General features: G+C 39.5%; 3 protein-coding genes across 4 annotated transcripts; 1 reads left to right on the top strand and 2 right to left on the bottom strand.

Annotated features, from left to right (window-relative positions):
• Positions 1 to 43,420: 43,420 nt before the first annotated feature.
• Positions 43,421 to 46,310, top strand: LOC112715832 (shikimate kinase 1, chloroplastic). 2 transcript variants are annotated; one of them, XM_025767655.3, is made up of 11 exons: positions 43,421 to 43,736; positions 44,078 to 44,302; positions 44,392 to 44,450; positions 44,540 to 44,594; positions 44,711 to 44,783; positions 44,885 to 44,972; positions 45,140 to 45,222; positions 45,312 to 45,441; positions 45,522 to 45,600; positions 45,738 to 45,802; positions 45,941 to 46,310. In XM_025767655.3, exons 2-11 carry the CDS (start codon positions 44,095 to 44,097, stop codon positions 45,989 to 45,991), a joined length of 891 nt encoding a protein of 296 aa, XP_025623440.1. In that variant the 5' UTR covers positions 43,421 to 43,736; positions 44,078 to 44,094; the 3' UTR covers positions 45,992 to 46,310. The 2 variants fall into 2 exon arrangements, with proteins under 2 accessions (XP_025623440.1, XP_072061148.1); XM_072205047.1 differs by lacking the exon at positions 43,421 to 43,736 and having other exon boundaries at positions 43,915 to 44,302.
• Positions 46,311 to 46,606: 296 nt separating this feature from the next.
• LOC112715831 (F-box/kelch-repeat protein SKIP6) lies at positions 46,607 to 48,175 on the bottom strand. Its single transcript, XM_025767654.3, has one exon. It carries the CDS (start codon positions 47,937 to 47,939, stop codon positions 46,842 to 46,844), a length of 1,098 nt encoding a protein of 365 aa, XP_025623439.1. The 5' UTR covers positions 47,940 to 48,175; the 3' UTR covers positions 46,607 to 46,841.
• A 1,213-nt stretch (positions 48,176 to 49,388) lies between these two features.
• On the bottom strand, positions 49,389 to 54,888 carry LOC112715829 (4-alpha-glucanotransferase, chloroplastic/amyloplastic). The gene is made up of 16 exons (XM_025767652.3): positions 53,734 to 54,888; positions 53,596 to 53,658; positions 53,333 to 53,421; positions 53,180 to 53,240; positions 52,967 to 53,045; positions 52,300 to 52,436; positions 52,028 to 52,186; positions 51,850 to 51,926; positions 51,353 to 51,492; positions 51,241 to 51,272; positions 51,089 to 51,163; positions 50,858 to 50,930; positions 50,654 to 50,742; positions 50,317 to 50,361; positions 50,078 to 50,230; positions 49,389 to 49,954 (listed from the first exon to the last, which is right to left on the bottom strand). Exons 1-16 carry the CDS (start codon positions 54,082 to 54,084, stop codon positions 49,850 to 49,852), a joined length of 1,728 nt encoding a protein of 575 aa, XP_025623437.1. The 5' UTR covers positions 54,085 to 54,888; the 3' UTR covers positions 49,389 to 49,849.
• Positions 54,889 to 72,089: the final 17,201 nt, after the last annotated feature.

Below are 72,089 nucleotides of genomic sequence, written 5' to 3'. Positions count from 1 at the left end.
ATCCTATGAAATTGGTGAAAACAAACAATCAAATTTTCAAGCAAGATATAAAAATATAGGGCCAAGCAAAGAATTAGCTCAATGCAATCAAAACCAAAAGAATTGATTCAACTAGGTGGAGACATAGAATTGAGTAATAATTGAACCCTCACTAGGTGTGTATACACTCAAATCACTCGGTGTCTAAGGGTTTAATCACTCAAGTCTCTTCCTAATCATGTTTTCAAGGATTTGCTCTTCATCTAACAATCAACAACCATGTGATGCATGAATGCAATTATCTTGAGGACTTAATGGGGTTGTAACAGGGCTAGGGTTAATGTGGGATAGATATGGCCAAGTGGACTAATTCAATCGCATCCTTGATTAGTTTAAGTATCCAACTCAACCTTTATCAATCCAATAACAAAAAATATGCAGTCCTAACTTCCCATCATTTCTTTTTCACAAACATTCATGTATATTTTTTCATTCACATTACATATGCATTCCTTATTCATTTCTTTTCTCTTTGGGGTAACTTTCATCCCCTTTTGAAATTTTTATTTATTTATTATTATTTTTTTCAATCAAGATAAATGCATATGGTTTAATAGTTCATACATGAGTGCTCCCATTTTCCAAAATTTTCAATGAAGTACCCAAATTAAACATTTTCATCTACTACCAATGTTTTCCAAAATTCTCCCACACTTAAATGAAACACACTCCTCAACCTAAGCTAATCAAGGAAATAATCATGGTGGATCATGGTTTTCTGCTTAAGGTTGTAATGTACTAATATCAAAGACAATGGGGTAAATCAAGCTCAAAGGGTTAACAATGGTAGATGCAAAGGGTAGGCCATATGAGTTAAGTAAGCTTCAATAAAAAATGGCCTCATTCATGCTTAATACAATCGAAACATCAATCATTGGAAATAAAGAATCAAGCAAAACTAAGATCACAATCATAGAATAGATATAACACATAATGAACAAAATTAGTGGTTAAAATATGTAACCACTCATCAAAGCTCAAAAAACTCGCAAGGTATTTGTTCTTTCCTCTTCTATGTTCCATAAAAATCATTTAAGCAAGTGTAAAAACCAATTTTCCAAATCAATTCAATAGAATGCCCCTTAAACAAAATTCTTGAAAATTTTGTTGTTTTTCACCAAAATTATTTCCTATATGTATGTATAAATGTTGTGATGGATGCAAAGTTTCCAAAATTTCCTAGTTCTTTTCCTAATTTTCAACAACCAAAAATTAACATGAACAATTAGGATCAAAATTGAGCTAGGCATATGCTATTCACATCATCCATTCACAACCAATATCTATACTATATATCATGCAAAATAAGGTACAATATGTATATATACCAAAATGGAAGTGCAACACTAAAGATAAGTAGAAGCAACTAATATATACATAAATAACCAAAATAGAAGTACATAGTGCATAAGTCAAAGTACTAAGAATATCCACAAAATCATAATAAAAACTCAAAATAAGCTAAATAACAAGTGTTGAGGAGAGAATTTTACATCCAAAATATCGTAGATCCTCCCCCACACTTAAATAGTGCACGATCCTCCGTGCCAAAAAAATCGAACCAGGGGTGATCAACTCTGAGAAGCTCCACCGTCTGGTGGTGGTGGGTGTGGATGTCGCTGATACACTATGATGGCACGGGAAGGCTCTGGGATGGTCTTAGCTGCCAGCTCCTGGACAGCCTGGTCAGCTGGCTATACTGCCATCTCTACTATCTGCTCGGCTCCAGCTGCCGGCTCCTCAACTCTTTGAACTGGTGGCTCCTCAGCCCTCTCCTTAGCTCTCTGGTCTGTGGGCTCGACTGCCTGGCTAGCTTTAGCTGCTGGCTCGACTTTCGGCTCCTCAGCTGCCGCTTCCTCGGTCTCAGGCTCAGGCTCTGGTGTATCCGGAGGAGGTAGCCCAAGGTCTCTACCCTCAAACTTTGCCACAATCTACTGAAAGCAGCGAGCATTGCAGCGCTCAAAGCGGTGGAGGGTCTGAAGAATCTCCCAACCCAACTCATATGGTGTCTGAGGTCTAGGTGCAGGTGCCGAAGGTGCAGGAGGTGCTGAAGGCTCTGCTGATGATGGTGGCTCAGTGATCTTCCTCTTCTTTTGTGGCGGTGGTCCATCATACTCACCGTATGGCAGGAATGGCTGGTGGCTGATGAGCGGATATTTTATACGCTTTTTGGGGGTAATTTCATGTAGATTTTAGTATGTTTTAGTTAATTTTTAGTATAATTTTATTAGTTTTTAGGAAAAATTCATATTTCTGGACTTTACTATGCGTTTGTGTATTTTTCTGTAATTTCAGGCATTTTCTGGCTGAAATTGAGGGAGCTGAGCAAAAATCTGATTTAGGCTGAAAAAGGACTGCTGGTGCTGTTGGATTCTGACCTCCTTGCACTAGGAATAAATTTTTTGGAGCTACAGGAGTCCAATTGGCGCGCTCTCAATTGGGTTGGAAAGTAGACATCTAGGGCTTTCCAGAAATATATAATAGTCCATACTTTGCGTGAAGATAGATGACGTAAACTGGCGTTCAACGCCAGTTTCATGTTGCAGTTTGGCGTTCAGCGCCAGAAACAGGTTGCAAGTTGGAGTTCAATGCCAGAAACAGGTTACAACCTGGCGTTCAACTCCAGAAACAGCCCAGGAACGTGAGAAGCTTAAGTCTCAGCCCCAGCACACACCAAGTGGGCTCCAGAAGTGGATTTCTGCACTATCCATCCTAGTTTACTCATTTTCTGTAAACCTAGGTTACTAGTTTAGTATTTAAACAACTTTTAGAGATTTATTTTGTATCTCATGACATTTTTAGATCTGAATTTTATACTCTTTGATGACATGAGTCTCTAAACTCCATTGTTGGGGGTGAAGAGCTCTGCAGCGTCTCGATGAATTAATGCAATTATCTCTGTCTTCTATTCAAACACGCTTGTTCCTATCTAAGATGTTCATTCGCGCTTCACCATGAAGAAGGTGATGATCCGTGACACTCATCACCTTCCTCAATCCATGAACGTGTGCCTAACAACCACCTCCATTCTACATTAGATTGAATGAGTATCTCTTAGATTCCTTAATCAGAATCTCCGTGGTATAAGCTAGAATTGATGGTGGCATTCATGAGAAAAAGAGTGTCTGCAGGCATTTGAGACTCTAAAAGCTAAGTTGGTCACAACACCAGTCATCTCTGCACCAGACTGGACATTACCATTTGAACTGATGTGTGATGCCAGTGACCATGCCATTGGTGCAGTGTTGGGACAAAGGCGTGACAAGCTTCTGCACATCATTTACTATGCCAGTCGTGTTTTAAATGATGCACAGAAGAATTACACAACCACAGAAAAAGAGTTACTTGTAGTGGTTTACGCCATTGACAAGTTTAGATCTTATTTAATAGGATTAAAAGTGATTGTGTACACCGACCATGCTGCTCTTAAATATCTACTCACAAAGCAGGATTCAAAACCCAGACTCATCAGATGGGTGTTGCTTCTGCAAGAGTTTGATATAGAAATAAAAGACAGAAAAGGGACAGAGAACCAAGTAGCAGATCACCTGTCCCGAATAGAACCAGTAGAAGGGGCGTCCCTCCCTCTTACCGAGATCTCTGAAAACTTTTCGGATGAGCAACTCTTTGCCATCCAAGAAGTTCCATGGTTTGCAGACATTGCAAACTACAAGGCAGTGAGATTCATACCCAAAGAGTACAGTAGGCAGAAAACAAAGAAATTGATCACGGATGCAAAGTACTATCTTTGGGATAAACCATATCTCTTCAAGAGATGTGCAGACAGAGTAATCCGTAGGTGTGTGCCTAAAGAAGAAGCACAGAAGATCCTCTGGCACTGCCATGGATCACAGTATGGAGGACATTTTGGAAGTGAGCGAACAGCTACAAGAGTACTCCAATGTGGCTTCTACTAGCCTACTCTCTATAAAGACTCCCGAGTGTTTGTACTTAATTATGACAGTTGCCAAAGATCTGGCAATATGCCTCATAGTTATGCCATGCCTCAACAAGGGATCTTGGAGATTGAGTTGTTTGATGTATGGGGTATTGACTTCATGGGACCTTTCCCACCATCATACTCAAACACTTATATTCTAGTGGCAGTGGATTATGTATCCAAATGGGTGGAAGCTATTGCAACTCCCACTAATGATACTAAGACAGTGCTGAAATTCATCCAGAAATACATCTTCAGCAGATTTGGTATCCCTAGAGTACTAATCAGTGTTGGGGGCACTCATTTCTGCAATAAACAGCTTTACTCTGCTTTGGTTCGATATGGAGTTAGCCACAGGGTAGCTACTCCATATCATCCACAGACAAATGGGCAAGCTGAAGTCTCTAATAGAGAACTTAAAAGAATCCTGAAACGGACTGTGATTAACCGTAGAAGGGATTGGGCAAGAAGCTTGGATGATGTTCTATGGGCATACAGAACAGCATTCAAGACACCTATAGGAACTTCTCCATACTAGCTGGTGTATGGAAAAGCCTGTCACTTGCCAGTGGAACTGGAACATAAGGCCTATTAGACAACCAGATTCCTAAACCTTGATGCCAAGTTAGCTGGAAAAAACGATTGCTCCAGTTAAATGAGCTAGAGGAATTCAGACTCAATGCTTTCGAAAATGAAAAAATTTACAAAGAGAAGGCAAAAAGATGGCATGATAAGAAACTGTCATCCAGCGTTTTTGAGCCGGGATAGAAAGTTTTGCTATTTAATTCTAGGCTCAGATTATTCCCCGGGAAATTGAAATCCCGGTGGAGAGGTCCATATGTGATTACAAGTGTGTCACCATATGGATATGTGGAGCTTCAGGATAATGATTCTAACAAAAAGTTCATTGTTAATGGACAGAGAGTTAAACATTATCTTGAAAGCAATTTTGAGCAAGAATGCTTAAAACTGAGACTTGATTAAAAGCTCAGTAATAGTCCAGCTAAAGACAATAAAGAAGCGCTTGCTGGGAGGCAACCCAACCATTTACAAAGCTTATTTGTTAATTAATTGATTTTTACAGGTTTATGTCAATTATCTTCAAGGTAAAATAGCAATTGCTTGAATTCATAGAGTTACAGAAGGATTCAGAGGATAAAACAGTAAAAAGGAAGCTCACTGGTGCGAAAAAGCCAATAAGAGCTGTCTTGGGCGTTGAACGCCCAAAAGAAGCATCCACTGCGCGTTCAACGCCAGTAAGGATAGCCATCTGGGCATTAAACGCCAGAAAGAAGCATCTTCTGGGCGTTGAACGCCAGAAAGAAGCACCTTCTGGGCGTTCAACGCCAGATTTATAGCGTCCTGGGCATTCAGAAAAAACGCCCAGTGACAAAGGAGTTCCTGGCGTTCAACGCCAGCTAGAAGCAACAGGTGGGCGTTGAACCCCCAGGAGAAGCTGCAAATGGGCGTTAAACGCCCAAAACATGCAGCGTTTGGGCATTTAACGCCAGGATTGTGGGGAGGAGGTAATTTTGTTTTTAATTCACATTTTTCAAAATTTTTATATTCCAATTCATAATTTCTTGCATAAACATGTTACAAACTCTCATCCTTCAATTCCAAAAATTTTAATCCTAATTTCTAAAATCCCTTTTTCAAAAATATCAAATGTATCTTAATTCATATACACAAATCCTTTTCAAATCCCATCCAACTCCTTTTCAATTTTTAAAAAAAAAACTCAATTATCTTTTAAAATCTTTTTCAAAATAAAAATTCAGATTTATCTTTTTCAAATATCATTCACAACTTTTTAATTTTAAATTATATCTTTTTCTTATCATATTTATCTTTTATAAATCATATCTTCTATCTTATCTTCCTTCAAAATTTTCGAAAACCCACCCCTCCCTATAAATCCACATTCGGTCTCCCCTCTCCTCAACAATTCGAAAACAAGCTCTCCTTCTATCCCTCTTCTTTATTTTCTTTTGCTTGAGGACAAGCAAACCTCTAAGTTTGGTGTGTTTATCCGTGATCACTAAACCATACCCACTAAGATCATGGCTCCTAAAGGAAAATAACCCACTCCAAGAGGCAAGAAAGAAAGTATTCCAAAACAACTTTGGAATCAAGGGAAGTTCTTAACCAAAGAACATTCAGACCATTACTACAAAATAATGGGTCTAAGGTCAGTGATCCCGGAAGTCAAATTCAATCTGAAAGAAGATGAATATCCGGAGATCCAAGAGCAAATTCGAAACAGGAGCTGGAAAATCCAAGCTAATCCTGAGACAAAGGTGGGAAGAAATATGGTTCAGGAATTCTACGCTAATCTATGGCAAACAGACAGGCAGAGAATATCTGGAACTGCTCTCTATGACTATCGAACCTTGGTTAGAGGAAAGATTGTTCACATCCACCCTGATAAAATCAGGGAGATCTTTAAGCTACCCCAGCTGAAAGATGACCCAGACTCCTTTAATAGGAGAATGATGAGAACAAATAAAGGCTTGGATAAGATTCTAGAGGACATATGCCTCCCTGGAGCCAGGTGGACCACCAGCACCAAGGGTGTCCCAAATCAACTCAAAAGAGAAGATCTCAAACCAGTCGCCAGAGGCTGGATGGACTTCATTGGGCGTTCTATACCGCCCACTAGTAACCGCTCTGAGGTCACTGTTAAAAGAGTAGTGATGATCCACTGCATTATGTTAGGAAGAGAAGTGGAAGTTTATCAGTTGATTTCATGTGAACTTTATATAATTGCAAACAAGAACTCCAAAGATGCCAAATTGGCTTATCCTAGCTTAATATCTATGCTATGTAAAGATGCTGGAGTAAAGATGGGAATAACAGAGTATATCTCAGTTGAGCGACCAATCACCAAAACATCAATGGAAAAACAACAAGGGCAGGACGAACCCATCAAGAGGAGAGCACAGGAATTCCTCTTGGAATTTCCTCAATTTGAATACTAGGAGCATCTTGAAGCATCTGTTACCAAGTTGCAAGAAGCTATGGACCAAATAAAGGAAGAACAGAATAATCAAAATAGCATGCTTTGCAAATTGCTTGGGGAACAAGAAGAGCAAAGGGGTGACTTAAAGGAACTGAAGCATCAAAAACTATCTCTTGAAGGACCAAGCACTCCACAGACTAGAGGAACATCCAGTTCTCAAAATAAAGGTTGTTGAGTCCTAATCTTAGCTTTAATTCTGTGATAGTTGTTATTATAGGAATTTACCTTAGAAGTTATATAGGAGTAATAGTAATTAGTATATCTATTTTGATTTTATTTTCAATTAAGTTATAATTTATTTTTCTCATCATCATCAGGCATGAATAAAATAATATATTTTTATAATAAAGAGGTAATTTATATTTTTCGAGTTTTTAATAAGGAACATTCTAATTATTTAGATGTGGTGGCAATACTTTTTATCTTCTGAATGAATGCTTGAACAGTGCATATTTTTTATATTGAATTTCATGAATGTTAAAATTGTTGGCTCTTGAAAGAATGATGAACAAGAGAAATATTATTGATGATCTGAAAAATCATGAAATTGATTCTTGAAGCAAGAAAAAGCAGTGAAAAAAAAAACAAGGAATCATTGGATAAAGAAAAAGAAAAAGCCAATACCCCTAAAAACCAAAAGGCAAGGGTGAAAAGGATCCAAGGCTTTGAGCATCAATGGACAGGAGGGCCCAAGGAAATAAATACAGGCCTAAGCGGCTAAATCAAGCTGTCCCTAACCATGTGCTTGTGGCATGCAGGTTCAAGTGAAAAGCTTGAAATTGAGTGGTTAAAGTCGTGATCCAAAGCAAAAGAGTGTGCTTAAGAACTCTGGACACCTCTAATTGGGGACTTTAGCAAAGCTAAGTCATAATCTAAAAAGGTTCACCCAGTTATGTGTCTGTGGCATTTATGTATCCGGTGGTAATACTGGAAGACAAAGTGCTTAGGGCCACGGCCAAGACTCAGCAAGTAACTGTGTTCAAGAATCAACATACTAAACTAATAGAATGAATAATACTATCTGAATTCTAAGTTCCTATGGATGCCAATCATTCTGGATTTCAAAGCATAAAGTGAGATGCCGAAACTGTTCAGAAGCAAAAAGCTACTAGTCCCGATCATCTAATTAGAATCTGATCTTCACTTGAAACTCTGAAATATTATTGCTTCTTAATTTCTTTTTATCCTATTTTATTTATCTAATTTCTTGGGGACAAGCAACAGTTTAAGTTTGGTGTTGTGATGAGCGGATATTTTATACGCTTTTTGGGGATAATTTCATGTAGATTTTAGTATGTTTTAGTTAGTTTTTAGTATAATTTTATTAGTTTTTAGGCAAAATTCATATTTCTAGACTTTACTATGAGTTTGTGTGTTTTTCTATAATTTCAAGTATTTTCTGGCTGAAATTGACGGAGCTGAGCAAAAATCTGATTTAGGCTGAAAAAGGACTGCTGATGTTGTTGGATTCTGATCTCCCTTCACTCGAAATAGATTTTTTGGAGCTACAGGAGTCCAATTGGCACGCTCTCAATTGGGTTGGAAAGTAGACATCCAGGGCTTTCCATCAATATATAATAGTCCATACTTTGCACGAAGATAGACAACGTAAAGAAAAAGGTTGCAAGTTAGAGTTCAACGCCAGAAACAGGTTACAACCTGGCGTTCAACTCCAGAAACAGTCCAGGCACGTGAGAAGCTTAAGTCTCAGCCCCAGCACACACCAAGTGGGCCCCAGAAGTGGATTTCTGCACTATCCATCCTAGTTTACTCATTTTCTGTAAACCTAGTTTACTAGTTTAGTATTTAAACAACTTTTAGAGATTTATTTTGTATCTCATGACATTTTTAGATCTGAATTTTATACTCTTTGATGGCATGAGTCTCTAAACTCCATTGTTGAGGGTGAGGAGCTCTGCAGCGTCTCGATGAATTAATGCAATTATCTCTGTCTTCCATTCAAACACGCTTGTTCCTATCTAAGTTGTTCATTCGTGCTTCACCATGAAGACGGTGATGATCCGTGACACTCATCACCTTCCTCAATCTATGAACGTGTGCCTGACAACCACCTCCATTCTACATTAGATTGAATGAGTATCTCTTAGATTCCTTAATCAGAATCGTCGTGGTATAAGCTAGAATTGATGGCGGCATTCATGAGAATCCGGAAAGTCTAAACCTTGTCTGTGGTATTCCGAGTAGGATTCAAGGATTGAATGGCTGTGACGAGCTTCAAACTCGCGATTGTTGGGCGTAGTGACAGACGCAAAAGAATCAATGGATTCTATTTCGACATGATCGAGAACCAACAGGTGATTAGCTGTGCTATGATAGAGCATTTGGACCATTTTCACTGAGAGGATGGGAAGTAACCATTGACAACGGTGACACCTTACATACAGCTTGCCATGGAAGGAGCCTTGCGTGTGTGAAGAGGAGTACAAGAGAAAAGCTGAAATAAAGAGGACAAAGCATCTCCAAAACTCCAACATATTCTTCATTATTAAGTAACAATTAATTATTTTATGCCATTTCACCTTATTTTACAATTGAGACTAAAGAACCCTATTAGTATCCTGACTAAGAATAATAAGATAACCATAGCTTGCTTCAAGCCAATAATCTCCGTGGGATTCGACCCTTACTCACGTAAGGTATTACTTGGATGACCCAGTGCACTTGCTAATTAGTGGTACGAATTGTGAAAAGTGTGATTTACAATTTCATGCACCAGTGGCTCATGAAAACAAACGTCCGGTCTGTCGGGCGTCTCTCCACTCCAGATAAGGCAGCCAATCTGGTGATCATCGAAGGGAAGGGAATGTTGTACTTTTGCTGCTGGTTTACCTTCCACATCGAGTCTTTGGTAAGGGGAAGAACAGAAATCCTATTCCCCTCCAGAATAGCCTAAAGAAAAACTGCCACACAGACCCTAATGTGTGTGGCATGCGTGCTCGGCAGGATGTAATCGGTAATGATCTGCTGCTAGATCTTTGCCTCTGGATGTAAGTCGGAGCACGCGATGCTCTGTGGGACCGCATTCTCTCCTCTACTGTATTCCCATTTGGCCTCAGGTAGGCCAATCTTCTTCAGAACGACGTCCAATGAAATCTTGCCCGATGTCAAGTCCTTCACTATCTTAGGGTAAGCATCACGGGCCGAAGGAATATGCAGAATCTGTAAGAGGGCCTATAAAGCATGATCAGATGTGTCTAGAGTGACACCTCTCAGAAAACGGTGGTGGCCTCCTTCTTCAGTAGATTTCCATAGAATTCTTTGAATAGGTGTTCATTAATTTCCATTGGGGTGAATTCTACGAATTTCCAATGGTAAAAATTGAGTCTACTATGTATTAGGTCCGCATATTTCTCAGGTACGTTCAGCTTCCTCTCGTACTGGAAGGGTTTCTGGTGCGCGAAATTGTGAACAATACTTTTCACAACTCTCATAATCCCCGGTCATGAGCCCCAAGAACTTGGTAGCTCAATACCATGGCATTACACAACTTCGCACAACTAACCAGCAAGTGCACTGGGTCGTCCAAGTAATAAACCTTACGCGAGTAAGGGTCGATCCCACGGAGATTGTTAGTATTGAAGCAAGCTATGGTCATCTTGTAAATCTTAGTCAGGCAAACTCAAACGAATATGGTGATGAACGAAAATAACACAAAGGTAAAGATAGAGATACTTATGTAATTCATTGGTAGGAACTTCAGATAAGCGCATGAAGATGCCTTCCCTTCCGTCTCTCTGCTTTCCTACTGTCTTCATCCAATCCTTCTTACTCCTTTCCATGGCAAGCTTAAGCAAGGGTTTCACCGTTGTCAGTGGCTACCTCCCATCCTCTCAGTGAAAGCGATTGCATATGCTCTGTCACAGCATAGCGGAATTCATCTGTCGGTTCTCAATCAGGCCGGAATAGAATCCAGTGATTCTTTTGCGTCTGTCACTAACGCCCCGCCTTCAGGAGTTTGAAGCACGTCACAGTCATTCAGTCATTGAATCCTACTCAGAACACCACAGACAAGGTTAGACCTTCCGGATTCTCTTGAATGCCGCCATCAGTTCTCGCCTATACCACGAAGATTCCGGTTAAAGAATCCAAGAGATATTCACTAGAGCCTTGGTTGCTTGTAGAACAAAAGTGGTTGTCAGTCACCTTGTCCATGGGTGAGAATGATGATGAGTGTCACGGATCATCACATTCATCAAGTTGAAGAACAAGTGATATCTTAGAACAAGAACAAGCGGAATTAAATAGAAGAACAATAGTAATTGCATTAATACTCGAGGTACAGCAGAGCTCCACACCTTAATCTATGGTGTGTAGAAACTCCACCGTTGAAAATACATAAGAACAAGAGTGATCATTGGTTTCGGCCCCAGAGAGGGAACCAGAAGAACCAAGATGAAAATACAATAGTAAAAGGTCCTACTTATAGAGAACTAGTAGCCTAGGGTTTACAGAGATGAGTAAATGACATAAAAATCCACTTCCGGGCCCACTTGGTGTGTGCTTGGGCTGAGAAATGAAGCATTTTTCGTGCAGAGACTCTTCTTGGAGTTAAACGCCAGCTTTTATGCCAGTTTGGGCGTTTAACTCCCATTTTGGTGCCAGTTCCGGCGTTTAACGCTGGGATTTCTGAGGGTGACTTTGTACGCCGCTTTGGGCCATCAAATCTTGGGCAAAGTATGGACTATCATATATTGCTGGAAAGCCCAGGATGTCTACTTTCCAACGCCGTTGAGAGCGCGCCAATTGGGCTTCTGTAGCTCCAGAAAATCCACTTCGAGTGCAGGGAGGTCAGAATCCAACAGCATCTGCAGTCCTTTTCAGTCTCTGAATCAGATTTTTGCTCAGGTCCCTCAATTTCAGCCAGAAAATACCTGAAATCACAGAAAAACACACAAACTCATAGTAAAGTCCAGAAAAGTGAATTTTAACTAAAAACTAATAAAAATATACTAAAAACTAACTATATCATACTAAAAACATACTAAAAACAATGCCAAAAAGTGTATAAATTATCCGCTCATCACAACACCAAACTTAAATTGTTGCTTGTCCCCAAGCAACTGAAAATCAAACAAGATAAAAAGAAGAGAATATACTATAGACTCCAAATTATCAATGAAACTTAGCTCCAAATTAGATGAGCGGGACTAGTAGCTTTTTGCCTCCGAACAGTTTTGGCATCTCACTTTATCCTTTGAAATTCAGAATGATTGGCTTCTTTAGGAACTCAGAATCTAGATAGTGTCATTGATTCTCCTAGTTAAGTATGATGATTCTTGAACATAGCTACTTATTGAGTCTTGGCTGTGGCCCAAAGCACTCTGTCTTCCAGTATTACCACCGGATACATACATGCCACAGACACATAATTGGGTGAACCTTTTCAGATTGTGACTCAGCTTTGCTAGAGTCCCCAACTAGAGGTGTCCAGGGTTCTTAAGCACACTCTTATTGCCTTGGATCACAACTTTATTTCTTTCTCTCTTTTCTTTTTTTTTCTTCGTTTTTCTCCTTCCTTTTTTCCTCTTTTTTTTGTATTCACTGCTTTTTCTTGCTTCAAGAATCATTTTTATGATTTTTCAGATCCTCAGTAACATGTCTCCTTTTTCATCATTCTTTCAAGAGCCAACAATTTTAACATTCATGAACAACAAATTCGAAAGACATATGCACTGTTCAAGCATACATTCAGAAAACAAAAAGTATTGTCACCACATCAAACTAATTAAGCTAGTTTTAAAGATGAATTTGAAATCCTGTACTTCTTGTTCTTTTGTGATAAAAAACAGTTTTCATTTAAGAAAGGTGATGGATTCATAGGACATTCATAACTTTAAGGCATAGACACTAAGACACTAATGATCACAAGACACAAACATGGACAAACATAAGCATGAAAATTTCGAAAAACAAGAAAATAAAGAACAAGGAGATTAAAGAACGGGTCCACCTTAGTGATGGCGGCTTGTTCTTCCTCTTGAAGATCCTATGGAGTGCTTGAGCTCCTCAGTGTCTCTTCCTTGCCTTTGTTGCTCCTCTCTCATGATTCTTTGATCTTCTCTAATTTCATGGAGGAGGATGGAATGTTCTTGGTGCTCCACTCTTAGTTGTCCCATGTTGGAACTCAATTCTCCTAGGGAGGTATTTAGTTGCTCCCAATTCTCCTAGGACTTGGTCCAACCTTTGATCAAAGTTGACCCTTCTTCATGGCCACAACTTCATTGAAGTGGTCTTGATGCACCCTTGAGATGAATCTCTCCATCTCCCATGACTCGGAGGTGAAAGCTTTTGCCTTCCCTTTCCTCTTTCTAGAGGTTTCTCCGGCCTTGAATTCCATAAATGGTTATGGAAAAACGAAAAGCAACGCTTTTACCACACCAAACTTAAAAGGTTTGCTCGTCCTCGAGCAAAAGAAGAAAGAAGAGAGTAGAAGAAGAAGAAATGGAGGAGAGGGAGATGGCTTTGTGGTTCGGCCAAAAGGGGGAGAAGTAGTGTTTAGGGTGTGAGAAAATGAAGGATGGATGTGGGTGGTGAAGAGAAAGATGGGATTTAATAGGTGAGGGGTTTTTGGGGAAGAGGTGTTGAGGTGATTGGTGAATGGGTGAAGAAGAGAGAGGGTGGTGGGGTTGGTGGGGATCCTGTGGGGTCCACAGATCCTTAGGTGTCAAGGAAAAGTCATCCCTGCACCAAATGGCATTCAAAAACACGTTTTGAGCCAATTCTGGCGTTAAACGCCGGGCTGGTGCCCATTTCTGGCGTTTAACGCCAGGTTCTTGCCCTTTCCTGGCGTTTAACGCCAGTCTGGTGCCCCTTTCTGGCGTTAAACGCCCAGATTGGTGCCAGACTGGGCGTTAAACGCCCAACTGCTAGCCTCACTGGCGTTTAAACGCCAGTGAGTTCTTCCTCCAGGGTGTGCTGTTTTTCTTCCTGTTTTTCATTCTGTTTCTGCGTTTTTCATTGATTTTGTGACTTCTCATGATCATCAACCTACAAAAAACATAAAATAACAAAAGAAAATAGTTAATTATAAAACATTGGGTTGCCTCCCAACAAGCGCTTCTTTAATGTCATTAGCTTGACAGAGGACTCTCATGGAGCCTCACAGATATGCAGAGCCATGTTGGGACCTCCCAACACCAAACTTAGAGTTTGAATGTGGGGGTTCAACACCAAACTTAGAGTTTGGTTGTGGCCTCCCAACACCAAACTTAGAGTCTGACTGTGGGGGCTCTGTTTGGCTCTGCTTTGAGAGAAGCTCTTCATGCTTCCTCTCCATGATGACAGAGGGATATCCTTGGGCCTTAAACACTAAGGATTCTTCATTCACTTGAATGATCAACTCTCCTCTATCAACATCAATCACAGCCTTTGCTGTGGCTAGGAAGGGTCTGCCAAGGATGATGGATTCATCCATGCACTTCCCAGTCTCTAGGACTATGAAATCAGTAGGGATGTAATGGTCTTCAATTTTAACCAGAACATCCTCTATAAGTCCATGGGCTTGTTTTCTTGAGTTGTCTGCCATCTCTAGTGAGATTCTTGCAGCTTGCACCTCAAAGATCCCTAACTTCTCCATTACAGAGAGGGGCATGAGGTTTACACTTGACCCTAGGTCACACAAGGCCTTCTTGAAGGTCATGGTGCCTATGGTACAAGGTATAGAAAACTTCCCAGGATCCTGCCTCTTTTGAGGCAGTTTCTGCCTAGACAAGTCATTCAGTTCTTTGGTGAGCAAAGGGGATTCATCCTCCCAAGTCTCATTTCCAAATAACTTGTCATTCAGCTTCATGATTGCTCCAAGGTTTTTGGCAACTTGCTCTTCAGTGACATACTCACCCTCTTCAGAGGAAGAATACTCATCAGAGCTCATGAATGGCAGAAGTAAGTCCAATGGAATCTCTATGGTCTCAGTTTGAGCCTCAGATTCCCATGGTTCCTCATTGGGGAACTCATTGGAGGCCAGTGGACGTCCAGTGAGGTCTTCCTCAGTGGCGTTCACTGCCTCTTCTTCCTCCCAGAATTCGGCCATGTTGATGGCCTTGCACTCTCCTTTTGGATTTTCTTCTGTATTGCTTGGGAGAGTACTAGGAGGGAGTTCAGTAATTTTCTTGCTCAGCTGACCCACTTGTCCTTCCAAATTTCTGATGGAGGACCTTGTTTCAGTCATGAAACTTTGAGTGGTTTTGATTAGATCAGAGACCATGGTTGCTAAGTCAGAAGTATTCTGCTTAGAGCTCTCTGTCTGTTGCTGAGAAGATGATGGAAAAGGTTTGCTATTGCTAAACCTGTTTCTTCCACCATTATTGTTATTGAAACCTTGTTGAGGTCTCTGTTGATTCTTCCATGAAAGATTTGGATGATTCCTCCATGAAGGATTGTAGGTGTTTCCATAGGGTTCTCCCATGTAATTCACCTCTTCTATTGAAGGGTTCTCAGGATCATAAGCTTCTTCCTCAGATGAAGCTTCCTTAGTACTGCTTGGTGCATTTTGCATTCCAGACAGACTTTGAGAAATCATATTGAATTGTTGAGTCAATATTTTGTTCTGAGCCAATATGGCATTCAGAGTGTCAATCTCAAGAACTCCTTTCTTCTGACTAGTCCCATTGTTCACAGGAATTCGTTCAGAAGTGTACATGAATTGGTTATTTGCAACCATTTCAATCAGTTCTTGAGCCTCAGTAGGCGTCTTCTTCAAATGAAGAGATCCTCCAGAAGAGCTATCCAAGGACATCTTAGACAGTTCAGAGAGACCATCATAGAAAATACCTATGATGCTCCATTCAGAAAGCATGTCAGTAGGACACTTTCTGATTAATTGTTTGTATCTTTCCCAAGCTTCATAGAGGGATTCTCCTTCCTTCTGTCTGAAGGTTTGGACTTCCACTCTAAGCTTACTCAATTTTTGAGGTGGAAAGAACTTTGCCAAGAAGGCATTGACTAGCTTTTCCCAAGAGTCCAGGCTTTCTTTAGGTTGAGAGTCCAACCATGTTCTAGCTCTGTCTCTTACAGCAAAAGGGAATAGCATAAGTCTGTAGACCTCAGGGTCAACCCCATTAGTCTTGACAGTGTCACAGATTTGCAAGAACTCAGCTAAAAACTGATGGGGATCTTCCAATGGAAGTCCATGGAACTTGCAATTCTGTTGCATTAGAGAAACTAATTGAGGCTTAAGCTCAAAGTTGTTTGCTCCAATGGCAGGGATAGAGATGCTTCTCCCATAGAAGTCGGGAGTAGGTGCAGTAAAGTCACCCAGCACCTTCCTTGCATTGTTGGCATTGTTGTTGTTTTCGGCTGCCATGAGTTCTTCTTCCTTGAAGAATTCGTTCAGGTTCTCTAAAGAGAGTTGTGCTTTGGCTTCTCTTAGCTTTCTCTTCAAGGTCCTTTCAGGTTCAGGATCAGCCTCAACAAGAATGCCTATGTCTTTGCTCCTGCTCATAAGAAAGAGAAGAGAACAAGAAAGTGTGGAATCCTCTATGTCACAATATAGAGATTCCTTGAAGTGTCAGAGGAAAAGAAGAGTAGAAGACAGAAGTAGAAAATTCGAACTTATCAAAGGAGATGGAGTTCGAATTTTGCATTAAGAGATAGTGTTAGTCCATAAATAGAAGGATGTGAGAAGGAGGGAAGTGATTTTCGAAAATTAAGTAGAAAAATTTTGAAAACATTTTTAAAAAACATTACTTAATTTTCGAAAAATGAAGGTGGAAAAGAAATCAAGTGATTTTTGAAAAAGATTTTGAAATTAGAAATCAAAAAGATTTGATTGAAAACTATTTTGAAAAAGATGTGATTAAAAAGATTTGATTGAAAAGTTATGGTTTTAAAAAGATATGATTTGAAAACAATTTTAAAAAGATTTGATTTTAAAAATTAATGACTTGCCTAACAAGAAAAGATATGATTCAAACATTAAACCTTTCTCAACAGAAAAGGCAACATACTTAAAATGTTCAATCAAATCATTAATTGTTAGTAAGTATCTTTGAAAAAGGAAAGAAATTGATTTTGAAAACATTTGATTGAAAAGATTTGATTTGAAAAAGATTTGATTTTGAAAAACTCTGAAAACTTGAAAAAAAATTGATTTGAAAACAAAATCCTCCCCCTTGTGCCATCCTGGCGTTAAACGCCCAGAATGGTGCACATTCTGGCGTTTAACGCCCAATGCACTACCTTTTTGGGCGTTAAACGCCCAACCAGGCACCCTGGCTGGCGTTTAAACGCCAGTCTGTCCTTCTTCACTGGGCGTTTTGAACGCCCAGCTTTTTCTGTGTAATTCCTCTGCTGTATGTTATGAGTCTTCAATTCTCTGTATTATTGACTTGAAAAGACACAAATTAAAAATATTTTTGGATTTTTAATAATAAGGAATAATCAAAATGCAACTAAATCAAATAACAATGCATGCAAGGCACCAAACTTAGCAGTTTGTATACTACTGACACTTAATAAAATGTGAATGCATATGAGACACATAAACACTCAAGTCAAGAGAATTAAAAATCATAGTAATAAAATCATCAAGAACAACTTGAAGATCAATGAGGACACATGCATGAATGCAATAAGAACAGAAACATGCAATTGACACTAAACTTAAGATGAGACTCTAAACAAGAGATATTTTTGGATTTTATGATTTTATACTTTTTTTTGTGTTTTTTTTTCTTTTCGAAAATTATGTAGAAAAAGAAAATAAAGGTATCAAAATTCTTAATGAGAATTCCAGGAATCATGCAATGTTAGTCTAAAGCTTTAGTCTAAAGAAATTAGACATGGCCGGCCAAGCTTCAGCAGGACATTGCATTCAAGAGCTAAATTGATGAAGATCAATCAGCTTTGGTGATGATAAGAACATCACCTTGAAACACTAGAATTCATTCTTAAGAACTCTGAAGAAAAAATACCTAATCTAAGCAACAAGATGAACCGTCAGTTGTCCAAACTGAACAATCCCCGGCAATAACGCCAAAAACTTGGTGTTGTTGCCGGATCTTGGCACTGATGTTACCAAAAGCTTGCTCAAAACTTGAACAATCCCCGGCAACGGCGCCAAAAACTTGGTGCGCGAAATTGTGAACAATACTTTTCACAACTCTCATAATCCCCGGTCATGAGCCCCAAGAACTTGGTAGCTCAATACCATGGCATTACACAACTTCGCACAACTAACCAGCAAGTGCACTAGGTCGTCCAGGTAATAAACCTTACGCGAGTAAGGGTCGATCCCACGGAGATTGTTAGTATTGAAGCAAGCTATGGTCATCTTGTAAATCTTAGTCAGGCAAACTCAAACGAATATGGTGATGAACGAAAATAACACAAAGGTAAAGATAGAGATACTTATGTAATTCATTGGTAGGAACTTCAGATAAGCGCATGAAGATGCCTTCCCTTCCGTCTCTCTGCTTTCCTACTGTCTTCATCCAATCCTTCTTACTCCTTTCCATGGCAAGCTTAAGCAAGGGTTTCACCGTTGTCAGTGGCTACCTCCCATCCTCTCAGTGAAAGCGATTGCATATGCTCTGTCACAGCATAGCGGAATTCATCTGTCGGTTCTCAATCAGGCCGGAATAGAATCCAGTGATTCTTTTGCGTCTGTCACTAACGCCCCGCCTTCAGGAGTTTGAAGCACGTCACAGTCATTCAGTCATTGAATCCTACTCAGAACACCACAGACAAGGTTAGACCTTCCGGATTCTCTTGAATGCCGCCATCAGTTCTCGCCTATACCACGAAGATTCCGGTTAAAGAATCCAAGAGATATTCACTAGAGCCTTGGTTGCTTGTAGAACAAAAGTGGTTGTCAGTCACCTTGTCCATGGGTGAGAATGATGATGAGTGTCACGGATCATCACATTCATCAAGTTGAAGAACAAGTGATATCTTAGAACAAGAACAAGCGGAATTGAATAGAAGAACAATAGTAATTGCATTAATACTCGAGGTACAGCAGAGCTCCACACCTTAATCTATGGTGTGTAGAAACTCCACCGTTGAAAATACATAAGAACAAGAGTGATCATTGGTTTCGGCCCCAGAGAGGGAACCAGAAGAACCAAGATGAAAATACAATAGTAAAAGGTCCTACTTATAGAGAACTAGTAGCCTAGGGTTTACAGAGATGAGTAAATGACATAAAAATCCACTTCCGGGCCCACTTGGTGTGTGCTTGGGCTGAGAAATGAAGCATTTTTCGTGCAGAGACTCTTCTTGGAGTTAAACGCCAGCTTTTATGCCAGTTTGGGCGTTTAACTCCCATTTTGGTGCCAGTTCCGGCGTTTAACGCTGGGATTTCTGAGGGTGACTTTGTACGCCGCTTTGGGCCATCAAATCTTGGGAAAAGTATGGACTATCATATATTGCTGGAAAGCCCAGGATGTCTACTTTCCAACGCCGTTGAGAGCGCGCCAATTGGGCTTCTGTAGCTCCAGAAAATCCACTTCGAGTGCAGGGAGGTCAGAATCCAACAGCATCTGCAGTCCTTTTCAGTCTCTGAATCAGATTTTTGCTCAGGTCCCTCAATTTCAGCCAGAAAATACCTGAAATCACAGAAAAACACACAAACTCATAGTAAAGTCCAGAAAAGTGAATTTTAACTAAAAACTAATAAAAATATACTAAAAACTAACTATATCATACTAAAAACATACTAAAAACAATGCCAAAAAGTGTATAAATTATCCGCTCATCAGTTTCTTTTCCAATTTTTTGTACTGTTCTTGGGCTTCCTCATTGATGAAAATGTCCGGCTGATTGCTCGGACGGAGAGGAGGAGCCAAGGGGTTGGCTTTCTCCTTCCCTTTACAATGCATCCTGAAAAAGACAAAAATAGAATACACTTAGGGGAAACAGATGAAATTCACAAAAACAAAGAGGAAATAGTCAAACAATGCAAATTAGAGCCAAGAAAGTAAGCAAACACTTAATTGAGGAAAACATGTTCAAAACAAGTGATATGCTCAAAAGGAGATGTATTTTTCCACAATCAAGCAACCTAAGTAACAATAAAAGAGAATGAATAACAATCAAAGCATATATGACTTAGGTGTAATAATGGAAGTGAATTGAATTAAAACTTGGTTATTACCTAATTGTGCATTCAAAATATAGGGTTCAATCAAAACTTAGCACCAAGGGAATAACCAAATTGACAATGAAAAGCATACTTATTCATGTTGAAAAGTGGAAAATAATCCAACACATACAACCCTTGTTCAAATAAGTTGAAAAAGTTCAATTTGAATTGCTTAAAAACCTGAAGGAACAAGTTACCATATATATGTGATCATTATGTTCAAAACCACATGAATAAGCTATATCCTCAATTCACTCAAATTCAGTCCATGCACCTATAATGCACCAAACAAGTAATCACAGCTGTAATTTCAAATCTGGTTTGGTGTTCAAGCAAGAATAGCAATAGGTGCATAATCAAATTTCAAGTTCAATCATCATCCAAAATTACAGAAAACTGTACAAGTGGGAATTAAAGTGCCAGATGGAAGTAAAACTCAAGCCTTATGTTGATCAGACACAACATTTAAATCAAAAACTCTATTCAGGCATTTCATCAAGCAGGTTGTATGCAGGATTCATAAACAGCATTCTCAGTTCAATATAAAGCAGCATTCAACCCAGAAAAATTCAAAACAATTAGCCAACAACAATATTCAATCCAAAACACAGATATCATCTAACCTAAGGCCTCCTAATCACTAAAACAGAATTGAAAAATAGCGAAAAATAAATAAAAGAAAGAAACGGGAACAGTGGCTGGGCACAGGGAAGGAAATGGAACCTGCGATGCAGAAGAAGAAAGGGTGAGAAACAGGGACGTGGAGCGGCACAGAGGTTTGTCGCCGCTGGTTGCTCGCTGCACTGGAAATGCGAACTAGGGCAAGGGCCTTATTTGCTGTCACGGACAAGGGTCACAACGTAGTGAAGAAGAAATGGAGAAATGGAGAAGAAAGAGAAGAAGAAAGAGAAACGGGGTGGGCGACGGTGGTCGCCGGAGGTGGCGTCGGACGAAGGTGTGGGTTGGGTCGGGTGATCTGGGCTGAGGGTTAGTGGCTGGATGTGATGGGGTTCAGAGACAAAGAAAAGAAGAAAAGGGGTGGGGTTTGTGGAAACTGAAGCCCGCTGGTCCTCTTTTCGAATTAACGTTCGAAAAGTGACCTGTGCGTACGCAGAACAAGGTGTGCATCCGCACACTAAGGAAACAGAGGTGTATGCGCACGCACAAGGACGTGCGGGCACTGCAGGCAGAATGGGTCTCGCATCCGGTGCGGATGCACAGTGGTTTGAGTGCGCGCACAGAAGGTGAAAAGAAGGGGGTGTTCCCACGCACAAGGGGTGCGTGTGCTGCGACCAGAAGGGTTGCCCATAGCTGTGCGCACGCACAGGTGGCTCTTTTTTTTTGGAAGTGTGCGTACACACGCATGATGTACAGATGCACAGGGAGAAAAAGTGGCAGTGTACACACGCACAATCCGTGCGAGTGCTGTGGACAAAATGGGTGCTTAGGAGTGTGCGTGCGGATAAGGCTGTGCGTACGCACAGGGACGAAAAAACAGGGGAAGTGTGCGCCCGCACAAAGTTGTGCATACGCACAAGACTCTGTTCCTACACAAAAATTATGCGTCTAAGACACCAAACATGACATCCAAAACAGGTTTTCAAGTCCTAAAACTCCATAAAACTCCAAAAACATATTACTCCACTAAAATTACCTAACAAACATTGATATACAACTAACCAACTAAGTAATATAACCAATTATTCAAGCATTAAAAACTAAAAAAGGGAACGTTAGAAGGATATTACCATGGTGGGGTGTCTCCCACCTAGCACTTTGGTTTAAGGTCCTTAAGTTGGACTTTTGAGGAGATCCTTGTTAGGGTAGCTTGTGTTTCCACTCCTCCTTGAATCTCCAACCAAGTTTGCTCTTGATTTGACCTCCGGGGTCCCAAACGAAGTACATTAAGCCCTCAAGCAACCTCAAGCAAGAAATTGGAATCCAAAATTGTTGGTTATAGAGTCGTATGCCCGAATCCCACACTTTAGTTTCTCTATCCCCCTTTTGTTGATTTTCACTTGTGCCCTTAGATGAACAACCTTCCCAAGCACCTTTGAGGCACCCAAATAATCCTTAGAATTCTCTTAATTGAGCCTTGCACCATTTATACCTTGAATCAATTTGGCAATCAACATCCATTCCTACACCATGCACCAACCCAAGATATTGTTACCCACTCAATTTGTCCTTGAAATGGAATTGCTTCCTCACCAACTTCTTTCTCCTCTTCCCCATCACTTAAGTCATAACAAAGAGGTTGTGAAAAGTCCACATCCATGTCTCTATCAAACTTAATGGGAAGAGGCTCATTAGGGTCATCCAAGGGATTGACCAAGGAGGACAAAAAATCGCCAATGATGGAATCCTCATCTTGATCAATCCCTCTCAATTCTCCCTTTCTTTTCTCCGGTTCACATACTTCCCTTTCTTCCTCTTGTTGCATAGCATGATCTAACTCTTCTTCTTTCCCTTGTGGCTCTATGTTATCTTCCTCTCTACACTCCTTCGTTGCTCCCCCACATTTCTCAAGGAGAATGTCTTGATTGCTTGAGCGTAGTAAGGTGGTGCACGAAATTGCAATCACACTTTTTGCAATCCGCACAACTAACCAGCAAGTGTACTGGGTCGTCCAAGTAATACCTTACGTGAGTAAGGGTCGAATCTCACGGAGATTGTTGGATTGAAGCAAGCTATGTTTATTTTATTGATCTTAGTCAGGATACCAATAGGATTCTTTAGCCTTGTATAAAGTAAAAAGGGCATAAAATAAATAGTTGTTACTTTAATAATGGAGAATATGTTGGAGTTTTGGAGATGCTTTGTCCTCTGAATTTCAACTTTTCCTTGAAATCCTTTTCCCACACGCAAGGTTCCTTCCATGGCAAGCTCTATGTAGGGTGTCACCGTTGTCAATGGCTACTTCCCATCCTCTCAGTGAAAATGGTCCAAATGCTCTGTCACAGCACGGCTAATCATCTGTCGGTTCTCAATCAGGTTGGAATAGAATCCATTGATTCTTTTGCGTCTGTCACTAACGCCCAGCCTTCAGGAGTTTGAAGCTCGTCACAGTCATTCAATCCCAGAATCCTATTCGGAATACCACAGACAAGGTTTAGACTTTCTGGATTCTCATGAATGTTGCCATCAATCCGGCTTATACCACGAAGATTCTGATTAAAGAATCTAAGAGATACTCATTCAATCTGATATAGAACGGAGGTGGTTGTCAGGCACACGTTCATGGATTGAGGAAGGTGATGAGTGTCACGGATCATCACCTTCTCCATAATTAAGCGCGAATGAACATCTTAGATAAGAACAAGCGTGTTTGAATGGAAAACAAAAGTAATTGCATTAATTCATCGAGACGCTGCAGAGCTCCTCACCCCCAACAATGGAGTTTAGAGACTCATGCTGCCAAAGAGTGTATAATTCAGATCTGAAAATATCATGAGGTACAAGATAAGTCTCTAAAGGTTGTTTAAATAGTAAACTAGTAACCTAGGTTTACAGAATATGAGTGAACTAAGATAATTGGTGCAGAAATCCACTTCTGGGGCCCACTTGGTGTGTGCTGGGGCTGAGACTAAAGCTATCCATGAGCTGAGGCTTTTCTTGGAGTTGAACTCCAAGTTATAACGTGTTTTGGGCGTTCAACTCCGGATCATGACGTGTTTCTGGCGTTTAACTCCAGACAGCAGCATGTACTTGGCGTTCAACGCCAAGTTACGTCGTCTATCTTCGCGCAAAGTATGGACTATTATATATTGCTGGAAATCCGTGGATGTCTACTTTCCAACGCCGTTGAGAGCGTGCCAATTGGCTCCTGTAGCTCCAAAAAATCCATTCCGAGTGCAGGGAGGTCAGGATCCAACAGCATCAGCAGTCCTTTTTCAGCCTAACTCAGATTTTTGCTCAGCTCCCTCAATTTCAGCCAGAAATTACCTGAAATCACAGAAAAACACACAAACTCATAGTAAAGTCCAGAAATATGATTTTTGCCTAAAAACTAATAATATTCTACTAAAAACTAATTAAAACATACTAAAATCTACATGAAATTACCCCCAAAAAGCGTATAAAATATCCGCTCATCACAACACCAAACTTAAACTGTTGCTTGTCCTCAAGCAACTAGATAAATAAAATAGGATTAAAAGAAATTAAGAAGTAATAATATTTTAGAGTTTTTAAGTGGAGCTCAGATTCTTATTAGATGAGCGGGGCTTGTAGCTTTTTGTTTCTGAACAGTTTTGGCATCTCCCTTTATCCTTTGAAATTCAGAATGATTGGCATCCATAGGAACTCAGAATTCAGATAGTATTATTGATTCTCCTAGTGTAGTATGTTGATTCTTGAACATAGTTACTTCATGAGTCTTGGCCGTGGCCCTAAGCACTTTGTTTTCCAGTATTACCACCGGATACATAAATGCCACAGACACATGACTGGGTGAACCTTTTCAGATTGTGACTCAGCTTTGCTAAAGTCTCCAGTTAGAGGTGTCCAGAGCTCTTAAGCACACTCTTTTTGCTTTGGATCACGACTTTAACCACTCAGTCTCAAGCTTTTCACTTGGACCTGCATGCCACAAGCACATGGTTAGGGACAGCTTGATTTAGCCGCTTAGGCTTGGAATTACTTCCTTGGGCCCTCCTATCCACTGATGCTCAAAGCCTTGGATCCTTTTCACCCTTACCTTTTGGTTTTAAGGGCTGTTGGCTTTTATTCCTTTTCTTGATCCAATGATTTCTTGTAACAAATTTTTTTTTTACTGCTTTTTCTTGCTTCAAGAATCAATTTCATGATTTTTCAGATCATCAATAATATTTTTCGTGTTCCTCATTCTTTCAGGAGCCAATATTCATAAAATTCAAGATAAAAATTATGCACTGTTCAAGCATTCATTTAGAGAACAAAAAGTGTTGCCACCACATATAGTTAATTATAATTTTTATTATTAAGAACTCGAAAAAAATAAATTACTTCTTTATTCTAATTATCTACTATTTTATTCATGCGTGATGATGATGAGAAAAATAAATTATAACTTAATTGGAAATAAAATCAGAATAGATATACTAATTACTACTACTACTACTACTACTATATATCCCCTAAGGTAAATTTCTATAATAACACTATCACAGAGTTAAAGCTAACATTAGAACTCAACAACCTGTGTTTTGGGAAGCATATGTTCCTCTGATCTGTGGGATGCTTGGTCCTTCAAGGATTAACTTCTGGCGCTTCAGCTCCCTTAAATCACGCCCTTGCTCTTCTTGTTCCCTAAGCAGTTTGCAGAGCATGCTGCTTTGATTGTTCTGTTCTTCCTTTATTTGGTTCATAGCTTCTTGCAATTTGGAAATAGATGCTTCAATATGTTCCCAATATTCGAATTGAGGAAGTTCTGGGAGGACTTCCTGTGCTCTCCTCTTGATTGGATCATCCTGCAGCTGTTGTCTGTCCATTGATATTCTAGTGATTGGCTTTTCAACTAAGATATACTCTGTTATTCCCATCTTCACTCCAGTATCTCTGCAGAGCATAGAAATTAAGCTTGGATAGGCCAATCTGGCATCCTTGGAATTCCTGTTTGCTATTTTGTATAGTTCACACGAGATCAGTTGATGGACTTCTACTTCTTTTCCCAATATGATGCAGTGAATCATCACTGCTCTTTTAATGGTAACTTCAGAACGGTTGCTGGTGGGCAATATGGAACGCCCAATGAAATCCAGCCAGCCTCTGGCTACTGGTTTGAGATCTTCTCTTTTGAGTTGATTTGGGATGCCAGTCGTGCTGGTGGTCCACCTGGCTTTGGGGATGCATATATCCTCTAGAATCTTGTCCAGACCTTTATTTACCCTCATCATTCTCTTATTAAAGGAGTCTGGGTCATCTTTCAGTTCAGGAAGCTTAAAGATCTCCCTGATTTTGTCATGATGGGTATGAACAATCTTTCCTCTAACTAAGGTCCGATGGTCATAGAGGGCAGCTCCAATTATTCTTTGCCTGTCTATCTGCCATAGATTAGCATAGAACTCCTGAACCATGTTCCTTCCCACTTTCGTTTCAGAATTAGCTAGGATTTCCCAGTTCCTGTTTCGAATTTGTTCTTGGATCTCCGGATATTCATCTTCCTTCATATCAAACTTGACTTCCGGGATCACTGATCTGTGTCTCATTATTTTGTAGTAATGGTCTGAATGTTCTTTAGTTAAGAACTTTCCTTGATTCCAAAGTGGCTTTGGAATATTCTCTTTCTTGCCTCTTGGGTTGGGTTGTTTTCCTTTAAGGGCCATGATCAAAGTGAGAATGTTTTTGTGATCACGGATAAGCACACCAAACTTAGAGGTTTGCTTGTCCTCAAGCAAAAGAAAAGAGAGAAGAGGAATAGGAGGAGAGCAAGTGTGGAATGGTGGATGATGAGAGGGGCGCCGAAAGTGGATATAAAGGGAAGGGGTGGGTATTCGAAAATAAGAAAAAGATATAAGATAAAAGATATGATTTATAAAAGATAAATATGACAAGAAAAGGATATAATTTAAAAAGATATGAATGATATTTAAAAATAAATTTGAAATTTATAATTTTGAAAAAGATTTTAAAAGATAATTAAGTTGGGAAAGAGCTTGGAAAAAGAGTTGGATTGGATTGAAAATCAACTGTCTTTATGGATTAAGATGCATGTAAAATCTTTGAAATAGGGATTTCAGAAATTAGAGATTTTAGAAATTAGGATTAAAATTTTTTGAAATTGAAGGATGATATTTGGAAACATGTTTATGCAAGAAATCATGAATTGAAACATAAAAATTAGAAAATTTTTGAAGAAAAACGAATTTTACCTCCTCCCCACCATCCTGGCGTTAAACGCCCAAACGCTGCATGTTTTGGGCATTTAACGCCCAATTGATGCTTCTCCTGGGCGTTCAACACCCAGTTGTTGCTTCTTTCTGGCGTTGAACGCCAGGAAGTCCTTTGTCACTGGGCGTTTTTCTGAATGCCCAGGATGCTATGATTCTGGCGTTAAACGCCCAGAAGGAGCTTCTTTCTGGCGTTCAACGCCCAGAAGATGCTCCTTTCTGGCGTTCAACGCCCAGATTGCTACCTTTACTGGCGTTGAACGCCCAGTGGATGCTTCTTTTGGGCGTTCAACGCCCACAACATTTCTCACTGGCTTTCCCACGCTAGTGAGCTTCCAAATTTCCCTGTAACTCTGTGAACTCAAACAATTGCTATTTTACCTTTTGAATATACTTGACACATACCTGTAAAGAAAAGGAAATTTATTTAATTAGTAAATAAACTTTGTAAATGGCTGGGTTGCCTCCCAGCAAGCGCTTCTTTATTGTCTTTAGCTGGACTATTACTGAGCTCTAATCAAGTCTTAGTTTTGAGCATTCTTGCTCAAAATTACTTTCAAGATAATGTTTAATTCTCTATCCATTAACAATGAACTTTTTGTTAGAGTCATTATCCTGAAGCTCTACGTATCCATATGGTGATACACTTGTAATCACATATGGACCTCTCCACCTGGACTTTAATTTCCCGGGGAATAATTTGAGCCTAGAATTGAATAGCAGAACTTTCTGCCCCGGCTTAATGACTCTGGATGACAGTTTCTTATCATGCCATCTTTATGCTTTCTCTTTGTAAATTTTTGCATTTTCGAAAGCATTGAGTCTAAATTCCTCTAGCTCATTTAACTGGAGCAATCATTTTTCTCCAGCTAACTTGGCATCAAGGTTCAGGAATCTGATTGCCCAGTAGGCCTTATGTTCCAGTTCCACTGGCAAGTGACATGCCTTTCCATACACAAGCTGGTATGGAGAGGTCCCTATAGGGGTCTTGAATGCTGTTCTGTATGCCCACAGAGCATCATCCAAGCTCCTTGCCCAATCCCTTCTACGGTTAATTACAGTCCGTTCCAAGATTCTTTTGAGTTCTCTATTTGAGACTTCAGCTTGCCCATTAGTCTGTGGATGGTATGGAGTGGCTACCCTGTGGCTAACTCCATAACGAACCAAAGCAGAGTAAAGCTGTTTATTGCAGAAATGAGTGCCCCCATCACTGATTAATACTCTATGGGTACCAAATCTGCTGAAGTTGTGTTTATGGAGGAATTTTAACACTGTTTTAGTGTCATTAGTGGGTGTTGCAATAGCCTCTACCCATTTGGATACATAATCCACTGCCACCAGAATATAAGTGTTTGAGTATGATGGTGGGAAAGGTCCCATAAAGTCAATACCCCATACATCAAACAACTCAATCTCCAAGATTCCTTGTTGAGGCATGGCATAACTGTGAGGCAGATTGCCAGATCTTTGGCAACTGTCACAATTAAGTACAAACGCTCGGGAATCTTTATAGAGAGTAGGCCAGTAGAAGCCACATTGGAGGACTCTTGTGGCTGTTCGCTCACTTCTAAAATGTCCTCCATACTGTGATCCATGGCAGTGCCATAGAATCTTCTGCGCTTCTTCCTTAGGCACACATCTACGGATTACTCCGTCTGCACATCTCTTGAAGAGATATGGTTCATCCCAAAGATAGTACTTTGCATCTGTGATCAATTTCTTTGATTGCAGCCTACTGTACTCTTTGGGTATGAACCTCACTGCCTTGTAGTTTGCAATATCTGCAAACCATGGCACTTCCTGGATGGCAAAGAGTTGCTCATCCGGAAAGGTTTCAGAAATCTCAATGAGAGGGAGGGACGCCCCTTCTACTGGTTCTATTCGGGACAGGTGATCTGCTACTTGGTTTTCTGTCCCTTTTCTGTCTCTTATTTCTATATCAAACTCTTGCAGAAGTAACACCCATCTTATAAGTTTGGGTTTTAAGTCCTGCTTTGTGAGTAGATATTTAAGAGCAGCATGATCAGTGTACACAATCACTTTTGATCCTACTAAATAGGATCTGAATTTGTCAATGGCTTAAACCACTGCAAGTAGCTCTTTTCTGTGGTTGTGTAATTCTTCTGTGTGTTATTTAGAATACGGCTGGCATAGTAAATGACGTGCAGAAGCTTGTCATGCCTTTGTCCCAACATTGCACCAATGGCATGGTCACTGGCATCACACATCAATTCAAATGGTAATGTCCAGTCTGGTGCAGAGATGATTGGTGCTGTGACCAATTTAGCTTTCAGAGTCTCAAATGCCTGCAAACACTCTTTATCAAAGATAATGGCGTGTCAGCAGCTAGCAGGTTGCTCAGAGGTTTGGCGATTTTTGAAAAATCCTTTATAAACCTCCTATAGAATCCTGCATGCCCCAGAAAGCTTCTGATTGCCTTAACATTGGCAGGTGGTGGTAACTTTTCAATTACCTCTACCTTAGCTTGATCCACCTCTATTCCCTTGTTCGAGATTTTGTGCCCAAGGACAATTCCTTCAGTTACCATAAAGTGACATTTTTCCCAGTTTAAAACAAGGTTAGTCTCTTGGCATCTCTTTAGAACAAGTGCTAGATGGTCAAGACAGGAGCTGAATGAGTCTCCAAATACTGAAAAGTCATCCATGAAGACTTCCAGAAATTTTTCCACCATATCAGAGAAAATTGAGAGCATGCACCTCTGAAAGGTTGCAGGTGCATTGCACAGGCCAAATGGCATCCTTCTGTACGCAAATACTTCAGATGGACATGTGAATGCCATTTTCTCTTGATCTTTTGGATCTACTGCAATTTGATTATAACCTGAATATCCATCCAGGAAGTAGTAGTATTCATGACCTGCCAGTCGTTCTAGCATCTGGTCTATGAATGGTAAAAGAAAAATGATCCTTTCTGGTAGCTGTATTGAGCCTTCTATAATCAATACACATACGCCTCCCAGTAACTGTTCTTGTAGGAACCAGTTCATTTTTTTCATTATGAACCACTGTCATGCCACCTTTCTTAGGGACGACTTGGACAGGGCTTACCCAGGGGCTATCAGAAATAGGATAAATAATCCCAGCCTCTAGTAACTTAGTGACCTCTTTCTGCACCACCTCCTTCATGGCTGGATTCAGCCGCCTTTGTGGTTGAACCACTGGCTTGGCGTCACCCTCCAATAGGATCTTGTGCATGCATCTAGCTGGGCTAATGCCCTTAAGATCACTGATGGACCACCCAAAAGCTGTCTTGTGTATCCTTAGCACTTGAATTAGTACTTCCTCTTCCTGTGGCTCTAAGGTAGAGCTTATGATTACAGGAAAGGTATCACCTTCTCCCAGAAATGCATATTTCAGGGATGGTGGTAATGGTTTGAGCTCGGTTTTGGGAGGTTTCTCCTCTTCCTGAGGGATTTTCAGAGGTTCTATTATTCTCTTTGATTCCTCCAAATCAGGCTGAACATCTTTAAAGATGTCCTCTAGCTCTGATTCGAGACTCTCAGCCATATTGACCTCTCTTACTAGAGAGTCAATGATATCAACACTCATGCAGTCATTTGGGGTGTCTGGATGTTGCATGGCTTTAACAACATTCAACTTGAACTCCTCCTCATTGACTCTCAGGGTTACTTCCCCTTTTTGGACGTCAATGAGGGTTCGGCCAGTTGCTAGGAAAGGTCTTCCTAGAATGAGAGTTGCACTCTTGTGCTCCTCCATTTCCAGCACCACAAAGTCAGTAGGAAAGGCAAATGGCCCAACCTTGACAATCATGTCTTCAATCACGCCTGATGGGTATTTAATGGAGCCATCAGCAAGTTGAAGACATATCCGGGTTGGTTTGATTTCTTCAGTCAAACCAAGCTTTCTAATAGTAGATGCAGGTATTAGGTTGATACTTGCCCCAAGATCACATAAAGCTTGCTTGGTGCAATTACCCTCTAATGTGCATGGTATCATAAAGCTCCCAGGATCCTTAAGCTTCTCAGGTAAGCTTTTCAGAATGACTGCACTGCATTCTTCAGTGAGGTAAACTTTTTCAGTTTCCCTCCAATCCTTCTTATGACTTAAGACTTCTTTCATGAACTTAGCATAAGAGGGTATTTGCTCAAGTGCTTCTGCAAACGGAATCTTTATTTCAAGAGTCCTGAGATAGTCTGCAAAGCGAGCAAATTGCTTATCCTGTTCCGCTTGGCGGAGTTTTTGAGGATAAGGCATTTTGGCTTTATATTCCTCAACCTTAGTTGCTGCAGGTTTATTACTTACAGAAGTGGGTTGGGAAGCCTTTTTAGAAAGGTTGTTATCAGCACTTGTATATGACTGATCCCCCACTGGCGTTTTAATGCCAGGGGGTGGAAGCTGGAGTGGCATTAGACGCCACCTCCTTATTTGTTACTGGCGTCTGAACGTCAGAACGGTGCTCCCTTTGGGCGTTCAACGCCGGAGTCATGCTTGTTTCTGGCGTTGAACGCCAGGAATGAGCATGGTCTGGGCGTTTAGCGCCAGCATTATTCCTCTCTGGGCTCTGATTGTCCTCAGAGGGATTTTGAGTAGCCATTTGTTCATTTATTGGCTTCCTGCTGCTTTGAAGTGAAGTGTTTAATGTTTTTCCACTTCTTAATTGAACTGCTTGGCATTCTTCTGTTATTTGTTTTGACAGTTGCTTTTCTGTTTGCTTTAACTGTACTTCCATGTTCCTGTTAGCCATTCTTGTTTCCTATAGTATTTCCTTGAATTCGGCTAGCTCCTGAGTTAGAAAGTCTAATTGCTGATTGAATTCATTAGCCTGATCCACAGGACTGAGTTCAGCAGTTACTGTTTTAGCTTCTTCTTTCATGGAAGATTCACTGCTTAGGTACAGATGCTGATTTCTGGCAACTGTATCAATAAGCTCTTGAGCTTCTTCAATTATTTTTCTCATATGTATAGATCCACCAGCTGGGTGATCTAGAGAAATCTGAGCTTTTTCTGTAAGCCCATAGTATAAGATGTCTAATTGCACCCACTCTAAAAATATTTCAGAGGGGCATTTTCTTAGCATCTCTCTGTATCTCTCCCAGGCATCATAAAGGGATTCATTATCTCCTTGTTTGAAGCCTTGGATGCTTAGCCTTAGCTGTGTCATCCGTTTTGGAGGGAAATAGTGATTCAGGAATTTTTCTGACAGCTGTTTCCATGTTTTTATGCTGTTCTTAGGCTGGTTATTTAACCACCTCTTAGCTTGATCTTTTACAGCAAATGAAAATAGTAATAATCTGTAGACATCCTGATCTACTTCCTTATCATGTACTGTGTCAGTAATTTGTAAAAATTGTGCCAGAAACTCTGTAGGTTCTTCATGTGGAAGACCGGAATACTGGCAGTTTTGCTGCACCATGATAATGAGCTAAGGATTCAACTCAAAGCTACTAACTCCAATGGAGGGTATACAGATACTACTCCCATATGAAGCAGTAGTGGGGTTAGCATATGACCCCAGAGTCCTCCTGAACTGTTCATTTCCACTTAGTTCCATGATGGAATAAAGGAGATGATATGTATGTTGATATTATTTTTCTTTTGAATTTTGAATTTTATGATGAAAGAGAAAAACACACAAAAGACACAAGACTTAAAATTTTTAGATCTAATGCTTCTTATTTTCGAAAATTTTTGGAGGGAAAATACCAAGGAACACCAAACTTAAAAATTTTAAGATCAAAACACAAGAAAGACTCAAGAACACCTTGAAGATTCACAAGAACACCAAGAACAAAAGAAAGAACACCAAACTTAAAATTTTTAGAAAACCAAGACAAATTTTCGAAAATTAAAGAAAACTTAACAAGAAAACACCAAACTTAGAGTTTGGCACAAGATTCAATCAAGAAAAATTATTTTTGAAAAAGATTTTAAAGAAGATACCCAATTATCAAGAACAACTACTAATGCTCCAGCCAATTGGGCAGTAACTTCAGTGTTGATTTTAAAGATATATTATATTTATGGATAAAAGTATAATTTTTGAAAGTTAATATTTTGAAAAAGCACAAGAAAAACAAGAAAAGACACAAAGCAAGAAAAACTCAAGATCAAACAAGCAAAATAAACAAGAACAACTTGAAGATCAATGAAGAACAAAGAACACAAGTTCGAAAATTTAAAGAAAAATATAAAATATGCAATTAACACCAAACTTAGAACAAGACACTAAACTCACGAAAATTTACAATTAATTAAGAAAAATAATATTTTTGAAAAGAAACTATCCTATCAGGATTTAACGACTCTATAACAATAAAAATAATTTATTCCTAATCTAAGAAATAAAATAAACCTTTAGTTGTTCAAACTCGAACAATCCCCGGCAACGGCGCCAAAAACTTGGTGCACGAAATTGCAATCACACTTTTTGCAATCCGCACAACTAACCAGCAAGTGCACTGGGTCGTCCAAGTAATACCTTACGTGAGTAAGGGTCGAATCTCACGGAGATTGTTGGATTGAAGCAAGCTATATTTATTTTATTGATCTTAGTCAGGATACCAATAGGATTCTTTAGCCTTGTATAAAGTAAAAAGGGCATAAAATAAATAGTTGTTACTTTAATAATGGAGAATATGTTGGAGTTTTGGAGATGCTTTGTCCTCTGAATTTCAACTTTTCCTTGAAATCCTTTTCCCACACGCAAGGTTCCTTCCATGGCAAGCTCTATGTAGGGTGTCACCGTTGTCAATGGCTACTTCCCATCCTCTCAGTGAAAATGGTCCAAATGCTCTGTCACAGCACGGCTAATCATCTGTCGGTTCTCAATCAGGTTGGAATAGAATCAATTGATTCTTTTGCGTCTGTCACTAACGCCCAGCCTTCAGGAGTTTGAAGCTCGTCACAGTCATTCAATCCCAGAATCCTATTCGGAATACCACAGACAAGGTTTAGACTTTCTGGATTCTCATGAATGCCGCCATCAATCCGGCTTATACCACGAAGATTCTGATTAAAGAATCTAAGAGATACTCATTCAATCTGATATAGAACGGAGGTGGTTGTCAGGCACACGTTCATGGATTGAGGAAGGTGATGAGTGTCACGGATCATCACCTTCTCCATAATTAAGCGCGAATGAACATCTTAGATAAGAACAAGCGTGTTTGAATGGAAAACAAAAGTAATTGAATTAATTCATCGAGACGCTGCAGAGCTCCTCACCCCCAACAATGGAGTTTAGAGACTCATGCTGCCAAAGAGTGTATAATTCAGATCTGAAAATATCATGAGGTACAAGATAAGTCTCTAAAAGTTGTTTAAATAGTAAACTAGTAACCTAGGTTTATAGAATATGAGTGAACTAAGATAATTGGTGCAGAAATCCACTTCTGGGGCCCACTTGGTGTGTGCTGGGGCTGAGACTAAAGCTATCCATGAGCTGAGGCTTTTCTTGGAGTTGAACTCCAAGTTATAACGTGTTTTGGGCGTTCAACTCCGGATCATGACGTGTTTCTGGCGTTTAACTCCAGACAGCAGCATGTACTTGGCGTTCAATGCCAAGTTACGTCGTCTATCTTCGCGCAAAGTATGGACTATTATATATTGCTGGAAAGCCGTGGATGTCTACTTTCCAGCATCGTTGAGAGCGCGCCAATTGGCTCCTGTAGCTCCAAAAAATCCATTCCGAGTGCAGGGAGGTCAGGATCCAACAGCATCAGTAGTCCTTTTTCAGCCTAACTCAGATTTTTGCTCAGCTCCCTCAATTTCAGCCAGAAATTACCTGAAATCACAGAAAAACACACAAACTCATAGTAAAGTCCAGAAATATGATTTTTGCCTTAAAACTAATAATATTCTACTAAAAACTAATTAAAACATACTAAAATCTACATGAAATTACCCCCAAAAAGCATATAAAATATCCGCTCATCATAAGGTCAAGTGGTTCACCGTTTCGTCTATGGTAGCCATGAAATCCCCTTGCTTCCTTCGGAACCCTTCTTACTCTTGTAAGAATGCTTGAAGGTCTTGTTCTTCTTGGGGCAATGGTTGAAAAATTTCACACTTGGGTGAAAATTGAGGTTCATAATTCGGGAAAAAGGTTGTATAGTTGGAAGGTGTGTCATGTGGGTGGAGATATTGAGGTGGTGTATAAGGGGGTGATGGTTTATGTGGTTGGTAACATGGTGTATAGACATGTTAATTCCATGGAAGTGTATGGTGTGGTGCTTGAAGGATTGGTGGTTGAGGGTTGTGTATGGGGTTTGGGGGAGGATTTGGCTCGTTGTAGTATAGGGAAGATTGCTCCTCCCTCAATCGATTCTCCCACTCCATGAAGCAATCCCAATTTGAATTCATCATATCCTACAAAATACTCACAACCAAGCTCCAAGCAAAGGGTGATAGCTCATAAAGAAAGTAAGAAATAAAAGCAAAAGACCTAAATAAACAAGAAAAATAAACACCTAAGTATTAGCAAAAATTAAACAACCAAATAACCAAAAGGTAAGATATTTACACTATCAACATATTAACAACAACCAAAAGATAGCACTCAATTGCGTCCCTGGCAACGGCGCCAAAAACTTGATAGAGAGAATCACGATGGTTCGAAAATTTTAGCACAATAATTTCTTCATTGATAGCATAGTCCAAACCAACAAATAATCCTCTCAATCAAAGTTTAATTTTCAAATAATAAATAACTGAGATCAAGAGTAATTCAACCTCGGGTCGTCTTCCCCAGGATGCAATTGAAATGTCACACTTTTGGTTGTGGAAACAAAAGGGGTTTTTGGAATGAAAGAACGGAAGATTAAAAGAACTAAGAAATAAAAGAACTAATAAATGATCAAAATTGATATTAGTGCAAGTAAAAAGAGAATAAGATCAAAACTAGTGAAAATTCTAAAATGCATAAAAGAGCCTTGGCTTGGGAATGAGAGTCTAAGGAATCCTATCATTGCCATAACCACAACTATGGTAATTATCATGAGTTAATCTTGCTTCGTTAATCCCTAACATTGAGAAATAGGTCAAGCAAGCATAATTGACCTTAATCCATAAGTCCTAGCAAACTTACCAAAGTAGTTGATAAAAGGCTAGCTTTAATGGAAACAAGAGTCAACTAACTTCCCAAGAATTATCACTAAATGTCGGACATTATGACTCTAGTATCCTAAGAACTCAAACTCCAAGCCAAGGTGTGAAAATGTACTCAAAATCCATAATGGGCATTTTCACAAACACCTTGTGTGCATAAAAGTAAAACATGGAAAATTGCAAGGAAAATAGAAAACTATAACCAACTATCAATAATATCAACAAGAGACAAGCAATCAAGTATAAAGAAAGCATAAGATATGAAATTCGTTAATCAAAACTTCAAGAAACTCAAAATTGCAATTATAAACAAGTAACTTGAACCAAAGCAAATGAAAGTAAATGTGCTATAATTAAAGAGGAAATTGAGAGTACTTATAATAAAGATGAGCAAAATCAAAGATCAAAACTTCTATAAAATGCTACAATTGAACCCTAATTAAAACACTAAGAGAGCTATCCCTAATCTACACTACTCCTACTCCTACTACTATGGAAAAATGTAAAAATAATGTTCTAAGTCCTAATTCTACTTAATGCCTTCATATGTGTTGATACTCCCTTCATATAGCACTTCAATTTAGCCTCTAGCCTTCAAAGATTGGGCCAAAAGCCCTCAGAAATCGTGCAGCACGTGTTTCATTAATGAAACCACGTGCAGGGTCCTGTGCGTACGCACAGGTGCTTGTGCGCACGCACACATACAAATCTCTTGTGCGTACGCACACTTTGCTGTGTGTGCTTTTCCTTTTTTTTCATGTGTTATCCCTTGTACAGGCTTTCTTCCACTTTTGCTTAGCCAATCTTGCCTCAATGATCTGAAATTACTCACAAAACATATCACGGCATCGAATGGCATGAAAGTGGAATCAAAATAACTAATTTAGGCACAAAAATGCATGTTTTCACATTTAGGTTTAATTTAGGGATCAAACACAAAAGTATGCTATTTTGGTGCTTAAGTGTGAGTTTATGTGATAAAATCCATCCAAATTTAGTCAAAATATATCATGAGATATGGACTCATCAGTTACCGATGTGTTGTCTCTGAGAATTAAAGAAGTTGAATTGAGGGAAGATTACAATAGGCTTTTATTGCAAGAGAAATTTTTTTTGTACCAAAAATCTAGAAAGTAATGGGTCAAGTATGGGGATAGAAACACTAAATTCTTTCATCTTCAGACTTTGGTGCGTAGAAACCATAATAGAGTATATGGATTATATGTTAGAGATGGATCTTGGTCTACTGATCCAGATATTCTCCACAAAGAAGCCTTCTCTTTTTACAAGAATCTCTATGGTACAACAGAAGAGGTTGAGGTTGATTGTTTAGGGGATGTTCCGATGCCCACTCTAAGCACCAAGGCTTGTGTTAAGTTAATTGACCCTGTTCTTTTGCGGAAGTCAAGTCAGTAGTATACAATACGAGCCTTTTTAAGGCTCCTGGTCTAGATGACTTTCAAGCTTATTTTTTTTAAGAATATTAGGAGATAGTAGACACTGAGATTTGGAATATCGTACGGAGCGCTTTTTTAGGAGAGTACTTAAATTCTAGCATCATGGAAAATCATATTGTGCTTATTCCCAAAATTGATAACCCTATCTTTTGAAGGATTTCAAGCCTATTAGCTTGTGTAATGTTGTTTATAAAATTATCACCAAAGTATTGACTAATCGACTTTGGCCCTTTCTTCCAGATATTGTTAGTCCTTTACAAGGAGGTTTTATTCCGGATCATGGTGCTCCTGATAATATTATTGTGGTAAAAGAAATTATGAATTTCATGAAGCACACAAAATCCAAGAAAGGTACTCTTGCTTTTAAAATTGATCTTGAAAAAGCTTATGATAGGGTGGATTGGAGGTTTTTGGAGAGTACTCTCATTGCTTTTAGTTTTCCCATCATCACTGTTAATTTGATTATGAGTTGTGTCTGTGCATCATCTCTTTCTATTATGTGGAATGGGAATAGATTGGATAGTAGTTTTTCTCCTAGAAGGAGGCTTAGACAGGGTGATCTAATGTCTCCTTATTTATTTGTGCTTTGTATGAAAAGACTTGCTTGCTATATATCTCATAAGGTGGTCGAGGGTGTATGGAAACCAGTTTCTGTTACTAAGGGTGGCCCAAAATTTTCTCATTTGATATTTGCAGATGATCTCTTACTTTTTTGTTAAGCTACAAAGAGTCAGGTCCAAATGGTCATGCATTCTCTCAACATTTTTTGCAAGGCATCTGACATAAAAGTAAATCTTGAAAAGTCTAAAGTTTTTTGTTCTAAAAATGTGACTGTTCATAGAAGAGATATTTTTACTAGTGTTTCTTCAATACGTTTTGCTTTAGACTTAGGAAGATATCTTGGAGTTAACCTTAATCATTCCCGTACTAGTAGGACTTTTTTTCATTCGGTGATTGAAAAGGTGAGGGGAAAATTAGCTAATTGGAAAGGAAGACTTCTAAATAAAGCAGGGAGAGTTTGCCTGATCAATTTTGTTGCAGCATCCATTCTTGTCTATCATATGTAGGTATCTTTTTTTTCAAATTGGGTTTGTGATAAATTGTCTTCTATGATGAGACAGTTCCTTTGGAAGGGTCAAGTTGATGGCAGAAGTCTTTCTCTTATTAATTGGAGGACCGTGGTCACTCCAAAGAATTTTGGTGGCTTGGGTGTTAGAGATCTTGTGTGTGCTAATATATCTATACTTGATAAATTGATTTGGCAACTTTTTCATTGTAAGGACAAGCCTTGGGTTGCTCTATTGAAGGCAAAGAATTTGAGGAATGAGGGAGTTTTAGATGGTCCTGTCCCTTGCAACGCTTCTCATATTTGGAAGAGTATCTCAAAGGCTTTTGGTTCTCTTAAGGATGCTTTCTCTTGGTGAGTTGGGTCACTTGATCAATCTTTTTAGTTTGACAATTGGAGTATTGAGGGCTCAATTGCTCAAGATGTCCCTTTTGAACATATATTTAACTCTGATTTAACTATTAGAGACGTTTGGAAAGATGGTCAATGGAATCTCCATTATATTTTCTCTAACATTCCAGAAGATGTCAAACAGCATTTGAATGCTTATAATCCAAATTTGAATGCTGGAGAGAGTTCCGATTGGTTATGAGGTGTGACATCTTATAGACTCTACTCAGCTAGAAGTGGATACAATTGGCTAGCCAAAAGAAAGTTTGACTCAAATGAGCGTGATAATTGATTGTGGGTATGGCGACTGCATATTCCTAAGATGTACAAGTTCTTGATTTGGCTCAGTCTTCATAACGTTATTCCTACGGTAGAGTTTCATTTGGGTCGTGGCTTAGCTTTATCTAGCACTTGTCATCTGTGTTAGAATGGTTCTGAATCCATTCTTCATTGTCTTCGGGAGTGACCTAGTGCCAAGGAGGTCTAGAACTTTTTAGGCCTGTATTCAGATAACTCGAATTTACGTGATTGGCTCTACAAAGGTGCAAGGAGTGGAGATATTTTTCTTTTCTTTTCGACCATCTAGTGGATTTAGAGAAATATGAATCGTGACTTATTTAATATAGATGACTCTTTGAGTGCTAGTAAAGTGGTGAGTTTGATTTGTAGGTCAGTAAGGGAGTTCCACACTATTTTTGCTATGCATCAATCTTTGTCTCCTCCTTTACTTTGTTTGCGTTGGGTTCCACCTCCAGTTCATTCTGTTAAATTGAATTGTGATGCTAGTTGTTTTGCTCCTTTTGGCTATGCTGGTTTTGGTTGTATCATTCGCAACTCTGATGGATGTTGGTTGAAAGGTTGCACTAGGAAAGTCGAAGTGTGCAGTGTTCTTTTCACTGAATTGTATGCGATTTGGAGAGGTTTACTTCTAGCTTGGGATAGTAGATTTCGTGAGGTTATTTATGAAACTGACTATTTAGAAATTCTTTTCTTGGTAAACTAAAGAATACTTGGTAAGGATATTCCAGAATGGGATTTAGTAAAGTATATACAGGAGGTTATGAATTGGAATTGGAGAGTCTCTATTCTTTTAATTCTGAGAAATACAAATAGTGTTGCAGATTGTATGACTAAAACAGCTGCTTATGGCGCCGACATTCACTCGAATTGGAGTCAACCATGGAGTGAGTTTCAACATATAATAGATTTAGATATGAACCTAATTTTGTCTCTATTTTTTTTCTTTCTTTTCTATTTAGTAAAAAAAAAAGACAAATTAGTCTGTATAGCAAATTATTCGCTTGTATAAAACAACTGATCCATTTAAAAAATTATGAAGACTATTTTTTATGCTGTTATTGGAAAAAAGACTCTCCTTATATCAGTTGAAAATAAAATAGAAACTCATTAACGAAAAATTCGGACAAAACCAAATGAACAAGAACTACTCATTTACATAACTGTTGCCTTCTCTAAATATATGCTTTAGAACTACCATTCAATGTTGTTTTATTAAAGCTCGAAAAGGCGATACAATGGGTGCAACAATATGAGAATCTTGAGTAGCCATAGCCTCATTGACGCACTAGGGATAACCCAAAGAAAATAGCCCGTCATTGTTGTTGAGCAAACTCCCAAATCTGCGCTAAAAGCAAGCACTAATATACCCTGATGATGATGCCACTACAAGCGGCTAAAGTCAGAGCATTTCCCCGAACCATCTATATTTATTTGAGTCAGTGTTTCGGCTGTGTCATACTGTCATGCAACTTGAATGATGAAAAATTCAACCACACAACTCTTATTCTTGTTCATGAAATCCATAGCCATCTAATATTCGTTTGCAAGACAAAAACTCCTACGAGAAGCCCATAAATTACAAGAAGTTAATGCAAAAAAGAGGAGCCAAAGTACCACATTTTAACAAGAGTAACCTGTTTTAAATTGTCTCTGATCAGTTTTGAACTTGAGCATTTTAAAAAATAAAAAATAAAAGTTACTATTATATCTTGATTAAATAATAATAATAGAGATTGATTTATCTAATTTTATACCAAAATTTGACGTGACTATTGATTTGTCTAACAAAATAAAATATTAAAAAATTAAAAACTAATTTAATTATTAAAATTTGTTAAAAATTAAATTATTTAACTAAAATTTTTTTAAGAACTAATTTTAAATATTACCCAAAAGTTAATTATTTAAAAGAGAAGAATTATATAAATTAAATTTAGCAAAGACTAAGGATAGATATTAGGATAGAGTATGGGTTTACAGAATATCCTACCCTATCTGCAGTCCTAATATATTATATAATATATATGTCAAAGTTATGTATGTAGTGAAAAACGTGAGTGTTGAACTCATAATTTTTCTCTTATAAAAACTTGAAATAATCATTAAACTAATTGATGATCATATTATTTATAATTTTATATTAGATATTTTTAAGATTTTATTATTTTTAATTTTAATTTAAACTTAATTTTTTATTTTCTATTTTATTCATATATGTATGAAATTTGGAATTGTGGAATTTTATATTTGTTTGAAATTTTTTTATTTTTTTACGTGAAGGATCGGGTAGGGTAGGGTTTAGAACTTTAGGGTGCGGGTAGGGTTAGGGTTGAAAAATTCTCAACCTACGAGTAGAATAGAGTAAAATTTTAAAAAAATTTTCAACTCGTGGATAAAATTAGGATAGAGTCCAAATCCTACTCTACCCTACCCATTGTCAACCCTATATTCGACTCGCCTCTATCCAGTTAGAATGGATAACTATTAAAATCTAGGAGAGTGTTAGGTAAACAATGACCATCTTGAACAATATGAACAACCACCAATCAAATAAAAACACACTACACCTCCTAATTAACCATCTAAATCTTAATATTAAAATAAACATTCGTACACCTAGTGAAATGAACATCCAATATATCTATTATTCACATTGTTTAATATTTTCATTGTCTACCAATACTTTTCCTAAAATCAATATGGCTGCATTTGTTTACAGGGACAGGACACTAAGACAGGGACACTGAGATACAAAATCGTGTTTGGCAGGGGAGACACGGATATAGACAATGTGTCCAGAGACACTGAATTAGTGTATTTTGTGTCCATCCTGACAGGAAGGACACGGAGACACTAACAAGGGACACAACTTATTTTTTATTTTTTCTTTCATTATTCTTGTTAATTTTTCATAATTATATTTTTTTATTGTTATATTTTTTATCTCAAATTTTTTGAATAAAAAAAAATGAGAATAAATTGAATTTTCATAATTTGCTTTAGTTTATTACCAAACAGAATACAAGAATATAAAATTTTGTGTCTCTATCCATCAGTATTTTGTCCTATCTTGTTCTCAGTGTCTTGTCTTATCCTGTTCTTAGAAACAAACGCAGCCTATGAGACGAATTTTTAGAGAGAGGAGTCTTGGACGAAGGCGGTACCCATTAGGGATGTCAATGGGGTCGGGGACGGGGCGGGGACGGGGATGCCTCCCTGCTCCCCGTCTCCGCTCCCAGAATTAATTCTTGTCCCCGTCCCGTTCCCTGCTATGGGAGAATAATTGTCCCCATCCCCGTTTCCCGCATTCTCCACGGGGCCTCATTCCCCATCTCTCTCTATGTTTAATATTCATATAAAAATTATAATAAAAAATATCAAAAAAACCAAAAAACAAACTACAAAATATTATTACAAACACACAAACATATCTTATCCGAGATTATAAGTACAGAGATATAACATAGCAAATCATAGTCTATAAAATAAAATCTTAAACAATAGGGTTAGGATTTTTCAATAAATGAAATTACTAAAAAAACTCCTATATTAGAAATAAAATAAAGGTTATTAAGTAAGTTCAAAAATTCGAAAAATTATCGGAGATGGGACGGAGATCGCTGCTCGAACCGCCGCGCTTGTCTCGAAAAAATTTCGCTCTCCATTTCTATCCCCACCAAAAAAATTCTCCACCATTAAGACCTCATTCAAAACAGTCTCCGAAAAAATTCCCGCCTCTTAAAAACTTTTGACTCCCCTAGGTACCCATTATCATTTCTAAGCCAAGGCATTTAACATGACAAAATGACAAATGACAAATAACAAATCCTAATTACAAGTAGATCTAATAGACTTAAATAATTATCCCAAGTGTATGTATAAATTAAGAATATCATTAAAAGAATATTATTAATTAACAACCTATCATACGCATGTCAGGTTTAATCTTATCTCAATAACAAAAAAATAAAAAAAGTTTAATCTTATCAACTTTTTCGTATTTTGGCCCTTACTTGCCTATCCAGCTTTTTATTCTCCACCAGACAACCGTTTCTTTTCACTTTTTGGTGAATAGAAGAAGCGATAATTGCATGAGTGCGTATGGTGGTGTGTGTCATGCATTTGATACTGCCATCTCTGATCATAAGAAAAAAATATAAATGACAGAAAAATTCGCAGTGACAGAAAGATTGTGAAACAATTCCAATTCTAAATCCTCTTCTACAGTCTCACTAATAATCATCCACCACAATAATAATAATAATAATAATAATAATAATAATAATAATAATAATGTATGACACTATTCTGTTTTCAAACAACCATGATTTGATCTCTCTTCCACATTCTTTTTCGTCATCAATTCCACCAATTCATTCATATTACATTAATAATTTTCCTTCTTCTTTTTCGGCGCCCGAATCCTACGAACCGTGAAAGCCTTTGTCCACGTAACAAGTACGAGGTCAGAGTTTTAAGATTTCAAATTCTCTCTGTTGTTTTTTTAATTTTCTATATATTTTGTTTTCAACATTCATATGGAGAACCGAATTCAAGCCAAAATCATAGAAACAGTGTGAATCGAGTGTCGGAGTTTTTTCTTTTGTAAATGTATTTGTTTGTTTTATTCTGGATTCTCTCACTCCAGACTAGCAATTTTGTCGTTTTATTCTACATTTGTATTTATTTTTTTCATTTATCACTTCGATAAAATAATTAATTTTGTCGGCATAATAAACAACACTGATATAATTCACCAAAAAAAAAAAAAAATTAACACTCTTATATCGACTGAAACCATTTCAGTAGATAGAAGTGAAGCCATGGAATCTAAAGCTATTCAAAGGTTACAGTTTCCAGCCATGGTGTATTCAGATAAGGGTGGAAGAACAGTACCAAGTGGTTCTCTTAACATGTCTTGTGGTTTTATGGAACATAAGAAGCTTCGGGTTTTTGTTTCAGTGCCTTCGGTGAAGATTCAACAGAGAAATCTCCCTTTGAAGATTGCATGTTCTTGTAACAAAGTTCCAGGTTGGTAAGATAATTAATTAATGACTTTCTTAATATAATTTTTATTGCAATCATACTTTCGTGTTAATTTTTTTTTTTCAAATTTGTAGCTTCAACATTGAAATCTGAAAGCTTTAAGACTCCTCTCAGTGAAGAGTTGATTCTGAAGGTAAAAAAGTATGACACATTTCATCTTTCTTATGGTGTGGTTATGGATATGCCATTATTATCTTACTTGATTGAACATTTAAATTTCAGAGTAAATCCAAAGAGGTGGAGCCGTATTTAAGTGGACGCTGTATATATCTTGTTGGTTAGTCTTTTGGTTCAAATACTCGTGCTTATGTTGTATACATTAATTACTATAGATGCCAAGTATAATTGTTAATTACTCTGGTCCTCTTCAATTTCTGGGTTTTGAGATTGCAGGAATGATGGGATCCGGAAAGACAACTGTAGGGAAGATTCTGTCACAAGTGCTTTGTTATTCGTTTTTTGATAGGTTGGTACTGTAATTAAGATCAGAAATTATTTCAAGGGAACAATATATGTATATAGTTCCACCTCAACATTTTCTGTAGCAATCTTTTTTCATGGGACCAGCGATACATTGATTGAGGAGGAGGTTGATGGAACTTCAGTAGCTGATATATTCAAGCACTATGGAGAGACTTTTTTCCGTGATAAAGAGGTCAGTTAAAAAATATCTTCAGTTTATGCGATATAAATCTCCTTACCTTTGTGTAATAAGGACACTTGTTATTGTATCATATCAATGTTTATGTGATTCTTTTGTTGTTTTATTATTATTATCACAATATAGCCATTCATTTTCTGTGGTTATTTTCACGGTTGCAGACTGAGGTGTTGCGGAAGTTGTCAATGACGCATAGACATGTTATATCCACCGGTGGAGGTGCTGTTGTGAGGCCTATTAATTGGTATACCAATTTAATCTTCATGTTAACGATGAACTCTTATGGAGATTATTGAGTCTTCACTCATACTTAATTATATGTGGAATTGCTAGGAAATATATGCACAAAGGGGTTAGCATATGGTTGGATGTACCTGTAGAAGCATTGGCTCAGAGAATAACAGCTGTAGGAACTAATTCTCGCCCACTTCTACATTCTGAAGTAGGAGATGCATACACTAAGGTAGTAATCAATATGAATTTGATCACAAAGTGGGGCAATTGGGATCAATATTGATTTTACACTTTGGATTTAATTTGCAGACTTTCATGCGTTTGTCTTCTCTTTTTGAAGAACGAAGCCAAGCATATGCAAATGCCAATGCCAAGGTCTCCTTGGAAAGTATGGTTCTCAATAATATTATTTCTTCTTCTCTAGTACCTTACTTAAATATGTGGGAATATAGCACTAGAGTAACATAACTATCTCATGGTATGCTTCCTAGAAAATCTGTATATGATTATTGTGTTATTTTGCAGATATAGCAGCAAAACTGGGCCAAAAAGATGTATCAGATTTGACTCCAACTGCTATTGCAATTGAGGTCATGTCACTTTCTGCCTTATTACCTTCTGATTCCTAAACTTAATTGTTTGCTCTTGATTACATACAATTGAAAACATTAGTAGAATTACCATTGGAACGCTTTCACTTATCTGACTTGAGGCTGTGTATTTCTCAGGCTCTGGAACAAATCCTAGGCTTTCTAAAGAGTGAAGATGGATATTGCTAGCTCAAGCTGGTTATAATTTCTCTTCAAACCTCATTTAGTGCAGGAGAATATGCTTTTCCTTTGTATTTGGAAAGAATTGATGTAATGCGGCACCAACATGGCACATATTTAATGTTCATGCACGATTAGTATTACATAATTTGAGAGGAACTGGAAGCAGCAAGTATTCAGTATATACAGTTTTGATTTTTTGTTCCATTATAAACAAGCCCAGAGCATGTGCATTGTAATATGATATGGTTATATCAGTTTTGTGTACGCTTTCATACGTCTGCTCTTGTGGTAAAGTGACCCTAAATTCATTCTCTTCCACTTGGCATACACTGGTGTTCAATTAACATTATCTTGTCCATTTGCGCTTATGTTTAACTGCCCTCTCCAGAGATGAACAAATTTATTACTAGTTCATAAGCTTGAACAATAATAATATACTTAACTAATTATCCATACTAGCCATACCAAAACTTTTTTTTAAAACCTTTTAGGTAATATTAATATATAATTCCTCTTGTTTGAGAATTTGGATTAGCAATTACTCTCTAAGAAATGTTTGGAACTTTGGATTACTGTCTAATAGTTAAGGGAACAAAATAGAATGGAGAAAAGTACCATATATAGTGGAATACACCATGGATTTATCTCACAAACACAACCTTCAATCTACAAGTTACTCATCCACATCCATAACGCAAACAAAGGGAATGTTGAACTATTAAAGTAATAAAATACACAAGGCAATATACAGTTGTAAAATGCACATACTATTTTGAGCAAACCCCATTTATTCATACAACAATGGAGCTGTAAATGGCACCTGATCAAACTAGAAAAGAACTTGTTGGATCAAGTGTCACAAAGCAACTGAAGAACAGTGCACAATAGAAGAGCCTTTGGGAACAGAAAGAACCTTCTGGAACCAATCAACCTCACCCCACAGTTCACCATTCTTCTTGCTAACTTGAATCTCAGCACACCAAATGTCCATGTCTTTCCCATTCCCACCACCACACTCCCACACCACAACCAACTTCCCACCCAAATCAGCCATGGTAGCACCACACAGAAACCGAGGCAACCCCTTATGCAACCCCTTCAGCTCTTTCCATACCCCACTCTTCACATCGAACCCTTTAATCTTCCCCAAGTAATCGTAGCAATAAAGAATATCATCCACCACGCACGCCCTCCCTCGCCACCCGAGGTCCAGCTCCGTTCCCACGCTCTCCCAAGCGCCGCATCGGGGATCCAACGCGATGCCGCCGCGATCCGCCATGGCGTACACCTTGCCGTCCACCACGGCGCTTGCGTGCATCCACTTCTCCCGAACCTCCGCGGGGCTCGCCACGCGCTCCCATTTCTCGGAGGCGGGGTCAAGAACCTCCGCCCAGTTGGCCGACCTGGCCCAATTGTCAGCGACGCAGCCTCCGATGACATAAATCTTTCCGTCGACGACTCCCGCAGCGGCGAACTCGCGGCCGACGCGCATAGAGGGTCCACGTCGCCATCGGTGGAAGCGGCAGTCGAGGAGCCAGATGTGAGAAGAGGGAACGTCGTTAATGGAGCCGCCGATGACGTAAATGGTGGAGCCGAGAACGGCGTAGGCAGAGCCGATAGCGGGGGAGGGTTGAGAGGGGAGCGGGACGAGGAGGATGCGGGACGGGGTTCGATGGAGAGTGAACCAGAGGAGGGTGGAGGCGCGTGAGCGGAGCGTGAGGTAGAGGTGGTGTTGGGTGGAGTTAAGAAGAAAGCGGGCCTGGTAAAAGTGAGGGGAGGAGAAAAGGGAGTGGATGGGCTTCGAGACAAGGGAGAGGACGGGGTGGTAGGGCCTAGGGATGCGTGCTAGGCAGTTCAGTGCCACGTCATCAGGTAGGGAGGGGATCAGGCATATGCCCGTCGGAGGTTCTGATTTCGATTCTGAGGAGGAGGAGGAGGAGGATGACAACGACATCGTTGCGAGGGGGACTGGGGAGAGGGCCTAGACGGATTTGGGGCTGAATTTTCTCGTTTTGGTGGGTATCAGTCACTCTCTCTGTTTCGAGAAAGGCTAATTTTTTGGATATTATAAGAGGAGGAGTGTAATACATGAATCTTACACTAATTTGGTATAATACACTGATACATAAGTTGTTAATGTCATAAAAATTAGTGACTAACAATTTTAGAAAGAGAAAAAAATAAATTAAAATAAGACTAACGATTTAAAATAGGACAAAAAATTTTTATACTGACAAATTTTTACTTTTTCGTCTAATTAAACACAAAAAGGTAAAAAGTCAAACAGAATATTAAGACTATCACAAATTTTATGGACATTCTATTAAAGATTGCTACGATTTAACGAATATCATAAAAAAATTGGTTAGGAAAGGTCGAGTAAATAGATACTTTGCTGATGGGTAGGACGATCTGAGAAAAAGAAAAAAAGATGAAGAAAGAGAACAATAAGAATATCCACCTCAAACTCCTGAAAAACACATACATATGATTAATGGAGGATTTGCGAGAAGAGGAATATCAAAATCATCACAAAAAAAGCATCTAAAAGAGGTTTAAAGTTAGGGAAGACTATAGACTCTCCGACTTATCCACCATTTCGTTCACTAAAGAGGACGCTCAAGTGATAACACCTGGACACGATGATCCCGTAGTGATAAAAATGATCCTCGCCAACGCAAACTTTCATAGAACCTTAATAGACTAAGGTAGCTCGACAGATATTCTGTTCAAACTCGCTTTCGACAAACTTGGGTTGGAACAAAAGAATCTAAAGGTATACTCAGATAACTTTTTCGGACTGGGGGATACGCCGATTCGACCTCTTGGGTACATTTCTTTATATACCACTTTCAGAAAGGGTGCAAAATCAAAGACACTGAGCATTTATTACATTGTAGTCGATGTCACCTCAGCATACAATATCTTGATAGGTTGGTCAATTTTATGGACAGTCTTCTTAGATCTTTCTTTGCTTTTCACTCCTTATCCATTTTCCATCTCATCCACCCTCTTGATTGGAGTACTATATCAGTCTTCTTCTCACATATCCAAATCACTACGCAATTCTACAATCTTATCCAATAGCGTATAACTATTCATCTATCTTAACATCTTCATCTCTATCATACTTAACTTATATTCGTGTTCTCCTTTAACTACCCAATACTCCTTTAACTACCCAATACTCTATATCATAAAGCAAAGCTAGTCTAATAACAGTTCGATAGAATTTATCTTTAAATTTTAAAGACACTTTTTTTTTATCACATATAAAACATATAAAACCATGATGACATCAGAAATTTGTGGTTATGCCATAGCTGCTTGTGTGTGTTTTATTTATACATTATTAGAGGTAGGACTCAAAATGTTAGGCCAGTTATTTCCTATGGACTTCGTGTTGATAATAAATGTCATTTTTTATTATTTTTTATGAACATGGTTTATTTCACAAAACAATGCAAGAGCAAGAGCTTGGCTTTGTCATTTAAAAAAATAAAAAATAAAAACATACAATAATTTGAGAAAATTGCCCCACACCATTATGACATCAGACATTTGTGGATATGCCGTAGCTGCTGCTTTGTGTTTCCCAAAACGTTTCAAGGTATGGCATCAGATCACCAAACCAAAACATACAGCCAAGGACCCAGAACTTGCTAGATCACATTACAAATTTTGATAGAAGCATCCAACATTCTCAAATTTCTTGATCAGGAACTTGGCTTGCATTGATTAACACATCCGTACTTGTCAACTTGGGAACAAACATCAAGGGTTTAGCATTTTCCACTTCTCAACCGCTATGCTGCAGTGTCCAAGCAAACTCTTCTACTTTACTATCAGAAAAGGATTCAACATTCAACATCGGCCGTACATTGAAAGCATCTCCTTAAGTCTAGATGCTTCTCTCTCCAAGCTATCAAAGCTCACAGAACTTTCAATCCTCCAACCCCAGTTTCCAAACTGCATTGGTCATAAGATCAACAATTTCATAAATTTTATTATATCTTTTCGAGGCTAAAATGGTTCGCTTTTTCGTAGAGTTTAGTTGCTGGAACAAACTGAAAACTCGGAATAAACTTTTACCTGAGTGGCAGGAATGTTCATCCTGGCAGAACTCCCCAGTCCAAGAACATCTTGCATAGGTATTATTGTTGTTTGAGCAACAGAAGCCAGTGCTGTCTTGATTAGTGCCCAAGAAATGTCATCTGGCTCACTTAGTGAGAGATAATTTATCACCTGAAACATGAAATAAAGGCGATGAACCCCATCCGACTTGATTAAAAACTCGCATCTCACTATTACACACAGGCTTTAACACCCACATTTGATTTTTCTCCTTGCTTCAAAGCTTCCCACCAACCTTGGATCTGTAGCAGAAAGAATTTTCTTATCAATGTTTATTAATGTTAACTGCTAATATATTTGAAGACATACAATAATTTGGAACTAGATATATGTCAATATCATGTAGCTATCACAATGGGTAAAACACCATTATCATTATCATAAAGTTTAAAGAAAAATAGGTGCCCATATCACAAATCTTATATTATCAGTTGCATCAACAAAGCTTTTACATATTTCAAAGTGTATACCCAGGTCTCCTTCCCATGAAGAGAGACATGCTGTGTTAAGAAATGTAAGACAAGAAATTCTTACTGTGTCATTATCGTGAGTCCCTGTATATACAACTTGATTGCACTCATGATTATGAGGCAAATGTGGGTTGGCAGCATCACTTCCAAACCCTGGAGAATAAATAGATGATAAAATTATTCAGGAAATGAGACTTAGAATTACTACTTTAGAGCAGGACTGCAGGACAAGATACAATGGTAAACAAAATAAGCAATTAATAATGACCAAACTGGAGGACTGCCATTCCAGGTGCTCCAATGGATTTTCTTAGCTGAACTACATCCTCTGTGATAACTCCCTGTCATAAAATAACAACTCCAGAAAAGTTACACGGGCTTGCCTTAGAAAGATTCATATACTTATTTCACTGATATATGATTGACAAGCAACATCCGTCTCATGACAAATTATAAAATAACATAGAAACATTTAAGAATTTGTTATGATATTATGTACCAAGTCTTCTGCTGTAATATTAATTCTTCCAACTGCTCTGAAAATGGCATCAAAGAAGGATATCCCAGGTCCTACCTATCATTCAAATGATACAGAGCATATTATAGTTTGACCAAATATATTAAAGATAGAAAAAAATAATAGGATCTGACCTTCCACTTTCCAACCATAGCTACCTTTGCTTCTGCACATTATAGAGCATACACATGTTAAAAAACACATCACACCAGGTAAAATGTTGAAATAAACTTCGTGTAGACTCACCAGAGGGAACAGCCCAAAATCCAGCAAGTCCTCTAAAGTGATCGATCCTAAATTCATCATATAAATTCTGTGCACGGCGTATGCGGCGTATCCACCACGAGTATCCTTCTTTCTCCATGGCATTCCAATCATACAAAGGACTTCTCATTAAAATATGAAAATTTTAAAAAATAAGAAATCAGAGACCCAAATGAGAAAGGAGGCCTTACAATGTACTATGACATGTTGGCAATTATTACAATATAACGGTGGAGAAGATGGGGAAATTTTCTTAAAAATGGTTTATAAAAAGAATCAATCAGGATATTGTCATAGGTGGTTAAAGAGTTATGGAAAGAGAAGAGGAACAAAAATAACATAATCATGGGGAATGGTTGTTAAAATTGCCACATAACTTCAACAACAACTAAAAGTTCGCGAGAAAAAATTAAAAAAGATGGAAAAGGTTCAACTAGTAAATTTATGGCAAAATATTTATCCTGGGATTAAGATCAAACCTGCCCCACAGCTGACCAGTTTCACTGAATGCATCGGGTGGAACTCCACTAACTAAAAGAGGAAAACCTTTCCTGTTCTGCCAGATAAGTAGAGATTTTTTATTATCACAAGGAGGAAAATGGGGTGAAAAAATGTATATCAGACAACGTCAGAGTCAGATTTTTTAGAGAAACTAACCAGTATAAACTGGTTCTTATTTGCCCAAACATCTGCACTATGATAACCAACATATATGGGCATGTCTCCCATTATCCTAATTCCCCTACTCTCTGCATAGTTACGAACTTTCTGCCATTGCCTTTGGAACAAGAACTGTTGAGCAATAAACACATTTATCTGCATTCAAAAGCATAAGTGACTCAGCAAAACAACTTCTGGCTACAAGTAGGAAGATATGAATCAAGTGTTAATTATAAATTATAACTGGAAAGCATTCATTATGATCTTACGAAGTGTCTTTTTTGTTGATAAATCTCTTCTAGAGCTGCAAGATGGCGGTTTCTTAGAGGTTCAGGCCAATTGTACCAGCTGATTGTATTTAAACTATCATCAATAGCAGCAAAATAAGCTGCATCTTCAAGCCAGCCTATACAACATGGAGAAGAGATCACATCATTACAAGAGAAAAACCTATGATAAAATTTAATCATTGTTCGCCTTGGAAACAATAACAACACCCATCCCTGATCTACTTCGTAAAGAGTTGACAAAGTTTTCCATGTCTAAGACTTGAAAATGGATCATAGAATATGTGTGACAACTGTGCATATCTAAGACAAGTGTCCTTACATGAGCTTTGGAAAAAGAAATCCATCACAAGACTGGAATTTTAATACTTATATATTTTCCTAGAAAAATCCTTGCTGAGAATTGAAGAATGTACTTAGCAGAGAGGAAACTGCATAACGTAGCAGGATCAAGAATCCCAACAAGAAAAAATAATAAAATATAAAAAAGAAAAGCAAGATATCAAAGAGATACTAATCTTACAGCACGTTTATTCAAATCAGATTTTGTTTGCAGACAAACATATTGAAGTCAAAGTAAATGTTTTACAAGCTAACATAGGCATGTTGGGATGTAAACATTAGAAGTGCAACTAACTGGGTTTCTTACTTGATATGTTAGGGTCCCTGCGAAAACTCTCAAGCTGTGTTTTGAGTTCCCCTTCACTTGAAATCAGCCTCTCTGCAGCCTATAAAAAGGGGTTAAAATAAAAGGAAAAATAAACATTAAGTACTGCGTTCATTATACCAAAGTTAAAGACATGATGTAATAATTTTATTTTAATTAGATGAAAGGGAAGAGTGGCAGTGATGAATATCTTACTTTAGTTATCAAGGGATCCTTAAGGTCAGCAACAAGTGAAAAATTCACCCGCTCAGCATGACTGCGTTCGTTTAAGAATATAACCATAAGAACAAGAAAAGCAAACAGGAAACACTAGAAAGGGGAGTGACAAAACATAGCAGTAAATCTCACATAGGTTCTGGAAGCTCATGCTTTTCCAATAATCCATCCTTAACAAGATCCTCCAGTGAGATAAGCAAGGTGTTTCCACAATTTGCATCCTTGAAAAAAAAAAAAGAAAAAAAAAAAGCAGGTAAGCTTTCAGCACAAGAGCGTTACTTAAAAAAAATAAAAAATAAAAAAGAGTTGACACTCAATCTCAGTCAACTCCTCTACACATAAAAACAAAAACGAAAAGAGACAAAAACAAATAAATAAAATAAAAAAAATAGAACCTGGCCGGAGTAAGGGGAACCTTCTTCGTTAGCCTTTCTGCCAGGAGGCACAAGTGGTAGCACCTGCAACAAGAATTAGATATTTTCAGATTGAAATCATTTTCAAACAAAAAGAAGAAATCAACACGTTTTCGCAACCTGCCAAAGGGAGCAACCAGATTGATGGAGCCAATCAATGAAATGAAAAGCCTCTTGGCCGAGATCGCCGATGCCGTACGGTCCCCGAAACGAGGTCGGATGTAGAAGAATTCCGGCTCTTCTGCGATTATCGAGATCAGGTTTGGGAAGCCAATCGCCGTAATTTGGCGGCAAATCTTGACCGACGCTGAGTTTAGATATTGAAGCAGTAAAGGGTTCTTGGAGGGAGAGGCAATTGGTTACGGAAAGAGTGGGTTTTGTGGTGAAGCGAGTGAGAGTGAGTGAGGTGCAGCGGTGGAGATGTGGTGGAGAACAGAATGGGAGATTGGTGAGAGCCATGTTGATGTTCATTTTGGAGTTTGTGGAAGACGGTAGAAATTAGAAAGAAAGAAGAATAGACGCTGCAGAGAGCACGGGAGTCATTACTACATGGAGCAAATCATTCATCCAATGTGTACATACACCGTCACAACTCAACTGTTTGATCCGAGCATTTTTTTATTTTTTAATATGAGAAGTTTGTATAATAAAGGAGGGACATTTAAGGGATATTTTCGACTAAAACTCTAAAGTGGTCTCTGAGATTGGGCGAGTTACTCATACTTGTCCCTAACTTTCAAAATTCACTAAAAGCATCCCTGACATTTTGCTCCGGGACCCATAGTTGCCCTTCAACCCTTTCCGACGCCAAGTCAGCAAACAGAAGGATGATTTGGCACCTCCCTTACCACGCTAGAGCCAGCAACGGCTAGCTGATGTGGCAAATCTGAATTTTGTACCCAATGTGGTCCCTGGTCCCAATAAAACCCTAAAACCTAAGAATCATTATTATAACTAGTATCTCTTCTTCTCTCCTTCGTAATATAATTCTGGACCACCATTGAAGCTCTGAAGCAATGTTTGGAGGTGAAGGGCAAGCCAGTGGGAGCTCGATACGGTCAACAAGCAATGGATATAGGGCGAAGATCCAAAATCGTAGTAGGGCTACGCGTGTACCAAAATGGTGTGGTTGCGGCTGCCGACCTGTGCTCCGGTGGTCTGGGACACATTCCAACCCAAATAAGCCCTTTTTTGGATGCCCAAATTATAATGTTAGCTGTAATTGTTGATTTTTCCTGATTTTTCATTCCTTCTCCAACTTCTAATTTGGTTATTGAAACATTCGTTGACTGCAGACAATTGGTAAAAGATGGTGTGGTTTGTTTGTTTGGGCAGATGTTGGGCAAGAGACTGTCCCTGCAAAATCAGAAAGTCTTAACTATAATGAAGAGCAGAAGATGACAGAAGGTTGGAGGCTGGAAAAATTAGAATCGGAATTTAGAAGTCAAAAGTTTATGATCAAATTATTGTTTGTGGTTGTTTCTGTAATGCTGTTGTTCTTACTAGTGGTATTTTGCAAACTTTGATCTCAATATTGAGTAATGATGCGATTGAGTTCATATGTGTAATATTTGCATGAATGAAAAAAAGTTGTTCAACATGTAACTGTGTTAGCCAACCTGTTGATACTAACTATTTTTGTACCACTAAAGAAAATCTGGATATATAGTAATAGCAAAATATAGTAATAGCAAAATATATTAATCATTTTAACATAACAAAGTCATGATTCATAAGTTTTGACTGCCTTACAAAGCCATAAGAAGGTGCTGCTAACAAAATAAACATAAGCATATGTCTGGTAACAAAGTAATCTTAACCAAACAAGCATGGTATTGCTATACAAAATTACTTTCAAATTGTCTTATACAAAATACATCCCAATACAACAAGCAAGAGTCTTCAATTTTTCTTCCTTGGTGCCTTGAATCCCGGAGTGGGAATGAACTTGAGGATACTGCCAAGTCTTGCAGCTGTTCCTGAGCTAGCACCTTGCATGGGATTCACTGGCTCATGGGCAGAAGTTGGTGAGACAGATGACTTTCTCTTTGGTGGGAGCTTATCCGGTCTTGACTTAGTGATTGATCATTTGGATTGGGAAGAGGCTTCTCCTAACTTGGAGGTTTTGGATTCGTGATAGATTCTGGCATAGTTGGAGGTGTTGGATTACTAGGAGGAGTCGGATTAATTTGAGGGTTCGGAATGTCAATGGTGTTGACAGGCGTTGCCTTGTCTTGGGGGGATTCACTGTTGGGGTTCCTCACTTTGTCATTAGGAGTGACCATGGCACCTTCTTCTTTTGCATCCATGCCAGCCTTTTCCTCCTCATCTTGTAAATAATCTGGAGATGACACTCCATGTTCAAAATACACATCCACCAATCCATTATTCTTGTGAGCAAGGAAACACATCTCTCTAAGCTCATTGTCACTGTTTAGATTCCTTAATCCAGTTTCTAACGTCCTCCCGGGAACTAGCCACCAACAATGAAGGATCTTGTCATAGCCTAACTCCTTGTAATAATTCCTTATGAAGAAAACGTCCAAGGTATCCTCATCCAGATCACCTAGGCAGGTTAAGTTATCAGGGGTATATCTCAGTTTTCCTTCATCATCTTTCTCAAAGTTTCCTCCATGATGAAACATTATATCCAACAACACATCCATCTGCACCAACAAATCAAAACCATTAAAACTCACACAATCATATCACACGACTTCAACATCGATTAAAATTCCTATACATTAATATCACAGTCACCACCATGCATTAACCCACTATTGAAAAAACCTCTGTTTTATTGCAAAAAAACAGAGCATATACACATCAAACCCTTCGCCCTAACAAAAATTCTTAAACACAATCCTTTAAGGTAATGCAGCCATGAAACTCTAGGACAACCCAACACAGTAACAAGACAATCATACACCTTCATCATAATTTGATTCATGAAATAAATTCAAAAATTAATTCAACCAACACATACCTTCAACAACGCAGAAGACAGAGAAACCACTTGACTAAGGAACACCAAACTCTTCAAACGACGTGTGACAGTGGAGGAGATGGGGAAGACGAAGCTAGCTCGCTGCCATTGATGGGAGAATGAGAAGACGAAGACTGAGCGTGGAGGAGAGGAGAGGAAGTGTGAGAGTGTTCAAACAAATATGGGACTGAAGGCAAACCGTTTGCAAGGGATGGAGCTTATGAACGACGTCGTTTACTTCTTCATTGGGCGCCAAATCGATACTGCGTTGTTTCGCTTGGCTCCAGCGTGGCAAGGGAGGTGCCAGATCATCCCTTCGTTTGCTGACTTGGCGCCGGAAAGGGTTGAAGGGCAACTATGGGTCCCAGAGCAAAATGTCAGGGATGCTTTTAGTGAATTTTGAAAGTCAGGGACAAGTATGGGTAACTCGTCCAATCTCAGGGACCACTTTAGGGTTTTAGTCGGATATTTTCATACATTACGAGTTAAATTTTATTTTGGCACTTGAAATTTAACTCAGATACTCAATTTAACTCTTACAATTTCGTTAACCTCAATTAAAACTTCTAAATTTATAACAATAGCTCTTGATTATCCCTATAATAATTTTTATAATCAGAATGCTGATCTAACATATTTACTTAACACACATGATACATCTAAGACTACGGTTTGTAGGGATAGCAAAACTTCCCGAGACGCGGGAATTTCTGTGGGGACTGTCCCGAATGGGGATCCGACTGTGGAGAATTTTTTCCGTGGGGATGGAGACGGGGGACAAAATTCCTCCGAGGTAGGCGCGGGGACCCGAGCGGGGATCCCCGCCCTATCCCCGCTAATCCCCGAAGTTCATAAATTTACTGAATTATCTTTAATAGTTTATTTCTCATATATGTTTTTTCGTCATTTCACACACACGGGGATCCCCGCCCTATCCCCGCTAATCCTCGAAGTTCATAAATTTACTGAATTGTCTTTAATAGTTTATTTCTCATATATGTTTTTTAGTCATTTCACACACACACACACACATATAAACCTAAAACTCCTAATCATCATTTGCATAACTCTTCTTTAATTCAAAAATCCCTAATGTTGTCCATACTCCATCCAACCTCTCTGTAGCCACCCTCTTGCTGCTCTCCCTTCTCACCGCATCGTCACACCTCACCGTGCCATGATCCTCACCGCGTCGTGCTCTTTATTTGCGGCATTCCTTTCCGTAACTTTGTCGTCGTGTCCATTCTCCTCTTTGTTGCCGCGTCTCCCACTTTGTCCACTTCTCTATCCTCTGGCTCGCCGTTGCGTTCCTCACACTGCATCATTTCGAAAGAAGTCACCATCTTGTTGTTTAGATTTTTTTGTATAAAATCTTGTTATTTTTGTATAGAATGGATACTTACACCTCTATTCATATGGAAATTAATAATTAGTTAGAACTATCAGATAGATGGGGAATGGGGTCCCCGCGGGAAATGGGGTCCTGTGGGGAATGGAGATGGGGGGCAATATTCCCCCACGGCGGGGAACGGAGGCGGGGACGAGGAGTAAATCTGGGGGCGGGAATGGGGAGTAGGGAGGCATCCCCCGCCCCCGCCCTGCCCCATTGACATCCCTAACGGTTTGGTTTGGTAAAGCTTTTTGAATAGGTGCTTGTGCTTTTTAAAAGCTCAAGCTCCTCATTTTGTGTTTGGTAAATAAAAAAGATCATGTTCTTGTGCTTGCAGCTTTTAAAAGATCGGGATACTTTTGAAAGCACCTAGGATAGAGCTTTCAAAGTTGGCTTGTGCTTTTTAAAATTTAAAAGTCTAATATAACATCATATGTTAACTAATTTTCAAATTTAATGTTTGTATTTATGTCTATTTTAGTATTTTTAAATTTTAAAAGCTATTTTACCAAACACAATTAATGTTGCTTATGTTTATTAAAAGCTATTTTTGATTTGATTTACCAAACATAAATGCTACAATTTTTAAAAAGCCATCTTTTAAAAGTTAACTTTTATAAGCTACTTTTGAAAAGTAAAGGTTTTACTAAAATAAGCCTACGTCGTGTTGGTTTCGCGCTCAAATTCCATGAAAGCGACATCGTTTTAAGTATGGATGGTGTTAAAAATTCTCCTTCCAAATCGCACCATACAGCAAAGACTCTTAACCATCCCACCATTATAACCACCACTATTTTTCTCTTCATATACAAGCTTCACTATAACTTCCTGTACCATCAACAACAACAACAACAATAAAAACATTCGGATTTTAAAAAAAAATAAGGGCAGAGGAGAGACAAATAGAGAGAGAGAAGCAAAAGAGGAGGCAAAGTTGTTGTACCATGACGCACTGAGGATTTGAGCGATGTTAATGTTGTTGCCGTTGCGGCGGGACTTTGTGTTAAAGGAAAGGAGACCAAAACGACACCATTTCGAGGAGACATCGTGAGTGAAGGTTTTCAAACATCGATGGAAGAGCAGAGAAATAAGGATTTGGATGCCACTCTTGTGAGACCCACAATCTCAACCAAGTTGGAAAAAAGAGAGGTGTGAGGCACTACGAGATCCGAAGGCCACTCCCGCCTCCCCTTTTATTGTTGTTACTATCACAAGCCACCACGAATTGCATGTGTTTAGGGTGTGGTGGGTTTGGAGTTGTTGGTGATATATAGTTTAAGGAAGAGGAGAGAGTCGGTAGTTTGGATAGGAATTAGGTGGGGGTAGTGAGTGTGTTTGCTGTGGTGAAATAGATGGGAATGGTTGGTTCCATATGAACATGACCTAGCAGAGTTCTGGGAAGACGATCCTGGATGATCAGTTTGAGAATTTTGGGACTTTATCTAAGGATTCATTTTAATTGTAGGGGCCAAATTAAGTTATCTAATACATTTTCTAAGTCATATAATCATTACCAAGCACACTCAGCATTAAATAGGCCACACAGTGTCAAGTAAAGTGGAGATGACCGCAGGGGTAACTGGGAGCCACTGTTGCAAATTTGGGATTCTAATTGGGGCTAACGAAATTTTAAGGGTTAAATTGAGTATTGAGCCGAAAATTCAGGTACCAAATTGAAATTTAACTCTGATCCGTCACCTTATAACTCGGTCTCTATTGTGCATTATGAGTTATAACTCGGCGTTAACTATTATTTATTCTTTGCTTGTAATCGACACCTTCATTACCAACTTCATGACCATCATTTCCATCTTAATGACCAAACGGTCATAACATGAATATTATTCATCAACTTTATGCTTACAAAAGGCACCAATTTCTATATCTCAAGACAAGCAATATGTTCATACCCTGACCGGGCTCCTCCAACTCGGCAAATTCATAAGAGGTCCGACCTCGTCCTAAGGCTCACGCCTAAAGGTCGGACCTCGGACAATAAAGCAAGGAAGGCCCATCAAAAGGAACGCAGCCCAAAACCTAAAGGTCGAAAGGGCCTAGAAAAGGCGGTTCCACAAAGATAGAGATAAAACTCCCAAAGATAAGATAAGATAAGAATATCTTATCCAGGGAAGATCACGGCCAACTACTATAAATACACTGGAGCACCCAGGTATGACATTCATTCCACATTCTACACATATCTGCTTGGACCCATGCTAACTTAAGCATCGGAGTGTCATTGCAGGTACAACCACCAACCACTCTGCATATCAAGCTCGGGTCCCTGAACCCCCACCTCGGGCCTCTCCAGATGACCGAGCTACACGTTTCAGGTAACCCTCGGAACATTGGCGCCGTTGCCGGGGACCTGGAAGTCATCCCTCTACCATGGCGGACGACCCCCACAATAATGACCGCGCTGCATCTGAACAAGAGGACGAAATTGACACCGGAGAACGACTGGACAGCCCTTTATCACCACGCACTCCAGGGGGAAACAAACAGAATTGCCCAAAGACATCACTCCCAAACAAAGATCCACAAAATTCCGAAAAAGAGAAGAGCTCGGAAATTCTAGAAGCAGTCCGGGCACAACAAAACCGACTGAAACAACTCGAAGAGGACATAAAGAAGCAGAAAGAAACTGAACAAGATCTGAGAAGGGAGACTCGAAAGCGCAGAGAATTAGAAGAAAAACTGCGAAGAATAGAGGCCAACCTGAAAGACCGGACAGAACGCGGCACCACCCCCGAAGGCAACCATGATCCCTTCACGCAAGAGATCATGAAGGAGAAGGTACCGCGAAACTTCAAACCACCCGATATGGATCTCTACGACGGCACCACCGATCCAAGTCACCACCTCAGCAACTTCAGAAGCAGAATGTACCTAGTCGACGCCTCCGACGCGATTCGGTGCAAAGCCTTCCCCACCACTCTCACCAAGTCAGCCATGAAGTGGTTCGACAACCTGCCACCAAGATCAATCACCAGCTTCGAAGACCTAACCAAAAAATTCCTAACAAGGTTCTCTATTCAAAAGGACAAGACAAAACATGCCCCCAGTCTACTCGGGATCAAACAAGGTAACCAAGAAACTCTCCGAGAATACATGGAGCGATTCAACAAAGCCTGCCTGGACATACAACACTTGCCCACTGAAGCAGCCATCATGGGACTAGCAAACGGCCTAAAAGAGGGACCGTTTAGCCAATCCCTATCCAAACGATACCCGACCTCCCTATACGAGGTGCAGGAGCGGGCAGAAAAATATATCAACATGGAGGAAACCTCCCAGCTAAGAGACTCTTCTAGGAAGGAATCAACCTACCCACTCCTAGATCGAGATCGGGAACAGAAGAAGAAAGAAGAACCCAACTCGGACAAGCCACGGAAGTACCACAACTACACCCCCCTCCGAGTCTCCCTGGTAGACATCTACAGAGAAGTATGCCACACCGAAAAGATCCCACCGCCCCGACCGCTAAAACACAAGAGAGCGGGGAGAGATCGGTCCGAATACTGTGAATATCACAAGCTCTACGGTCATTCTACTAACGACTGCTACGACCTAAAAAATGTTATAGAAAAGCTAGCCAGAGAAGGAAAACTCGACAGATACATAGCAGAGAAAGGAGAAGAGACCAGGAAGAGAAGGCGGGGAGATAACGAAGATCGGGCCGAACAAACCCCGCGAACCCCTGAAAGACACGTTCACATGATAAATGGAGGTTTTGCAGGCGGAGGAACATCCAGATCCTCGCGAAAAAGACACCTCAAAGAAGTCTATCACGTCCGAGAAGACAGTCCCCTGCCCGAATTACCTACCATCTCATTTACCCGAGAAGATGCTCAAGGGATAATACCCGGGCACGACGATCCAATGGTAATCACCATTATCCTAGCAAACGCCAACTTACATCGAACCCTGATTGACCAGGGAAGCTCAGTAGATATCCTGTTCAAAACGGCCTTCGACAAGCTCGGACTTGAGGAAAAAGAACTAAAGGCCTATCCCACTGACCTATTTGGGCTAGGGGATACCCCGATCCATCCCTTAGGATACATCTCGCTACACACTACCTTTGGAAGAGGCGAGCAATCTAAAACATTAAGCATCGACTACATTATAGTCGACGTCACTTCAGCATACAATGCCCTCATTGGGCGACCAACCCTAAACAGACTGGCAGCTATAGTCTCGACCCCACACCTCTGTATGAAGTTCCCTACCGCAAAAGGAATCGCTACCCTAAAAGGCGACCAAAAACTAGCACGGCGATGTTACAACGAAAGCCTGAGCCTAAAAGGGAAAGAGGTCGACACAATAGAACTCGGACGAGTTCAATCCCGAGAAGATCTTCGGCCACAACCAGAGGGAGAAACCGAAAGAGTCCAGATTGGGAACACACCTGAAAAAATAACAAACATAGGAGCAAACCTCGAAGCAGGCCTAAAAGAGAAACTCATAACCCTCTTAAAGGAGAATTCCGACCTCTTCGCCTGGAAAGCCTCCGACATGCCAGGCATAAGCCCCGACCTGATGTGCCATGAGCTATCAGTTTACCCGGGATCCCGACCTGTCCAACAAAGACGCCGAAAGCTCGGACCCGAGCGCATGCAAGCAATAGAAGAACAAGTACAAGCACTGCTAGATGCAGGGTTCATTAGGGAAGTAAAATACCCCCTATGGCTCGCAAACGTGGTCCTGGTGAAAAGCCCAATGGAAAATGGAGGATGTGCGTCGATTACACGGACCTCAACAAAGCCTGCCCCAAAGACCCATATCCACTACCAAACATCGACGCCTTAGTAGACGCAGCCTCAGGCTATAGATATCTCTCCTTCATGGACGCATACTCGGGATACAATCAAATCCCGATGTACGGACCCGACCAAGAAAAGACCTCGTTCATAACCCCAAGGGCAAACTATTGCTACAGAGTAATGCCCTTCGGGCTGAAGAACGCAGGGGCAACCTACCAGAGGCTAATGAACAAAGTGTTCTCAGAGCACATCGGACTACAGCTGGAGGTGTACGTCGATGACATGCTGGTAAAGACACAAGAAGACAGAAACTTGCTGACCGACCTCACCAGTGTCTTCGGCACCCTCAGAAAACACAACATGAGACTTAACCCGACAAAGTGCACCTTCGCCGCAGAATCCGGAAAGTTCTTAGGCTTCATGCTGACCCAAAGGGGCATCGAAGCGAACCCGGACAAATGCCAAGCGATACTCAATATGAAGAGCCCGACGTGTGTCAAAGAAGTACAACAACTGAATGGAAGGCTAGCCGCCCTATCAAGATTCATGGCAGGATCAGCAATAAAGTCACTACCTCTCTACTCACTCCTAAAGAAAGGGAAACCCTTCTCATGGACCCCGGAGTGCGAAAAAGCCTTTCAAGAATTCAAGGAATTCCTCGGGCAGCCACCAATCCTAACCCGACCTTTAAAGGGAGAAGAACTCGTACTATACCTCTCGGTTGGACATCGAGCAGTCGCTTCAGCATTAATACGAGAAAATGACCAAGGACAACACCCCATATACTTTGTAAGCAAGGCACTACAAGGGGCCGAATTAAATTATCAGAAGATAGAAAAATTCGCCTACGCCCTAGTGTTCACAGCTCGGAGGCTCCGTCCCTACTTTCAAGCCCACACCATCAAAGTCCGGACAAACCAACCCATGAGACACATCCTCCAAAAAACAGACCTGGCAGGACGAATACTGCAATGGGCGGTGGAACTGTCCGAGTTCGACCTCCACTATGAAACCCGGACTGCCATAAAATCTCAGTATCTAGCCGACTTCATCGCAGAATACACTGAGACCCCTGGAACCCCACTCTCATGGAACCTGTATGTCGACGGGTCCTCAAACAAAACTGGAAGCGGAGCCGGGGTTATACTCGAAAGCGACCAAGGAACACGGATAGAACTATCCCTAAAATTCGAGTTCCAGGCTTCGAACAACCAAGCCGAATACGAGGCCCTACTAGCAGGTCTAAAGCTAGCCGAAGAGGTCGGAGCCCAGAAAATCACAATCTTCAGCGACTCCCAGGTCGTCACATCACAAGTAAATGGAAGCTACCAGGCCAAAGACCCCACCATGAAAAAATACCTGGACCAAACACAGGCACAACTACGCCACTTTTCAGAGATACAGATTCAGCACATACCTCGGGAACAAAACGCCCGGGCAGACGCCCTCTCAAAGCTCGCCAGCACCAAGCCCGGAGGCAACAACAGAAGTCTCCTCCAGGAAACCTTACAATCCCCCTCCGTGCTAAGAGAGGAAGAAACGCTAAATATATCCAACCAACAACAAGGATGGATGACCCCCATACTCAACTACCTGAAGTCGGGAACTCTCCCCGCCGAAAGAAAGGAAGCTAAAAGACTCACGAAAGACGCCCAGAATTATACGCTAATTCACGACGTATTATACAGAAGAGGTTTCTCAAACCCCCTCCTTAGGTGCGTCCCGACCTCAGAAACGAAGAACGTCCTCGAAGAAATCCACGGAGGCATGTGTGGGAACCATCTCGGAGCTCGGGCATTATCCAAAAAAGTAGTCCGAGCCGGGTTCTACTGGCCAACCTTGCAAAAAGACGCAACGGAATTTGTGAAAATATGCCCCCCCTGCCAAAAACACGCCAATTTCCACAAGGCACCACCCGAAGACCTTATCAGCATCACCGCACCATGGCCCTTCGCAAAATGGGGACTTGACCTACTCGGCCCGTTCCCCCAAGGACCGGGGCAAGTCAAATACCTCATAGTAGGGGTCGACTACTTCACAAAGTGGATCGAAGCTGAACCCTTAGCCACCATTACGGCTCAGAAAAGCCGCAAATTCCTATACAAAAACATTGTCACAAGGTTCGGAGTCCCCTACTCCATCACAACAGACAATGGAACACAGTTCACGGACACAAGTTTTCAGAACTTGGTGGCCGAACTAAAAATCAAACAACAATTCACCTCAGTCGAGCACCCACAAGCCAATGGACAAGCAGAGGCCGCAAATAAAGTCATCTTGGCCGGGTTAAAACGAAGACTCCAAGAGGCCAAAGGGGCATGGGCCGAGGAGCTCCCCCAGGTACTATGGGCATATCGGACAACTCCACACTCTACAACGGGAGAATCGCCATTCCGACTAGCTTACGGGATGGAGGCAATGATTCCTATCGAAATAGATGAAGGGTCACCCAGAGTCATCTTCTACAACGAAGAAGGTAACCCGCAGGCACAAAAGGAAGAACTTGACCTCCTCCCCGAGGTCCGAGAAAGAGCCCGGATCCGAGAAGAAGCCTTAAAACGTCGAACGGCCCTCAGATAGAATCAGAAAGTAATAAAGCGAAGCTTCTCCATTCACGACCTAATTCTAATCCGAAATGACATCGGAACACAAAAGTCGGGAGAAGGAAAGCTAGCTGCAAATTGGAAAGGACCCTACAAGGTAACAGAAGTCTTAGGAACAGGCTATTACAAAGTATCCGACCTAGAAGGCAATGAGCTGCCCAGGGCCTGGCACGCCTGTAATCTAAGACGATACTACAGCTAGAAAAATATAACCCGAGGTGTACTCTTTTTCCTGCAAAGGTTTTTTAATGAGACACCCGGTCGAGAAAGGCACCCGACCTAGCCAAGGGTAAACATTCTGTAAATATTCTTTCTTTTTTAATACTAATAGAATTTTTCTCTTTTCTTTCTCCTTCCTCTTCCTCATGATGAAACAAATCCTGGAAAGTACCCCGCCAAGGCGCATTAATTTATGCTCGGCAAAACGCAAAAAATCATTGCCAAGAGACCACACAAGGTCGGCAAGATAAAGCGACGAGGTTCAAATTAATGTGAGAAGTTATAAAAGCAACTCTGAAAAGGCTCAAAAAGCCAAATAAAAAGAGATTACAAAAATAACTTAAAGGGCCGACCAACGACAAGGTCGGGCCCAACAAAGGGAAGTACTCGACCGCCCCACCCGAGGTCCGAGAAAAAGCCCGGATCCGAGAAAGAAGCCTTAAAACGGCGAAAACAAAGATTTCGAAAACGCTTACTAAAAAGTTGCTATACAACTAAAAAGTACAAGCGAAAAAACGAAATCAAAGGAAAGGGTAAAACAAAAGTTTCAAGCGCTAGCTAAAAGGTTGTTATCCAAAAACAACTAAAAAGCATAAAAGCGGAACAAAAAGTCAAAACGCGAACAAAACACCGCATAATAAGCTAAAAAGTTACTACAAGTAGCTAATAGCAAAAAGGTGTCCAAAGCATTCACAGAAACCATCCAAAAACAAAAGAGCCCACAGGCCGGGCAAAAAACCAAAGATAAAAGGATTACAAAGAAACAAGATCCTTTCCGGACTCCACATCAACAGAAGGCTGCGGAGGAAACATAGAAATCGGGACAGCATCGACGGCACCGTCATCTCGGTTTAAAACCTCCACACCAGATCCATCACCGGCCAAAGGTGAAGTCGGGTTCGCAACCGGAACTTTGGGGTCGGACACCGGAACCTCATCCTCGTTGGGAGCAGGAACAATCTTTCCCTCCACAACAACGTTATCCGTACTGAATAAGCTCAGATCCAGGTCAGGAGCAAGAACCCGGACCTGAGCCTTCAAATTTTCAAACATAGCATCCATACCCTTAGCCACATGACCTTCTAGCTCGTAAAAATCATCCTGAGCGGATTGCAATCTCTCCTTTGTCTCCACAAGCTCAGCATATGTCCGAGTATAATTCTCTGTAGCCGCCTTCGCCATCTCCTCAGATGCATTCGCTGCCGCCACAGCCGCGGTAGCCTTAGCTTTCTCTTTCTCCAAAGATGCCTCCAGCTCAGTAATCCTAGCAGCCTTCAATTCACTAATCCTCTCGAATTCAGACTGAGCCTTCTCAAGTCGGGAGCTGGTCGCACCAATGGGGGATTTCTTGAACTCCCGGGCAATAGCGGCATGAAGACTAGCCATCCGGACACAACTCCGCGCCATATACTGAAAATGGTGCTCCATAGACACATCATCAGTAGAAATAAAGGTCTGAGGGAGAATATGCTGTTCAATCCAACCAAGAGCATCAAACTCCTTGTCATTAAAACCCGCAAGCTCTTGAGAGGTCTTCTGTTTCTTGGGAGGAGGACCCGAGGACGAAGGCGGGGAAGAGTGACCGGGTCCAGAGGTCGGAGGATCTTGATTTATAGCTCGGAACTGGGGAGTCGGAATAGTCTTCGACCGAGTAGTGACACCCACAGTAGTCTTCTTCGGAGAAGATCGGGCAGAAGCCTCCCCAGCCTCGATAGTTCGAGCAGCCACAGACTTCTTCGTCCGACGAAGGTACTTCATGGAATCCGCCTGAGAAGACATCTCTGCAGAAATAAAAGAAAAGGATTACCACAACAGAAATTCCACCAAAACAAGCAAAGCCAAAATACTAAAAAAGATGAATCTCGGAGAGGTCGGGAACTACCTAACTCGGAACGGAGAAGGCTTGGATCTCCCAACATTTTCTTCGTGTCCAAGTGAGGCGCCCGACCCCATAAACTGCTTACCACACCCACAAAAGCCTGCTCCACCTCATCTAGACTCTCAAGGGTATACTTAGTAGACACTACATTCTCCTGCCAACAAAGAGGAAAAGAAGGCTCCCCACTCTCATCTAGAAAGAAAGGTCGGACGTCTCCAGTAGCCCGGACCTTGAAATAAAAGTTCTTAAAATCATGAAAGGACTCATCATACAGGATACAAAACTTCCTTCCCTGGTTAGCCCTAAAAGAAACCCAAGATACCTTCCCTCCACCCGACCCCGGCTTCGTCAACACAAACAAATAGGAAAAAGAGAAATAGAGGGAGCGACGTCCAAAAACTGACACAAAAGTTGAAACAGCTTTAAAAACGCCCAAGAATTTGGATGGAGCTGCGTAGGGGCAAGATTACAAGACCATAACACCTCGGACTCCAGATCGGTAAAGGGAAGTCGGACACTCAGCTTAGAGAAAAAACAATCATAAGCATAAAAGAAGAGCTTCTCGGAACTATCTAAGGGCGGGAAGCACACTCTCTCCTCGGAATCCGGGGCTACTAGTTCATAATCCCTCTCAGACTCTCTATTTTCACATATGCTACAGTGCCTACGGAACCTAGCTAAATACTCAGAATCTACCACAGAAGGGACTCTTAGAGGAAGAGGGTCTACCCAACCAAGACCACATGGAATCTTAGTCGACATCGCTTGAAGAACCTTTCGAGACATAAAATTCTTACCTACAAAGAAGAATACAACAGCAAGCAAAAATCACATAAAGAAGACAGCGAAAACCCATTCAGCAAAGCAAGAAACAAAAACCCCACGAAGAAAATGCGGCAACCCGGAACAAAAAATACCAGAGAACAAAAAGAGCCCCCCCATATACAAACAACAAGCAATGGCGGCGCCTCTTTTCGGGGCAACCCAGGCATAAAGAAAAAGAAACAAACAAGAGCCACACAAAGAACAGAAGCATATGTGCACAAGAAAAGAGAAACATGGGAACAAACCTGGAAGAAAGAAACGAAGACGACGAGCTCCGAAGCAAGGAGAACGAAGCGACGGCACAGAGGAAACCCCAGAAAGACACACGGAGAGATTCGGGGAAGCAGAGCAAAGAGAAAGAAGAAGCAGTGCTCGAAAAGGATAAAGAAAAACAAAAACGCAAAAAAAGAGGAAAAGGGGCAAATAAATAAAGCCTTCACAGAGCCCGAACGGAAATCGAGGAAAAACGGTAAAATGCAATAAATGCAGGAACGGCCATTTTTGAATTTTGAAAAACTACTATGCCCGAGCTCGACCTCCCAAAAAGGACGAACTCGGGCAGGGGCACTGTTCATACCCTGACCGGGCTCCTCCAACTCGGAAAATTCATAAGAGGTCCGACCTCGTCCTAAGGCTCACGCCTAAAGGTCGGACCTCGGACAATAAAGCAAGGAAGGCCCATCAAAAGGAACGCAGCCCAAAACCTAAAGGCCGAAAGGGCCTAGAAAAGGCGGTTCCACAAAGATAGAGATAAAACTCCCAAAGATAAGATAAGATAAGAATATCTTATCCAGGGAAGATCACGGCCAACTACTATAAATACACTGGAGCACCCAGGTATGACATTCATTCCACATTCTACACATATCTGCTTGGACCCATGCTAACTTAAGCATCGGAGTGTCATTGCAGGTACAACCACCAACCACTCTGCATATCAAGCTCGGGTCCCTGAACCCCCACCTCGGGCCTCTCCAGACGACCGAGCTACACGTTTCAGGTAACCCTCGGAACACAATACATGATAAGTTCTATATCATGTCTTACATTCTATATTTATAAAATTATTATAAAATACAACACATGATATATTCTATTTCATGTCTTACATTCTATATTCATAGAATTATTATAAGGACATTCACGTGATAAGTTCTATTTTAAGTCTAACATTCTATATTCATAGAATTATTATATGCCTCTTAAACACTTATTGACTTGAGCGTTGGAGTATCTTTTGCAGGTACTCACCCCCATGTTCTCTCATTGCCGACGTATACCTCATCTCGGCGGACGAGCTATACAATAGCTAACCTCTACAAGAACAATTGGCGCCCACCGTGGGACCGGTAAACTAATTTCCTGCTCCACCGAATAGATTCAAAGAATTAGAATTATATTCAAATACTCGAATCAATTTTCAAATAACATTTACATATTTTAGTAATTTATGAATTCTAATTTTTTTTTATTTCTCAACCTCTATTCAAAACCTCTTTTACTTTTATAATATACATTATTTAATATATGTTGCGACTTTGTACATATTCATTTTCTCAATTTATCTTATTCATGTCATATGACCTGCACTATAAATTGTAAATATTCAATAACTAATTGCTTTGAACGAAAAATTCATCAATAAGTTGTTGTAGGCCGGAAAAATTTCCAAGACAATTAACCATTATATCCTCGGATCATACAATCGATTCCGTCAATGGATATCTATTTTTGAACTTTTCAGTTCACATACAATCAAATGCTAAAATTGTTCTTAAGCAGAAAAGTATCCCCCACACAACTATCTTGATTGAATAACTCTTACCACTCAATTATTTTTTGAATAAATGCCGACATAATAACCGACTAAGCTTGGGGACTCACCATATCATTATTCACTCATTTTTTAACCGAGTTATAACTTAATTTATTTTCTAAGCTTAGCCTGGATCATATGATCGGCAGACAAAGCTTGGGGGTTGTGATCTGTCACCTTATAATTTGGTCTTTATTGTGCATTATGAGTTATAACTCGACCTTAATTATCATTCATTCTTTGCTTGTAATCGACACATTTATTATCGACTTAATGACCATCATTTCCATCTTAATGACCAAACGGTCATAACATAAATATCATTCATCAACTCTATGTCTATAAAAGGCACTAATTTCTATATCTCAACACACAACATACGATAAGTTCTATTTTATATCTTACATTCTATATTCGTAGAATTATTATAAACAAGCACAACATATGATAAGTTTATTTCATGTCTTACATTCTATATTCGTAGAAATATTATAAACAAATACATGATAAGTTCTATTTCATGTCTTACATTCTATTTTATTCATAGAATTATTATAAGAATACACATGTGATAAGAAATGTAAGACGTGAAATAGAACTTATAAATCTATAAATGTAGGAAGAAGAAAGAATGAAGTATTGATAATAAAATAAATAATAGAGATTGAATTAATATAGTGTTATTGGAAAATTTCATTATGAGTTTTGAAAGATTTCAATTACATTCGAGACTTGGACTCATCTAATTATATAGATGATAATAAAAATAAATAAATAAATATAATTCAGGAAAAAAATTAGCATGATGGTATGGAAATTATAATGCCATAATGATATGTTTAGAATTTATTCATGTGTGATGAATGAATTCATATACAAATTGAAATTAAAAAAGTGCTAAAGAAATAACTAGCAAATAATGTCCATGTTTTTTATTTGATGTTATAGTTTATCAAACTTTAAGAATGACTTTTGAAATTTTTTTTTATAGATTTGCAGACCTTGATTTTAGAGTTTAGAGAGCAAACTTAATGAAACTTGAATAATAATAATAATAATAATTTAGGAATATTTTGAGTATAAAGAAGTCTTTGTGCAATTGGAGTATAGAGAGCAAAATATGTTCGACAAGTATGACATATGGATAAGAATAGCTAATGCAAGGAATGAATCATTGTATGTTTGAATTTAAAATGACAATGATATATAGAGAGGGATTTTATCAACACTCATGACAATAGATAAGGAAAATGTAAGAGATGAGGCTATTGTATAGTAGATGATCCCAAGAACTGAAAGCAAAATTATAAGCGACTATAAAGCATGTATTGTACTCTTCTCGCTTTTGGTCAAGAATAAAAAAGATAGAACATGGCAAGTAATTAAAGAGCATAAAATTAAAAAAAATTGTAGGTGACATATATTGATTTATTTAAATTTTTAGGAGTTTGAAGTGCATATTTTTAGAATTTGAATTATTGATAGAAAGTATAACAAATTAAAGATTAGTGTCAATAGTCATTTTATTATTATAAATGAATTGTTTGTAAAATCCTCAATGAATATTATTTGGCCTTATGAAAGTGAGTTTTGAATAGAGGTCGAGAAAAAAAATTAGAAAACATAAATTGCTAAAATATGTAAATGTTATTTGAAAATTGATTCAAGTATTTGAATGTAATTCAAATTCTTTGAATCTACTCGGTAGAGCAGAAAATTAGTTTACCGCCCCCACGGTGGGCGCCAATTGTTCTTGCTGAGGTTGGCCGGTATATAGCTCGTCCGCCGGTGAATACTTGTAAGCTCTCCGTCAAGATGAGGTATACATCGGCAATGAGAAAACAAGGGTATAGGTACCTGCAAAAGACACTCTGACGCTCAAGTCAGTAAGGGTTTAAGAGGTATATAATAATTCTATGAATATAGAATGTTAGATGTGAAATAGAACTTATCACGTGTGTATCTTCATAATAATTCTATAAATATAGAATG

Source organism: Arachis hypogaea, chromosome 10 (genome assembly GCF_003086295.3).
Source record: "Arachis hypogaea cultivar Tifrunner chromosome 10, arahy.Tifrunner.gnm2.J5K5, whole genome shotgun sequence".
Taxonomy (NCBI): domain Eukaryota; kingdom Viridiplantae; phylum Streptophyta; class Magnoliopsida; order Fabales; family Fabaceae; genus Arachis; species Arachis hypogaea.
Note: the sequence above shows the minus strand (reverse complement) of the source record. Positions and strands in the feature narration are given on the sequence as shown.

Excerpts from the sequence above, each read along its gene's own strand:
- LOC112715832 (XM_025767655.3), top strand. The coding sequence starts at position 44,095 with ATGGAATCTAAAGCTATTCAAAGGTTACAGTTTCCAGCCATGGTGTAT. Across the intron at positions 44,784-44,884 it reads TGTTATTCGTTTTTTGATAG|CGATACATTGATTGAGGAGG; the intron begins GTTGGTACTGTA and ends TCATGGGACCAG. Across the intron at positions 45,601-45,737 it reads TGCCAAGGTCTCCTTGGAAA|ATATAGCAGCAAAACTGGGC; the intron begins GTATGGTTCTCA and ends GTTATTTTGCAG.
- LOC112715829 (XM_025767652.3), bottom strand. The coding sequence starts at position 54,084 with ATGAACATCAACATGGCTCTCACCAATCTCCCATTCTGTTCTCCACCA. Across the intron at positions 53,422-53,595 it reads GTTCCCCTTACTCCGGCCAG|GATGCAAATTGTGGAAACAC; the intron begins GTTCTATTTTTT and ends TTTTTTTTCAAG. Across the intron at positions 51,927-52,027 it reads ATAAGAACCAGTTTATACTG|AACAGGAAAGGTTTTCCTCT; the intron begins GTTAGTTTCTCT and ends CTTATCTGGCAG.
- LOC112715831 (XM_025767654.3), bottom strand. The coding sequence starts at position 47,939 with ATGTCGTTGTCATCCTCCTCCTCCTCCTCCTCAGAATCGAAATCAGAA.